Raw genomic sequence first — 72,089 nt, forward strand, 5'->3', positions numbered from 1 at the left:
CGAACTCAATTATGTGAATTAGTCTAACAAAGAAGCGAGGGAATTATTTAATAGGGATGGGGGTCCTAAGTTTATTAGCCTAAAGGATCACCCCGTGCAACATAAATAATACTTTGTAACTCCCACAAGACGGGGTGTTGCTCATATAATTCAGCGGGCACAGACTGTCATCTCCTTCTACCCAATTACTATCTTCAAGTTATTTATCTAAAGCGCTCTAATCAATTCTAACTCGTATATTATGCGTGTACTACCCGTCCCATACCTATGGTCCTGGAGGCATTGGGACCTCTATTTTTGGATGGTTCTAGACTCAACTTAGGTTGCTCAAAATTGTAAAACTAGGTGACATACAAAACATGTTGGACTTTTCATGCAAGAGCAGATAAAGGCTCAATTTAGCCTCCACACATTAGGCAGCAAATGCACGCAAACAGATTCACATATCGACAATTTTAACAGTTAAGGTATTTAGACCCTATAGACATGATTTCTATGTAATTGTAGATTTTAATTATATTGGCAGTCTATGAGAAACAATTTCTAGGTGACTATGTAATTGCCTATTGGTTACAATTTAAAGCGTTTGAACCTATAGGCATGTTATCTAGGTGACTTATTCAGCAGTTGACAGTAGTGACATAAAAAATGCTCAGAATTATTTAGTTACTCCTATGGGTATGCTTTCTAGCAATATTTAGCGAGACGCTATGCAGAGTTCCAATTTTAGTATTTGGCACAAATGATAATTATTCCTATAGGCACGAATTCTACTTTTGGTGATTGAAACTGCTTGTTAATTTCTAGAGATATGCATATTAACTAAGCGAGTGTGACAATTAACTAAAACCTATAGCCATGATCTCTGCAGAAGCAGATTTAAATATGCTGCAAGTTGAACTTGATTATTGTACTTCCTATAGGCATGGTATCTAATCATGCGAAGCAGAATAGACAGTATACTCACAGAACTTATCTGAGCCAGAATGAAATCCGTATAGGTAGGTTATCTAACATGCGATGGCAGACGTAAATGTTTAGACAAGTTTTTAGCATACAATTTATGGGCGTAAAGTAAAACTTATGGGCATGTTATCTAACATATAATAGCAGAAAAAACCTACAGGCATGTTATCTACCCATTTTGTACAGAATATCAAATAAGCCCATTTCCCAATTTTATTATAACCCCCAATTATTAATTACAAATAATTATTACAGACCAGAATCAAATGAATAAATTATAAAGTGTATAGACTATAGGAAGCATGCTGCAGGCCCAAAACATCTGGATAGGCCAGGCCCTTCAATCCACAATAACTCCAAAAAGCCAGTGTTCATTAGTGGCCCAAGTGACTGATTCACCTCTATTTCAAGGATAAGCATACCAAGCCCAATTCTCTATTGTGTCAGAGTTCCTAAGGGCTTCACGAACCCCGGGCAGTGCTCACACTAGAGTAGAAAGATCAGAACCAATTCAAGGAAAACTATGGACCAAATCCTGGTGTGTCAGAGTTCACGAGGGTCTCATAAGGACCCTGAGTAGTGCTCACACCAGGAAGGCCAATGGATAGTACTTAGATTACTTTAGCTTTCAGGCAGGAAAGAATTAGGATTCAGAAGAGTGCAGGACAGGATTTGGAAGTACACTTAGGGATAGAATCACACACAGAAACAGAGACAAACACTTTGAAACTAAACAGAATTGAACTAACAAGTTTGAAACAAGCTGATAAAGACCAATTTCTAAACATGCTTCACAAAGTCAATAAAGAATTCAGAATAGGATAAGTTATGTGAGATCAATCATGAGTCAGTAGGCACATTAGTTATCAATAAATATTAACAAAGAGGATACAACATGGTGAGCATAGGATCAAGTAAATAACATGACAACGACGCGAATCACTTTTTGCCTCCACCTCGAGCTTATGAATTGAACCCCCAATTTGGCATCAAGTTTTCGGCTATGCTCCAGGGGTGGAGGAACAAATCTAATTGGTCCAAGCAACCATTGTACTATTCTACACTTCTTGGCTTTTAGATGAGGTATGTAGTCCTGTCTTTCTGGTAAGAAAAATTCCAGAATATAGGCACCTTGTTCTTCATTCCTTGACTTCTCAATCGGCTCGGATGACTCTATTTTCATATCGTCATCCAAGCACAATGTAGAAAAATGTTTGGAGTGAGGACCAATGCGCTCACACACATGAACTTCAGGACTTTCAGCATCCTCAACATCAATGATACTAGAGTCAACAAAATTTGTATCCTCAATGTCCTTGGCTGACTCTAGTCTCACTTCTTCAACATTGACATCTTCAAATTCTAGTTGGCTAGGTTGTTGATGTTCTGCTTTGACCTCCCCAATTAATACCTCAAATTCATGCTCTTCTTGGCTACTATCATCAATATTGGATTGTTGAGCATTAAAAGCTCCAACCACTTGACTCAATTGAGCGTCCAACTTGCGAATAGTTGCCTCTTGCCTTTCTACGTGCAATTGTTTCTCATTGTTATGTTCCAGAAGACACTTTAGCATATCCTTGATCTCCTTCAGGTCCGCATTCCCAGGTTCTTTGTTCCTATTAACTTCACAAGAAAAGGTGGAACCATCGTAGTAAGGGGTTGGGGGAAAATAAGAAATATAAGCACAACCATGAACGTGACCATTTTTACCACCACACACATCACACACATTCCACAAATAAGATTGAGTTGGTGCACATAACTCGCTCTCAGGAACGTTTTGAAAATTTTGCCACGGGTGGTTTCCTTCACAATATGTATGGAGATCAATATTAGAATTATCTACACCTAAATTTCCATAATTCCAAGATGTCATGTTTCTCAAATCAACAGTTATAAAAAACATACCAAAAAAATAAAACAAAATAAAAGTTCAAACTTGAACCCTAGCAATATATACAGCTACAACTACACCGTTAGTTCCCCGGCAACGGCGCCAAAATTTGATCACGCCCAACTATGCCTTATAAAAAGGACTAAGCGGTCGCTGCAAATATAATCCGGTTTACAAGTCCGGAGTCGAATCCCACAGAGAACTAAGGTTTAGCTACAGCTGTTCACTATCACCAAGAAGACAAGCTTGAACAATTCCTAACCTATAGATATTAAGATTCTTGTGTTTAACTACTTAACTAACAAATTAAAATAGTAAATTAACAACTAACGATACTGAGGGTTCGAGAAAAGATTAAGGAGGTCTAGAGCTATGATTTTCCCTATTGTCGGAATCCTTCCCGCTATGTCTTCTATAATTTCGCCTAAGTATTCTCTACCGATCATGAGCACTCTTATTGGCGTAAATCTCTCCCGAGTAATTACGACAATTTACTAGACGCGCTCTCCCGAGCTACGCTAGCTGGATTTTAATGCAGCTCACTTCAGATCGCACCCAAGGCTTCGTTATCCCTAATCCCGCCTTTAAACCCTCGGTTATTGATCCCTCGTATACTCTGGGAGTGGTGTTGTTCAACAATTACCTAAATATGCACTCTCTCCCGAGTTATGCATACTAAATAGGCACAGCTAATTGAGAGCTCTTCAATCAATCAGAATATAAACGTAGTTGAACAAATAGAGAAAAGCTATGGCTCAATTATATAAAAACATAACAAGAATTTATCCTACAAAAGGTTCTATCAAAACTCTAGATAACAAATTAGCTATTCATAATAGTATGTAAAACTACAATACTAAAAGTCATAACCAACCATGAAAAATAGGAAGAGGAAGGAAAAACTCGTAGAAGAATTCTCCGCCTTGCTCCCAATGTGTTCTTGCCTCCAAGGGTGTTGTCTAACCCTAAAGTAGTGTCTCCTGCCTCCTTAGGTCTAATTTGTGTCCAAAATATGTCCCCCTCTTGTTCTTGGCCGGCCTCCTTTGTTTAATATAGGGTTTAGGACTTAAAATCCCATGTTTTGCACTTTAGTCCCTGAAATTTTCGCTTCCTGCCGCGGTTTTGCCGCGGTCGCGGTGGAACCGCGGCCAAACATGCCCTCTGATTCTTCAGTTGTCCGCGACCATCTTCTACCGTGGTTCTGCCGCGGTCGCGGCAAAACCTCAGTTTTTCACCCTGTTCCGTTTAGAATTTGGAAAAACGTAAAACATGAAAGTTGTAGCCCTTTGAGTTAGCTTTCCAACCATATATTGTGGAGCCCAAATGCAGTTCTGAGCAAAAAGTTATGTCTATTTTACTAGACAGTGTGCAATATGCCTCCTCAAGTCTTCGTTCGTACTTAATTATCAAATTTGACCTCCGAACACGATCCCGGCTTAATTCCTTGAGCTTTTACTCGGACTTCAAAGCTTCAAATAACTTAAATTCATTCCATAACATCTATATAGCTCGGAATCACACCTACAAGGCATAAAACATACAATTAGTGCAAAACACTAGCGATTAAAGCGCAAACTCAATTAAAGTGCAGTAAATTCGAGTGTAATAAGCGACTAAAATATGCAATTATAGCCTATCATCATGCGGTGTTGATGCAGAATGGCAAGGTTATAGCATATGTTTCGCGACAGTTGAAGATTCACGAAAAGAATTATCCAGTTCATGATTTAGAGCTAGCAGCCATTGTCCACGCGCTGAAGATTTAGACGCATTACTTAAATGGCGTGTCTTGTGAGGTGTTCACGAATCATAAGAGTTTGCAGTATTTATTCAAGCAGAAGGAGCTCATTTTGAGGCAGAGAAGGTGGTTGGAGCTTTTGAAAGACTATGATATCACCATCTTATATCATCCGGGGAAGGCGAATATAGTGGCCGATGCTTTGAGTAGGAAGTCAGTCAGTATGCGCAGCCTTGCGTACATTCCGGTCAGTGAGAGACCGCTTGCTTTGGATGTTCAGTGATCACGCCCAACTATGCCTTATAAAAAGGACAATGCGGTCGTTGCAAATATAATCCGGTTTACAAGTCCGGAGTCGAATCCCACAGAGAACTAAGGTTTAGCTACAGCTGTTCACTATCACCAAGAAGACAAGCTTGAACAATTCCTAACTTATAGATATTAAGATTCTTGTGTTTAACTACTTAACTAACAAATTAAAATAGTAAATTAACAACTAAAGATATTGAGGGTTAGAGAAAAGATTAAGGAGGTCTAGAGTTATGATTTCCTCAATTATCGGAATCCTTCCCGCTGTGTCTTCTATAATTTCGCCTAAGTATTCTCTACCGATCATGAGCACTCTTATTACCGTAAATCTCTCCTGAGTAATTACGACAATTTACTAGACGCACTCTCCCAAGCTACGCTAGCTGGCTTTTAATACAACTCACTTCAGATCGCACCCAAGGCTTCGTTATCCCTAATCCCACCTTTAAACCCTCGGTTATTGATCCCTCATATACCTTGGGAGGGGTGTTGTTCAACAATTACCTAAATATGCACTCTCTCCCGAGTTATGCATACTAAATAGGCACAGCTAATTGAGAGCTCTTCAACCAACCACAATATAAACGTAGTTGAATAAATAGAGAAAAGCTATGGCTCAATTATATAAAAACATAACAAGAATTTATCCTACAAAAGGTTCTATCAAAACTCTAGATAACAAATTAGTTATTCATAATAGTATGTAAAAGTACAATACTAAAAGTCATAACCAACAATGAAAAATAGGAAGAGGAAGGAAAAACTTGTAGAAGAATTCTCCGCCTTGCTCCCAATGTGTTCTTGCCTCCAAGGGTGTTGTCTAACCCTAAAGTAGTGTCTCTTGCCTCCTTAGGTCTAATTTTTGTCCAAAATATGTCCCCCCTCTTGTTCATGGCCGGCCTCCTTTGTTTAATATAGGGTTTAGGACTTAAAATCCCTGAAATTTTCGCTTCCTGCCGCGGTTTTGCTGCGGTGGCGGTGGAACCGCGGCCAAACATGCCCTCTGATTCTTCAGTTGTCCGCGACCATCTTCTACCGCGGTTCTGCCGCGGTCGCGGAAAAACCGCGGTTTTTCACCCTGTTCGTTTGGAATTTGGAAAAATATAAAACATTTAGGTTATAGCCCTTTGAGTTAGCTTTCCAACCATATATTGTGGTGCCCAAATGGAGTTCTGAGCAAAAAGTTATGTCTATTTTACTAGACAGTGCGCAATATGCCTCCTCAAGTCTTTGTTCGTACTTAATTATCAAATTTGACCTCCGAACACGATCCCGGATTTATTCCTTGAGCTTTTACTCAGACTTCAAAGCTTCAAATCACTTAAATTCATTCCATAACATCTATATAGCTCGGAATCACACCTACAAGGCATAAAACACACAATTAGTGCAAAACACTAGCGATTAAAGCGCAAACTCAATTAAATTGCAGTAAATTCGAGTGTAATAAGCGACTAAAATATGAAATTATAGCCTATCATCATTCAGGCTTTAGCCAATCAGTTCGTGAGGTTGGATGTTTCTGAGCCTAGCCGTGTGCTAGCTTGCACCGTCGCTCGTTCTTCATTATTTGTGCGTATCCGAGATCAGCAGTATGATGATCCTCATTTGCTTTTCCTTAGGGACACGGTGCGGCACGAGGGTGCCAAGCAGGTTACAGTTGGAGATGATGGAGTTTTGAGGATTCAGGGTCGTATTTGTGTGCCTAATGTGGATAGACTTCGTGAGTTGATTCTAGAAGAGGCCCATAGTTCCCGGTATTCTATTCATCCGGGCGCCGCTAAGATGTATCAGGACTTGCGGCAGCATTATTGGTAGAGGAGAATAAAGAAGGATATTGTTTCGTATGTAGCTCGGTGTTTGAATTGTCAGCAGGTAAAGTATGAGCATCAGAGACCTGGTGGTTTGTTTCAGAAGATTGAGATTCATGGGTGGAAGTGGGAGCGTGTCACTATGGACTTTGTTGCTGGACTCCCACGGACTCAGAGGAAGTTCGACGCGATATGGGTTATTGTTGATAGGCTGACCAAGTCAGCGCATTTCATTCCTGTGGAAGTCTACTATTCTTCAGAAAGGTTAGCTGAGATCTATATCCGGGAGATTGTACGTCTTCATGGTGTGTCCATGTCTATTATTTCTAACCGAGGTACGCAGTTTACCTCGCATTTCTGGAGGGCAGTTCAGCGTGAGTTGGGTACTCGTGTCAAGTTGAGCACAGCATTTCATCCTCAAACGGACGGACACTCCGAGCGTACTATTCAGATTTTGGAGGATATGCTCCGAGCATGTGTTATTTACTTTGGAGGTTCGTGGGATCAGTTCTTGCCATTAGCGGAGTTTGCCTACAACAACAACTACCAGTCGAGCATCCAGATGGCCCCCTAGGAGGCATTATATGATAGATGGTGTCGATCGCCAGTTGGGTGGTTTGAGCCGGGAGAGGCTCGGTTGTTGGGTACAGATTTGGTACAGGATGCCTTGGACAAGGTTAAGATCATTCAGGATAGGCTTCATACAGCTCAGTCCAGGCAAAAGAGTTACGCCGATCGCAAGCTTCGTGATGTGGCATTCATGGTCAGAGAGCGAGTGTTGCTTCGGGTGTCGCCCATGCTAAGCCCTAGATTCATCGGTCCTTTTGAGATTCTCGATCAAGTGGGAGAGGTGGCTTATAGACTTACGTTGCCACCGAGTTTATCAGTAGTGCATCCAGTGTTTCATGTGTCCATGCTTCGGAAGTATCACGGCGATCCATCCCACGTGTTGGACTTCAGCATTGTCCAGTTGGACAAGGACTTGACCTATGAGGAGGAGTCGGTGGCCATTCTAGACCGGCAGGTTCGTCAGTTGAGATCGAAGAATTTCCCTTCAGTTCGTGTGCAGTGGAGAGGTCAGCCTATTGAGGCAGCGACCTAGGAATCCGAGTCCGATATGCGGAGGCGTTATTCTCATCTTTTCACCGACTCAGGTACTTTTCTATGTTCGTTCGAGGACGAACGATTGTTTTAGAGGTGGAGAATGTGATGACCCTAAAGGTCATCTCTTGTTTTCAAAGTCAAAACTGTGTTCCAAGGCCTTGAAAACCTCCTTTTTTTCTCACCTCGATTTGCGTGCGCAGTCCGGGCGCGTTTCTGGAAAGCTTTAATGTGAAATTTTAGAAAAATAATAAAATTGGCCTTTAAAATTGATTAAAGTTGACTTTGGTCAACATTCCTGGTAAACGGACCCAGACCTGTGATCTGACAGTCCCGTAGGGTCCGTAGTAAAATATGGGACTTGGGCGTATGCTCGGAATCGAATTCCGAGGTCCCAAGCCCGAGAAAAGAATTTTTAAATAAAATTGTTTGCTAGAAAATATAAAGGCTTTTTGAATGAAATGATGCATTTCTTGATGGTATCAGGCCCGTATCTTGGTTCCGGAGCCCGGTACAAGTTTAAAATAATAAATAAGTCGAATCTATGAAATTTGGTAAAAATCAGAATTGGTTTAGTATAAATCGGACATATAGTTGAGAAAATGAAAATTTCAATGTTCTTGGGTGATTTTATGAATTTGAGGTTGAATTCGTAGTTGTTGATGTTATTTTGATGATTTGATCACACGAGCAAGTCCGTATGATATTTTTAGACTTGCGTGCATGCTTGGTTTGGAGCCCGAGGGCTCGGGTGAGTTTTGGATAGGCTACGGAGTGAATTTAGACTGGCCTCTAATCTCGCAATTGCGAGATCAGGGATCGCAATTGCGAAGCCTGTCAGCTTGGTAATTGTGAGGGGCTGTTCGCAATTGCGAAAATATGCCCTGGCCAGTTTGCTCGCATTTGCGAGCAATTCTTCGCAAATGCGAAGCCCGCAGAAAATTCCAGCAGTCACAAATGCGACATTTCCTTCGCAATTGCGAAGATAGCAGAGATCCTCAGGAGTCACAAATGCGACAAATCCTTCGCAACTGCGAAGGTAGCAGGCTTTTGAAGGGTTCGCAATTGCGAACCCCTGGTCGCAATTGCGACATCTGCACCTGATAAGTGGGATTTCAGACGGGATTCATCTTCATTTTTACAACTTTTCAAAACCTAAACATCACATAGGCGATTTTCCAAGAAGAGATTCTTCCCCAAATCATAGGTAAAGAACTTCTAACTTATTTTCTTCAATCTATAACATCTTTTTACATAATTTCATTTCAAAATCAAGTGTTTTTCATGGGAAATTGGGTATTTTTGGGTAGAAGTTAGGATTTTTAAATTTTGGGGATTTGGACCTCGATTTGAGGACCGATTTCAAAACTAATTACATATTTGAGTTCGTGAGTGAATGGGTGATCGGGTTTTGGTTCGAACTTCGGATTTTGACCAAGCGGGCCCGGGGTCGATTTTTGACTTTTTGGGGAAAACAATGGAAAATCTATTTTCATGCATTAGAATTGGTTTATTTAGCATTTATTGATATCGTTAAGTAATTTGTGGCTAGATACAAGTGAATTGGAAGTGGAACCGAGAGATAAAGCGGTAGTAGAGGCTTAATTTGTCCGTGGAATCGAGGTAAGTGTTTGGCTTAACCTTAGCTTGAGGGAATAGGAGTTGTGGTCTATTTGCTATGTGTTTGTATCGAGTACGACGTATAGTTGTGGTGACGAGTATCTATACGTTGGTGTCAAGCATGCCTGTGAGTCTTGTACCATGATTGTTGTGACTCTATTATGTATCGATCATGCTCAAATTGATGATTTTTAATGTTGAAAAAAGCTTATGAAAGTTTCTTGGTTATTGACTATTGTTGAGTATTGACTCAAATTGAAGTTTCATTTTGTAAAGAGATTGTTGAAACGAGATTGGTTATAGCTGAATCCCTTGCCGAGACGTTTGTTGATATTCTTGATTCCCTTGTCGGGATATAATTGTTGATATTGTTGATTCCCTTGCCGGGACATATTTTTTTCTGTTGTTTGGGTGAGGAAGAGTGTAAAGCACGAAGGGTGATTCCGTGCATGTTATTGTGAGAGAGTGTAAAGCACGAAGGGTGATGTCGTGCCGATATTATGAGTGTTAATGCACGAAGGGTGATGTCGTGCCATGATTTGAGAGTTAATGCACGAAGGGTGATACCGTGCCTATACTGTGAGGAATAATGCACGAAGGGTGATGCCGTGCCATGATTATGTGAGGTAATGCACGAAGGGTGATGTCGTGCTGGTTTTGTTGATTCATATGGTGAGGACGAGAGTAAAAGCACGAAGGGTGATGTCGTGCATGTGTTACCGTTCCATTATTCTTGTTGATTTATATACGATGTTCATTGTCCTTCCTTAATGATGTTTCCGTATTGATTTATTGTTAGAATCTGACATTCCCCACAGAATGTCCCCTTCCCACTTTATTTTGTTGATTTCTCTTATTATGTTTCTGTTTGTATATGATTTATCTGCACATGTATACATGATTGTCGTGTCCTAGTCTCGTCACTACTTCGCCGAGGTTAGGCTCGACACTTACTCAGTACATGGGGTCGGTTGTACTGATACTACACTCTGCCCTCTTTTGTGCAGATTTCGGTTCCGGACCCAGTGAGTAGCTAAGGTAGCTGCCTTCAGTCCAGGGAGACTCAAGTAGATCTGCTGGCGTCCGCAGAGCCTAAAGTCCCCCTTCCCTGTTTAGCTTTTCTGTTGTCTCTTTTCATTCCGAGAACAATTGTACTTTTCTTTCTAGACTTGTATTTGTAGTAAAAATCTTAGTTGTTCGCGAATTTATGACACTAGATTCATGGGTAGACATGTATTGGAGTATTTGGATTTGTTTTAACTCTTCCGCATTTATCATATGTTTAACTTTAGTGTATGTTTATAATTGTTTGGGTTGATTGTTATTGTGTAGAACCGTAATAGTTGACTTGCCTAGCTTTCACGAGTAGGCGCCATCACGACTCCCGAGGGTGGGAAATCCGGGCCGTGACACCCGTCTACTAGTATGTTGAAGTTTGCGTGATTGCCTTTGCTACTTCAGGCTCGTATGCCTGAAGTTTACTCGAAAAGTGAGTACGCTTGTAATTTTTTTTGCTAAGCGGGTATAAGTTAAAATGTGACCCAAAAAGCGAGTATAGATGCAAATCCCCCTATATTAACCAATCAAAGAGGAAGGACCTTATGTTATTAAAATGCTTTGTAACTAATATTTTTTTGGTAAAAAGTTGATTATTTATATGAACTCTTTAAACGAACTGGTTACACGATAATCAGTATTTCATCTTACTCCTTCACAATAGGTCGATTAACTTACTAAACGTAGAACGTGCGACTTGCATTAACTTCCTATAGTTAGAAAACTTTAATGTAATTGCAGATCGACTTCTTGACTTCAACGATTTTATTGAAGTGATGAAGAACACTAAGGGCCCGTTTGGCCATTAAAAAGATTCTTTTTTTCCAATTATTTTCCTTTTTTTTTCGAAATCAGAGCTTGGCCATGAAATTTTTGATTTTCACTTGAAGATGATTTTTGAAATTTTTCGAAAATTTAAAAAGCTCCAAAAAATTATTTTTCAAAATTTTTATTTCAGATCAATCACAAAAATTCAGAAAAATCCTAAAATAAAAAAAAAAATCACTTTTTTCCGAAATTTTACAATTCTTATTTCCAAACGCCCATTAAACATAGAACTTATCCACGCCTAGGTGTTTGTAATGATCCAATAATCAAGTTCAAAAATTTCCCCAATATAAGACGAATGCATGTGGTATGCTTCACATTGTTTAATACTTCCTTCCAACTTTGTTGGATTTCATTAAAAGAATATGATTTTTCTGTACTCTTAGGAAGAAAAGTAGTTGTATAGTTTCCTTACAAAACAAAGCTTGTCATATCATCATTTAATTTCCTTGATATTTTGATATCGGAAACAGTCTCTCTGTCCTTTCAGGGTAGAGGTAAGGCTGCGTACATCTTACCTTTCTCACACCCCACTTGTGGAATTATACTGGGTGGTTGATATTTTGATATCACTTTTCAACTACTCCCTCCGTTCACTTTTACTTGTCCACTTTGGACTTTCACACCCTCTAAGAAATAATCATTATAGTATGTATTTTATCATATAACCCCTAATAATGATAGTATTTCAAAAATCTTGGGAAGTAATTTTGAAAATGAGTAATTAATGATAAGGGTAAAAGAAGGGGAAAAATTTATCTTTCTCTTGATTTGCTATGTGGAAAAATAAAAGTAAAAATGTATTTTTAGTATTTTTTTTTTTTTGAAGAAGTGGATAATATTATTAATAACAACTAAGGTGGCATTACATCACTAGCACTATTAGTAGGAATAGCACATAAGTATTCAAACATTGTCAGTTTGTTACATATGGATTTTGATAAGAGCCTAGTAGTAGGTGGTGCATCTTTGTCTTCTTGGATCGCCATCTTGACAGGGTCCGGTGGAGAGTTGAAAATATTTATACCAGCAGTAGTTTGTTGTTTGGAGCCTAATTTACTCAAAAAGTGTGCCACCTTGTTTTCTTCAGGGAAGCTATGTTGGATCACTGGATTCCCCAATTTTTTCAATAAGCACATGCATTCAATGACAATGTTAGTGTAGGCTAGGAAGCTATTATGCTCAAGTAGCTGGATTATATCTGTTGAATCAGATTCTATCTCCATGGGAGCTAATCTTCTATCATCTGCAAGCTTTAGGCCTGCTTGAAGTGCTAGTAACTCTGCATGTGTAGGGGTATAGGCTTTGATTGCTTTAGTGAAGCCTACTATCAAGTTGCCTTGAGCATTTCTTATAAGTCCCCCAATACCTCCTGTATTATGCCTCCCCAAAAAAGAACCATCTATATTTAGTTTATATATTTGAGGTGGTGGTGGGTACCATTTCATGTGGATGGTTTTTTTGTGCGTGGGGCTTGTGGATTTACCAACGAGAAGTTTAAATTCAATGGTACGTATGGTAACCATTTGGTAATTTAGAGGTTTAGAGAGGTTATGAAAACAGTTATTGTTTCTATTTAGCCAAAGGTGCCACAATGTAAAAGGAAATACATCTTCCCAAGTTATACAATTGTGGGTAGTAGGTATAGGGAGGTCCTTGATCGATAGCGTCCAGTGTTTATTATTTGGGAGAGTGTTAGTATCGATTCCCCTACTGCTCCAACATGTGTGGGCAACTATGCACTGGAGAAATACATGTGTGATGGTTTCTTCTGCTTCATTACATATTGAGCATACATTGTCGTTAGTGACTCAAATTTGGTGGAGGTAGGACTTAGTGGGGAGTCTATTTTTATAGCATTGCCAGAGAAAGAATTTGATCTTGTTTAGGGAATCAAGTTTCCAAATTCAGTCATACTCAATCTGTACTTGGAAGTGCTGATGAAGTAGTGTGTAAAATGAATGGGTGGAGAAGGTGTCATTTATATTTAGTGACCAAATGGGGGTGTCTATGGCCATCGGGTTATTTGAAAGTGAAATGGATGAGATATTATTTTTTAATATTCTCAGGGAGTTCAATGGAGAGTTGTGACCAATTCCACTGGTCATTTTCCATACCTGGGAGAGGATTAAGTTGTTGTCATTTATATTAAGAGGTCCTTGAAAAGAAGATCGGAGATTAAGGGTGTTGGGAATCCAGTTTCCATAGTAGAAGTGAATGGAATTCCCATTGCCAACATCCTATGAGATACCTTTAGTAATGGTTTCCCACCCTTTCAAAATATTTTGCCAAATAAAGGATATGTTTTTGGCATTGGCTCTAATACTATATTTTTGGATTAGGATATTTGCCCATATTATGGAGGGATTGGTAAATAATCTCAATGCTAAGCCTGCTAGAGTGGCCTTATTTTTGTGGGTTGCCTTAGGAATCCCCAAACCTCCTAGGGTTTTAGGAAGGGTTACAACATCCTATGAAATGTAGTGGATTCTTTTTTTGTGAGCTGTTGTGCCCCAAATAAAGTCGCGCAGGATTTTATCAATTTGGTGTTGAATCTTTTTTGGAAGGGATATATATTGCATGGTATGATTTGGAATGGCGTTGAGCACAGCTTTTGCTAGAATTATGCGACCTGCGAGAGTTAGGAAGTTTGTTTTCCAATTTGATAGCTTGTGACGCATATTATCAAACAAATTGGAAGTCGCATGGTTTGTGGTTTGTCATTGAGGATAGGGAATCCCAAGTACTTACCAAACTGTGTGGTTGGATTAATATTGAATAGATCAATTGTGTATTCCTTAATGGCAAGCGAGCAATTATTTGAAAAGCGGATTTTGGATTTGATGTTGTTTATTTTTTTGGCCGGATAGAGAACAAAAAGTGGATAGAGAATGGTGTATGGTGTTGATAGTTTTCTCATTGGCCTGTGCCATAAATGTTAGGTCATCTGCATACAATAGGTGTGACAATTGTGGTCCTTTGGTGCCAATATTAATGGGATACCATAGAGATAGTTCCACTTGGTCGTTGATATATATGGACAGCAATTCCATGCATAAGATGAATATATATATGGAGATATAGGGTCGCCTTGTCTGATATCCCTCGTAGGTTCAAAGAAATTGGTTTGGGCTCCATTGACCAGAACAGCTATCTTACTTGTAGAAATGCAGTTCATGATTAGGTTAGTGATTTTTGGTGGGAATCGAAAGAAAATTAAGGCCCTGTAGATAAAAGACCATTCTATTCGGAAGGCTTTTTCTAGATCAATTTTGATTATTAGATGCCCTTTCACTCCTTTATTTTTTTTAAGCTGGTTAATGGCTTCTTGACTAATAATAGCATTGTCACACGCCCTCCTCCCAACAGCTGGTATTTCAATTAGATCAGAAAAGTTGAAATCCGCCCTAAGAGTTGCATGGTTCTCCATTTTTGTTTCCAAAAATGCTACCATGCATGGATTTTGGTTGTTAACCAACTCTCTAAAGTTGCGTCTAAAATCATCATTATTTGCGTCTCTAACGTTCCAAATGATTATGCTGGTGGGTGTGGTCATGATTGAAGAATAGTTTAGATGTGAAACTCCACTAGGGTCGGTTCCCCTCATCCTGAATAGACTGTCTCTCAGTGTTGGATTCAGCGGGAAAGCATACTTTGTTGTGGCTGTGGTGATTAGTGGTGTTATCTCGATTGAGCATTTTTAAAGAGCTATCGGGCAGTGGAGTATGTATTTCTTGTCTTCCCTTTCCGAGAATAGCATAAGGGCTATATCTCTTATTGTTGAGATTTCTGTGAAGGAGCTTCTTCCCGAAGGGTGGGGAATCACCATCTCTTCTATTTCTTGCACTTCCTGGCCTGGATTTGCTGCTTGTTCCATCGGGGTAGCCATATGTGATTGTTGCTGAGTTGGTTGTGGTAGCCAAGGAAAAAATAGTGGGTTCATATCTATCATCTCCTGGGGTTGTAAAAAAGGAAGATCGAACATCTTATTCATGTTCAATAGAGGATTGAAACGTTGGGGCAGATTTCAGTGGTTGTGCATGGCATGGTACAGTGCTGGAGATACTGTCGGAGCCAGGGGGTCGAGAATGTTGGTCATCCACATGTGGTTCATGTAATTGTCCATTGCCAATCTCATCCCCTCTGTCAGAACCTGGGCTAGGAAATTTGGGTTCTGGATGATCACCATGAATTCCTGCCCTTCGAGTATCATTAAGAAGAATATAGCTTGACCATGGAGGCCCTGCTCGATCCACGATGTTGGTTGATGGTTTGGATGTTGTGGCTGTGTTGCATACACTAGGTTTGGAAGTTGCATGGGGTTGTTGTGATTGTTCATAGGGGGGAGTTGGAGGGAATGTCTGGGCACTCTATGAGTTAGTAATGCCAAGCGATTCCGCTTTTTTAAAGGCAGTAATAGATTTGGCATTGTCTTTTAGTGTGGTGTGTTTTAAAGTAGATGGGGAAAGCTGATTTGAAGGGGGGAATGATTGCAAATCTTTTGTGGAAGATTCAAATTGCATGTTATTGGGTGAGTTAGGCGTGTGGGAATAAATAGAGTCAGATTGATGAGCTATCTCTATAGCTATGTTCATTTGGACGAGCTCTGTTGACAAGTGTTGATCAATGTTATGTGTTTTTGGTGACTTGTTATTTGTGGAGTGCATTTTGATTGCATGCAGATTATGATGCTTAGCTAAGTTAGAGCTGTCAGTAGGATTTGGCAGCAAATCAGATTGCAAGTGCTTAGGGTTCTCATTATTTTGAGCCACGTTTATTACACGTGTCGCCTCCACAGTGGTTGGTTTCTTTGGTTGTATCGAAGAGTTGGGGCATGGGGTAGTGGGAACGTTTTGCAGGTCATTTGGATTGCTTGAGGGAATAATGGTTTCTTCGTATTCTTCTTGGAAAGCACAAAATTTATTATTGGAGCTTGGGTATTGGCTATTAATTTCTTGATTATTATCTGTAGGATTAGTGGGTAGTTGTTTTTTATTAATTAAGTTAGAGCTAGGGCAGTAGGAATAGTCAGAATCTTTGGATTTGAAAGCAAGTTTTTGGGTATGAAGGTACTTACCTGTGGCGGCTTCAAAGATTTTAACGTTTATACCTGGGTCTCCACCTTGTAGATTTGTGTGATTTTGGTGTTGTATTGATGTTTGACCTTAGTTCCTGCTCACAGTTTTTGGAGGGGTTCTCCTTCTCCTGGCAAATGAAACAGTTTGCCATTGTTCCTTAGTGTGGTTGATGGTAGTCACTGCTTGAGCTTATGCTTCACTGGGTGGAGATGGAAGCTTTGCGTGGGTACAGTGATGGATGGTATGGCCTATTCTGCCACATAGTTTGCAGAGGATTTGCTCTCCTTCATAGATAATCTGCTGCTTGTATTTACCTATGAAGATGCAAGTTTGGACTGGTTCATCAAGAGGCATTTCAACACACAGCCGTGCATGTTTTCCTCGTAGTGTTGCACTAGTGCATGCATCTATTTTCAGCAGTCGTCCAATGGTGTTACCTATTTTCCTTAGTATTACTGCGTCGTAAAATTCGGTGGGTAGTTGAGGGAGGCGATCCAAATAGCTGATCTTTCCTGTGTTGCCTCACTTGTTATGAAATTGGGTTCCCATTTATTTATAGAGAGAAAGTAGCCATTGACAAACCATGGCCCATTTTGTAGTGCACTGATCATGTTGTCCTCTTTGTTGAATTTCACAATAAAGTAGTCAGACCCAAGATCAATTAGAGGAAAATTTTCTGATGGTTTCCACATTTCTTGTATTTTCCTTTTTAAGTATTAATGTTGTATGCGCTTTCCTAAAAGCCCAATGATCAACGAGTATTTCCATGGTTGGTACATCCGATTTTTATCTTCTTCTGATAGTTGGATTGACCTTATGCCTTGGGATAGTTCTTTTGAGTTTATGCCCATGGTCGCCTCTGATGGAGTATGTACGTCTTTTCCAAATTCATCTTCCACTAAGTCGATGTTCATCATATACTTTGATAAGAGTAGTTTTTCTTTGAAGGAGGACTGCTGATTCTTTTCAGTAATAGTAGTACTAGTGCTAATATCTGGTGGTTTGGGAGGGATCTGGGACTGTTTCTTATCAGTTGTTTCTTCTTTTTCCATAGTTGTAATGAGAATTTGTTCTGGTGAGTTTGAAGATCTTAGAGCGAAGGGGGAGCTTCTCTCTCTAGACTCCTTGAGATGCCACTACTAAAAGTGAACAAAGAGAGTATTTCTAAATTCTAAGTAACTTTTGACTATGCTTGCAACAAATTTCAGTTGTCGCAGAATAGTACTTGGGTAGGTAAAATTTTAATTTGTGAATTTTGTATATTTCTTTGGTTCTAGAAAATAATTTAACTCCCTCAATGACTGGCTTTTATTGTTCTGCTGCAAGGAAAAAATGAAGTCTTTGTCTAAACAAATACGTTAAGAAAGAGCATATATATAGAATCTTTCAACGAGATAGTGTTTTTTCAACAAAGCGTCATTGCTCTAGTCATTTGTTGAGCAGCCAATGTTGTTAACATTTTAAAAATTAAATAAATATATTCATATTTTCTGTTTGCTTATTATCTATATATACATATCTAATAAAAATTTCAACGAAACTATTTTCCAATGACACCGCTTGAGGCAAGCAGTGGTGAAGTTAGGAATTTCCTCAAGGGTGTTCAAATTTAAAAGAAGTGAAAAAAATTTCTGACAAAGGGTGTTCAATACGTGTTATATACCTCAAAACCGTATATTTTACCTATGTATACAGTGTAATTTTTCGGCGAGGGATGGTCAATTGACCACCCTTATGACCATGTGGTTTCGCCACTGAAGGCAAGATATCCCCCCCCCCCCAATTTAAGCTAGTACAATTATGAAGTCGCATTTATAAGGGAGCCCTTTATTTTTAGTGTGGAATTTTCGAAGCGAATTCAGATTCTATTTGGCCAAGCTTCTTGGAGGCCAAAATTACTTTTCAAAAAATTTAAGCTGTTTGGCCAAGACGGAGAAGTACTTTTGGCCAGCAGCAGAAGCAGTTTTTCTGTTTTTGGGAAGAAGCGAAAAATTCTAGCTTCTTCCAAGAAGCAGAAGCAGAAGCAGAAAATTATTTTATTCAAGACAAAACTATCCTCACCATAAATTTATATTGTCTAAATTATCCCTTACTATTTTATGTTTTTTCTTTTTATTTTTGTTTCTAGTTTTTACCATTCTTTTAAAATTAAAGATATCATATACATGAATCATATTGTAATGTTCCAAATTCTTTATTGACTTTTTTTTTTGTGTAATGTCTTGTAACTTTCCAATTTATCTTCTTCTTTTTTCACACTAAAGCAAATTATGTACATCCTTCTTTGGATTATCAATTCTCTTCCTACAAATAATCATTTATAATTTCTTCTGTTATATGCTATTAGTTCCCGAATCTTTAAAACATTTATTAAATCTAATTTGTGAAATAGGTAATAAATTTACAATAGCATCGCATAATCTATCTATATTATTATTAAATGAATAAGAAAAAGCATCCACATTAAGCCAAGTGATAGCCTCACAATAGGCCATTTGGCAATTTAGTACAAAGTTAGTTAGGTTAGGTAATAATTAATTTCTTTTTGAATTTAGATTCTTAAAAAATAAAATTATACATTATGTGTTGTTAATAATTAGTTACTCTTTTTTGAATTTGAATTAAACCATACTTAAATTTTTTTTACAACAACAACAACAACGGTTATATTTCTGTTTTACGCTTAATGCCATTTTTCAAGTTTGACACTCATAATCATCTAGTTATAACTAGCATAGCTATACATAATTTCATCCGATAATTTTCTTCTACCGATAAGAAATTCAACTATTATGCTAATAAAGACATTACTGCAGAGATTGAGGAAAGAGATGAGCCTTCTGGTATTCCTTTAGAAATGCAAGGCAAGTCTTCTACTAATATGGAGGCATTGTGCGATAGAAGTAGAGATGAAATTATTGAGAAATGTTATCATATGTAAGTAAATTTATTTATTATTTCATGATGGATTATCAATATATAGTAATTTGTGGAATATACTACTAATTCATACTGAATGATGTATTTTGATTATTCAAATCATCATGTAACAATAAGTAATTATACAAGATAATATTATATGATTTGGTATAACTATATATGTAAAATTGATTTAAATATTTAATATGTATGATTACTTTATGTTTCATATTTTAATTAAATAAAATAAAAAATACTAAAAGTATCTTATGATAAATATTTAAGTTTATTTTTCTCTTTAAAATAATTATAAGACCTTTGTACTGTCCTTTTTGGTAATTTGACACTCAAAAGCACTTTTTTTAGGTAATTAACATTTTATTAATCACCAATAATCTTTACAATTCATAGCCTGCTTTATAACTCAGCAGCTATATCTATCGGAAAAACTCAAAATACAATCGCAAACCTACCTACTATGTCCTAGTGAAACATAAAATGTTGAACTAAGCTACTAATTCCTTTGGTAGCTCTCACATCACATATGTAGGCTATTTCTCTAGCTATGCTATCAACACTTCTGCTTCTCTATTGAAATATTCTCATGTTCCTTTCAATCCAAACACTATGTGTAACCTCTGCATATACCATTCTGTACAATTGAGCTCCATAAGACCTGCCTATAGCTCTCTGTACCATCCATTGTTGATGTTGCACCCAATTATCTCGAACTACATCTTGTCTTTGCATCCAGTGTAATATCTTCTGCCACACTGCCTTAGTAAAGGAGCAGTCCACAAACAGGTGTACTCTAGTCTCATCATGCAGTTGACACAGAGAACATTTTGAATCCACGTTTACTCCCTATTTAATCAATCTATCTGCAGTTAGAAGCTTACCCTGCAACTGTAGCCACATTGTGAATATGACTTTTGGTCTAGCTTTGTTTTGGAACATCATACACTTCCAGTTGACTCTAGGACTATTTCCCAGCAGCTGAATGTAAAACTGGTTAATCATGCTCTTTTTGACATGCTGCTTATGTTGAATTTGTTGTAGGATTGTTCTTGCACTTAGTATCTGTCTGACCATCCAGCTTGCCTGTTGTAGGATTGCCATGTCTTCTAGCCTCTTATATTTGATGTAGTATGCATGAATCCACCTTATTCACAGTCTATCTTGTTTACTTGGTACATCCCAACACAGTTTTGCTATAGCTGCCCTGTTCCATAATTGTAATTTAATCAAACCCAAGCCCCCACTTGACTTAGGTGTACACATCCTATTCTAAGCCACCAGGGACTTTTTTGTAATGGCATTGATCCCAGACCAAATATAACTTCTGCAGTAGGCCTCTATCATCTTCATAACTTTTACTGGTAAGTTGAATAGTTGTGACCAATAGGATCGAATACCAAATAGGACAGTTTGGACCAGCTGCACTATTCCAGCATATGAGAGCTTTTTGGCAGTCCATGAGGAAATCCTTGCAACTATTTTTTCTATTAGAGGATACCATTGTATCAAGGACAGTTTCTTGGTAGCAAGAGGAATACCAAGATATTTAAATGGTAACTCTCCAATTGTGTAGCCCAACTTTTGAATAATCTCTACCCTGGTACTCTGTTGAACTCCTCCAAAATACATTGAACTCTTCTTCAAATTTGCCTGTAAGCTAGATACTTGAGAGAAGTGGTTGAAGCATTCTTGAATATGAGAGACAAGGTTGAGATCACCCCTAGAAAATATCAATAGATCATCTGCATAGTTTAGGTGGGTAATCCCTAACTTTGCACACCTAGGATGGAACTTGAAGCCTTTCACCTCCTTTAATTTGTTGAGATTTCTACTGAGATACTCCATTACAATTGCAAATAAGAAAGGGGAGATGGGATCACCTTGTCTTAGTCCTTTAGCAACATCAAATGGTGGGGTAGTCTCTCCATTAACCATATTAGTGTAGTTGACAGTTGTTACACACTCCATTATCCAGTTCACAAATCTCTCTGGAAATCCCATTTCAATCATGACTTGCTTTAAGAAATGCCATTCAACTGAATCATAAGCTTTTTGGAGATCAATCTTGATCATACATCTAGCAGAAATATTCTTCCTTGTGTAAGCTTTGACTAGCTCATAAGCTAATATAATGTTGTCTTTTATCCTCCTACCTGGTATGAAACCAGATTGGGCTTCACTTATCACTGATGCAATAGCTTGTTGAATTCTGCCAGTTAGGACTTTAGAGATCTGTTTATACAACATGGTGCAACAAGCAATAGGTCTGTAATCTTTTATTGTACTAGGATTTGCCATTTTAGGGACCAATGTGATAGAAGTACAACTCACAGCTTTATATAATTTCCCAGTGCTGAAGAATTCTTTGACAGCTTGGCTAACTTCATTTTTAATAATCACTCATACCTTCTTGAAGAAATAAGCATTGTAGCCATCAATTTCTGGAGCTTTGTCACTATCAATAGCACATAATCCACTATAAATCTCTTTGTCATTCACCTCAGCACATAGGGCAAGTTTCTGCTGCTGTGACAAATTTGGACCATTCTTCATAATCATTTTATCTATGGTAGGCAGAGAGTGAGCTGTTGATCACATTAAAGACTCATAAAAATCTACCACTTCTTGCTTTATGCTGTCAGGATGGATAAGCTTCTCTCCCATGATTGAGACAAGTTCATTCATTTGTTTTCTCTGACTCCTTTCCTTCATAGCAGCTGCAAAATACTATGTATTAGAGTCTCCCAGTTTGATCCACTTGGTTCTTGCTTTCTGCCTTAATATACTTTCTTCAATAAGGGACCATTTTTCTAAATTCTGCAACAGGTTTTTCTCTTCTTCAATCAGAGAGTCATTATAAGCTGAATTTATCTTCTGTTGCACCTCCTCTAAGCTTGTTCTGGCCTGCTCAATCTTCATACTAATAGTTCTATAATGTTCAGTGTTTAGGGTCCTGAACAAAGGCCTTAGTTCCTTCAGTTTTATCCAGATGTTCTTCATTTTGCCCTTAGTAAAAGATTGATTCCAGATTCTTTCTACAATAGATATAAGTTTTCATAGTCCGCCCAGACATTAAAGAATCTGAAAGGTGTTTTACCAGGTTTAGGAGCTGGATGGAGAGTTAACACCATTGGACTATGATCAGATATGTATGGCAATTCATATTCAGTAATCACATGACCCCACTGCATCATCCACTCATAATTGTCAAAAGCTCTGTCAATCCTACTGTTGATCCTTTCTACACCATATTGCTTGTTAGACCATGTGTAGTAATCACATGTCCATGTTAGTTCATTCAGAGTCAGAGTAGCTACACAATCAGCAAAGTCTTGTACTTCAGTGTATGTAATGGGGTTGCCCATCAGCCTGTCATTAGTATATAGAACTGCATTGAAATTCCCACATAACAGCCATGGTTTTGTGTTTCGTGCTGCAATGTTCTTCAATCCACTCCATAACTGCTTCCTTTGTTCTATAGTATCGTATCCATATATAGCTGTAACTACACAATCAATTATCCCCCACCCTATCTTGTACCAAACAGTGTATAAATTGAGCTGCAACACTTATGATAGTAACATTGTACCACTGGGAATCCCAAGTAAACTATATCCTCCCATTTGAAGCATCCTGATAATTGGTAGCATAGTTCCAACCTGGCAGTATACTTGTTATAATTCTACTAGCATTATGTTCCTTAACTCTTGTTTCCACTATCACTACTAGCTTTATTCTTTGGCTACTAATATATTTTTTTAACTCTTTTTGTTTATACCTCTTATTCACCCCTCTAATATTCCAAAATAACCACTTCATCAGCAGGTCATTCTACTTCTCCCCTTATCAGGGGGTACACTACTAGTACACCATGATCCTTTATTCAATGGCTCAAAGGAATTCCTTATTGTGATGGCTGATAAAGCTGGAAAGTTAACCATATCCAGTTCAATCCTGCCCTCTATAGCTTTGCCTTTGTCCACTGGTTTTTCCATTACACACTGTTGCTGGGAGGGTGTCTGCATATTATCCTGCTGAACATTTGTCTGGTCTATCATTGGTTGTACATTCTCATTGTCTACAACTCCTCTTTGTCCGGGTATCTGTGGTTCAATCTGTTGTATGCTAGCCTCCTCTGATTGACTAACTCCTTCTTTCACTGGCCCTTTGGTTCTCCACTCCATTGTTACTTTCTTTGCTTCTCTTCTCTTGCCTTGCTGCTTATCTTGTTGCTTATATTGTTGTTGTTCCCCACCACATCTGTGCCCAACCACTAAGCATTTCTGGCAAAATTCAGGTTTCCAGTCATATCTAACATCCTGTAGGAATGTCTTCCCAGTAGGGTCCATTACCTTTATCTTAGTAGGCAATTCTCTGGTAATATTTGTTTCTATCAGCATCCTTGCAAATGATACTCTCTTTTTCTTTGCAGTACATTCATCTGCATAGATTGGAGTACCTATTGCACTAGTCATTCTACTCAAAGAGTTATGACCCCAGCAGTTCATTGGAAGATTAGGAAATTGAACCTATAGAGGGATTTCAGTTGGAAATTCCTCCTTGAAATCAAATTCTGGTGTCCATTGTTTCAATATAATAGGTCTATTGCTAAATGAGTAAGGTCCAGAATAGAGAATTTCTTTCATATCATCAATAGTTTGAAATTTGATGATATAGTACCCTTCCTCATGTAAATACAAATCCGGCTCCACCACAATCGCCCAATTTACCCCAATGAACCTTCTCATAGCATTATATCCTGGAGAGTCCCCAATTATATATGCTATTACCGCACTTCTCCATTTCTCTGGTTCCAGATCTACTTCCATTTTATCTAATTGTACCACAACTTGGCCTTCTATGATTTGTGGTGGTATGTAAGTTAAGGACATACCATTTTCCGATGCTCGATTCCTCTTAAACAGCTTTGTCCATGCTTTTCCTTGCTTATTAGTTGCTTCCTTAGGTTGATTATTCTCCATCATCAACACTTCACCAGCTGCATGTACCGGTGTAACTGTTCCATTGCTTGAGCCAGGGATCTCCTTGTTTGCATGTGGGATTTGCGCCACTACAAAGCTGCTAGCCGCCACCGGAGTACTTAGATCAAGCCTCTTCTTCACTTTCGTACCCATCAGTGAAGGTTCAGCTTCATAGCTTGTACCTTGTTCTACCTCTAGTGTAGCTTCTTTGTCCTCTAAATTTTCTTCAGCTTGAATTCGAATTCCCACAGAGCTACCATAGATAGCTATGGGATTCTTCTTGGGCCTTCCTCGACCCCGTCCGCGTCCCCTTCCTCTGGCATTCGCCGTGGAAACACCAGGCAGCGCACGTTAACTATCGTGCACCGAGAGCATATGCGAAGAGAGAGTTTTTTCTTAAAAAAAATCAAAAGCACTTCTTAGAAAGATTGGCCAAACATAATTTGTTTATCAAATGTTACAAAAAATACTTCTTAAATGAATTAGCCAAACACAAACTGTTTTTTTTTTTCAAAAGTACTTTCGGAAAAAATACTACTAAAAAAAAATACTCTTTAAAATAAGCAAATTTTGACAACTTGACCGGACGGGCTCTTAATTAAACTTCAATACACCGAGTGAGAAATAAAAATATAGCCAGTACAATTTAGTGGTTTCCATGTGACGACCTACTGATTTGCCTTTTCATTTTTACTAAAGCAATTGTCTACTCTTCCTCTCTTCTCCAGGGAAAAAAAGGTTGTTAAAGGAAATAGACCATCAAATCCATTACTTTTTTGATTTTACAATATGGATGATTTTCCCACAAGCATATATAATATTCAATTTTGGATATTTGAGTTTAGATTACATTTTAACTTATGGGGTTACACCATTTCATACGCTTTTACTCAATAATTTGATGGATCATTTAAACTTCGAGTTCAACCCTTTGAGTCAATTCACAAACGGATCACAATTCAATCAGCTTAAACTTGAGCAAAAAATAGCAGTTCGGTGCACAAAATATTTTGCGTTCACGCAAGATCCAGGGAAGGGTCGCTCCTTAAGGAGGCGTGATGTAGGCAACCTATCCTGATACAAGCATCAATAACTAATTTCATCGCTCGAACCCAAGACCTATAGATCACACGAAAACAACTTGACTGTTGCTCCAAAACTTCCCTTCTCATTTAAACTTGACCGAATTGAATAGGTTATTAAAACAAGAATTGATGGGTGTGTTAATACAGGGAGAACCAACTACTACTCCACTCTGAGAGAAAATATTATCCTATCTAACTTAAATTATTTAGTCTTTCAGTAAAAAATTGATGAGACAAATAATTTGAAAGTAGTTAATAGATAATTCTTTTTCTTTGCTTTAATCTAGTAATTTATAAAAGAATGTTCCAAACCTTCAATCATATCCAATCATTTGATTCCCCTAAGGTATCAAACATGATTTTCCGACCACCAAAACAAATATGGTAGATTAGAACAATTAATTAATCCTGTGGAGTTGTTCAAACTTAGCTGGCTATACTTTTCTTTCTAACTTTTTGGCTATTGTTACCATTTCTTTCTTTTGCTTTACTTGATTCTTTATATATTTGTAAATATACAACATTATATTTAGTCTCCAGAGCTTTGGTCTAGTTGTAAGAGTGTAGGTACATGATATGTTGAGTAGGCGCACATTTCGGGTTCAAAGTCTCGCGATAAAAACTTTATGTTTTTAGTTGCATGATACGTTGAGTAGGCGCACGTCACATATTCAAACTCCCGCAGACAAAAACCTAATATTTGTAGTTGCTTGATATGTTGAGTAGGCGTACGTCACGGGGTTCAAACTCCCGCGTACAAAACCCTAACGTTTGTAATTGCATTATATGTTGAGTAGGCGCACTTTACGGGTTCAAAATCCCTCGGACAAAAATCTAATGTTTGTAGTTGCATGATATGTTGATTAGGCTCGCGGGCGAAAACTTGAAGTTTGTAGTTGCATGATATGTTGAGTAGGCGCACGTACGGGTTCAAAATTCTGCGGAAAAAACCCCTGTTATTTAAGTAAAGAATGGTAGAAAAGCAGGCCAATTATCTATCGATTGTGGAATCGTATATGAGAAATTTCTTGGTTATAAAAGAAATATGATATTATAATTAAATTATTTGGTGATGGATTTAGGTCTTTAATCATTTAAGATAATTATTTGTTCTCACAAAGAGACAAAGGAATATGGGCCTATATCCTCGCAGTTCTTAGCAACTTCCACATGACTTCAACTTTAGAATATTATGGGAATAGTGCTATATACACTCATATGATTGGTATGTGCCAAAAATTAAATAAATTACTAATTGAAAAGTGGATGAAAAGAGTGAAATGTGGCTGTTCAAGTTCAATGAATTGAACTTCTGTCTATAATTAGACAAATATTAACCCACACTTTTCTACTTTCAAGTTGTAATAGATTACTATTTGGTTTCATACTACCAAATTCCTTATTAAATATTTAATTGAAAATTGAACATATCTCGAACAAGTAAACAACTCCCCCAAGCCTGGTATTATTATTATTATTATTATTATTATTATTATTATTATTATTATTATTATTATTATTATTATTATTATTTTGGAAAGAGGGAGATGAGGAAAGGAATGTTGAAAAAGAGGGAATCTTTTTTTTCCAGATAGAATACTTCACCTACTTAAAGGAAGCATACCTGTTGATGAAGAGTAAAGAAAGACATATTATAATTAATTTTACTATGTGACCATATCAAAATGTGAAGTTCTTCTTCTTCTATTTATTATTATTATTATTGCTATTATTATTATTATTATTATTTGTTTATACCACCAAATTTGTCCATGTTCCACGTTAGCAGGAGATGAGGGTTTCGAACACCTTATAAGTTCTCTCCCATCTCTCATTTAGTGAGACACACTTCAATCGATAGTAGTCGGACCAATACCTTGTTGAATAGACCGTGGGCAGGGAAAAGAATCGAGTCGACCAGGCTCAACGTTCAGGAGAAGCTAAATGAAATTAAGATCTAACTGAACGTATTGAAATATCAGCTCGTCGGACCCGTTGTATGAAGTACCGAAACTTATAAAATAGGTACATATGAGATAGTATTTTACGAGGACTTTGGCGAAGTCATCAACATAACAACAACGACAATAAAAATAATAGAATATTGAAAGGAAAAATATTGGAAATTTAATTAGTCTCATTTGGTTGTCCATATCAGTCACACCTAAGTAGAGAAATAAGGTTTTGGAAAAGAAAAGCAAGCTGTAAATTGGAACAGTAATTTGTATTACGCGGCGAAACTTTAGGGGGGGGGACTTTTTTCACATCTTAATTTTGGGGATTAAGGTTAATTAATTAAATTAACACTGGACCAATTAGTTCAAATGTCCTTACTTTAATTTAGACCGCTTTCACTTTTCTCTATCTCATAATATTACTCGATTTATATGATAAAAAAAACTTAACATATTTGTAAGCTAGCTAATTATAGAGAGGGCATTAATTGGAAGAAAAATTGCAATATTTTCTTTTCAAGAAATTTAGTTGCTTTATTATAAAACTTACTTTAGCCATTTCGGCAAAAATCATATGCGGGGCTAGGATTTAAACCTACGGGTTCAACTTTGAAGATTCTTAGCGAACCCATTATAATTTTAAAGCTATGGGCTCATATCTATTATTTATTTTAATATTAATAGATTTTATATATAAATTTATGATCCACGTCAAAAGTTATGGGTTCAATTGAACCTATACTTATAAAGCTACATTGGCCTCTGGCAAAAATTACTATACTAGAATTTTCCTTTTTAATTTATAGGTGTAATACGGTTTTCATTTCTTAAAATATTATAAAAGTAAAATGAAATGCCAACTTAGAACAACTAGCAGCCACAACAAACATACTGTCGTTAGGTTATTCCTTTATTCTTACGTACAATTAATTCTCTAATTTGGATAATTAATGAACTGTAATTCGAGTTATATGTGCTTTCTTCCTCAACTTCCACTAATTAGTTAATGAAAGCCTATAAGTTACCATCAAAGGATGTGGTGCAGTGGATGGAACTGCTCTTTCCTTAACCAGATGTCTCGAGTTCGAGCCCTGGATATGGAAAAATCCTTGGTAGGGAGCGTTTCACCCCGGATGGGCTCTACGCAACACGAATCCGGATATAGTCGGTCTCTAATGCAGACACCGGGTGAATAACCAAAAAAATAATTAAACTTTTTTTTAGTTGAAAATGATGTTCAAACGGAATTTCAAATATTCTTTTCAACTTTAATTTCAATAGTTTTTTTTTTTAATTTTATAAAAAATGGCTACACAATTTTATTTTTAAAACAAAAAAGGAAGAAAAGAAGGAACAACTTTTTCACCTTTTGTACGCTTTTGGACCCGTTTGTCCCCATATATATATATATATACATATATATATATATATATATATATATATATATATATATATATATATATGCGGTGTTAGAGTGCCGAGAGCGGGTTTGGTCGAACGCAATAGCTTTGGTTCGAACCGTGTATTTGTCTTTAAAAAAAACTATTGAATATGTATAAATTACTAATTGAGAATCCAATAACTTAAGGCAAATAAAGTCTTAAAATCCTGGCTCCGTCTCTGTATAATTGAATTCATCTTCAAAATATTATTGGTTATATATTGTATTGAACTTTTGAAGATGAGTTTCAAATTTAAAAAGTGATTTTTAGTTCTTTTTCAACTAAATAATATATTTTTCATAAAACTACAATATTTTTTATGTTCAAATATAGTTTTAATTTTCAATTACTTTTTTAACTCTAACTTTAAAAACTGTACTTTTTAAAAAATCTTATACTTGTCAGTCTGACCAATAAAGAAGGGATTGAAAATAAGGGAGCCAAAGAATCATATGAAAATGTTGGAAAATGGGTCCCAAATTCTGTGGCAGAAATAATACTTTTGGTTGACGGGCTGCATGTTGCCTACTGCCGACAAAAACGGAAAGAAAACCGTGAAATGGTAAATTTCATAAGTCAAGAGTCAAGGCTCCTCCATTTTAATAAATTAATATTAAAAAGAATTTTTCATGTTTCATATTTAAATTAAATTAATTTCACTCCATGTCTTGTATTTGCTTTAGAGTCCCGATTAATCTTCATTCGAGTCGTGTAAGATTCATTAAAGGAAAAAATATTCTCCATTAAATTATTCTTTTATCATTTCTAAAACTCGAACCGGTCAGATTAAGAGTCGAGAGATCATATTCATCACATCATAATTTTTTGTGCTATGTTAATTTTTTATTATTTTAAATAGCCATAAATAATATGAGAATATATATTATTAATCGAGTATTATTAAATGACAAAACATATGTAAGAGACATAAAAATCTTATATCTATTGGTTAATTCAAATGCAACATAATAGATTAGTTTTTTTCTCCAATTTCTATTTTGAGAGCTCTTTTCTATTGCTAATATTTCCCCATATCTTACGTGGCTCTCTTTGCCTTCCTTATTCACATTCTTTTTTTAAAATTATTTAATATTGATACTCGTAGTTATAGACAGAGCCAGAATTTGAAGGTTATGGATTCGGTTACAGAATTTGGACCAAAGGTCCTGGGTTTCGGCCGAAATCATAGCTGATGGGCTAGCTCCGCCCCTGCTCGTAGTATTTAGGTCAGTCTACACATTTCGATTCTCGACTATTCATAGTCTTTTTAATTTTTTTCCTAATTGTTTAAATTAACTGGCTCCAACTTTACATCAATCTACCAGTTTTGCTTTGGTTTTGGCTTTGGTACATTTCTTGAGTTTTGACTAATGTTGGTTCCTCGAACATGATTTGTCTTTTGATTTTTTTTCCCTTCTATTTTCATATTTCCTGAATAAAATAATTAATCACACACAAAACAAAAGTTAGTAATGCGCAGCTGGCACTTCCACCTGGCAATTTCCAACTGGACCGAAACATCATCTTACTGACACGTGGCATAATTGGATCCACGCTGTTTTTGTGTGATTTGGACATCCCTGAAATGTCCTTTTTCTTTCTCCTATCCGTTGTCCGTTACTTGTATTGGAGCCCGACTATATTCGTATTTGTGCCGTGTAGGGTTCCATTCGGGGGGAAGCGCTCCCTACCAAGAATTTTTCCATACTCAGGGCTCGAACCTCTGGTTAAGGGAAGAACAGCTCCATGCGTTGCACCACATACTTTGCAGTTCGCTTTGCCATGAATTTTGAAATTTTTGCAAATTAATTATTTTTTATGATTAACAAGTAAAAATTCCTTTTTTGTAATGTATGTGGTCCAAATAAACCTGCACGAGGTATGTCTTTTTTTTCCACAATCTAATCCAACTCAATTTATTGAAGAAGTATGCAATTTTAAACGCGTCACAGTTGTTCAAGTAATATATACTATGATATAATTTCCCCTTTTTACACTTGTTTGAACTTTTATTTGACTTATATATTATCAGTGGCTAATCGAGGATAACTTAACTGAAATTGGTAAGTTGACTTTTAAAGCTACCTAAATGAGCCACTGATTAATTTAAATTCACGCCGTGTAAAACCCATTAAAAGAATATGTGCTCCATATATACTAGGATTTTTCCATTCTTAAACTTGAGCAAGGTTTTTTTTCCTGAAATCCCTATTAACTAAGGTAAACAATGTAGAAAAAATACATATTCTTGCACCGGTTCCGAAAGAGCTAAGAAAAAGGAGATATTTCGTGCTCGTGCCCGGATAGAGAAAAGGCATGACTCCCCCTCTCCCCATTCTCCGTTCAGGCAAGCCGGCCGTCCTAAGTTCAGGGGTTTGGTCAGATAGGACCAGATCAAATCGAAAAAAGTCTTATTCATCCCTTCATAATAGACTTCTGATTTACCGCGCACAATATCAAATGGAGCATGTAATAAGAAAACCATAGGATTGTAATAGGAGAATTGAGACGTTAATTTTATTGCTCGATGTTGTTGTTTTTGCGTTACATTATTGCCAATAATAGTTCATCAAATGGCCTGAGACGTCAATCTTATTCATCCCTCCACAACAGACTTCTGATTTACCGCATATAATATTAATTTGGGGATCAAATAAGCAATTCAGAGAAGTATTTTACAGGGGAAAATTTATTCATATTAAATACTCGCATAATAGAGCGATACGTGGAACCAGAAACATATAGAAAGCAAGGCAAATGAAAATCAAGTCCTGGCGCAGCAATCTCGGTTGTCCTTGAAGGGAATGTTGCTCATAAAAACAAATAAAGGCCTGCCACTCGGGAACATTCAATGCAGAATATTCTATAACATTAAGTATGTAGTCCGTTACAGAGAATATGGCATACATAGCCTGCCGTTACACATTCTTCAATGGCCCCCGTATTTGTCATTTAAGAGGGGCTTGATCCTAGGACCTTGTTCCCTAGATGCAACTATATAGTGAGTTCAACAGTCATTGTAAGGACACGAACTTTTCGACAAACTTATGCTATATACTGTTCAAAGCTCAATAACATTTTATTTTCTTGCTTCTTAAGATCGTTATTACTGTCTTCGGAAGCTCTGCTCTCGGAACTAAGATCTCTGATGTCTTATCTCGATTCAACGCTAAGTCTTACATTTTTATTTAATTTATTTATCATTTTGGGATCAAATTGATTCGCTTGTCTATAAACCACGTATAAATTCAACTGTACCGTTTTATGGGTAAACAAGTGTAACAGTTGTTGGAGAATTCAGACGTCCAGTGACATACGCAAGATATTTTATAAGCAGTGTCATAATTTGAAAAAGTGGACTAATGAATAAATTACTATAATGATAAGCGATGTCATTTTTTATATTTATTCTTAATATTTTTATTTTTCTTGTATATATTTAGTAAAAAAAAAATCGAATGAATCAGAAACACCGTACGCAACAAGATGCATACGCCCCTGTAGACGTCAATTTTGCCGCACAATGCTGTTGTTTCGCGTTACGTTATTGCCAAAAAACAGTTCATTAAATGGCATAACAAAGAATTCACCCACCACCTATTTGACATTTTGTCACTCACCAAAAGTTAAAAAAAGAGATGATTATTTTTTTCTCCCCAAAACATACTTCAACTACACAAACAAACAAATAAAAACAAACAGACCCCACTTAGCTTTATATTGGAACAAAGAAACTGTCTTCAACCTTACCAAAAAGCCAAAAAGTAAATTAAAAAAAATAAAAATTAAATTATTTACTAGCTATACCCCTCAATCGCAGGCTGCCGGCCACATATAACCAACTAATCTTTAAACAAACACATCATGTCATTATTATCCGTCCGTCCCATTTTATACGAAGATATTTAGCAGGCGTTTGGACATAAAAATTATATGAAATTCTAGAAAAAGGTATAAAAAAATATTCATATGAAAATGGTATTTAATAATTAGAATTTTATTTGAATATAAATATAATTTGAAATTATTTTTGAATTTTTGTGAGTGATTTGAAGTTATAATTTTGAAAAATAATTTATTGTAGTTTTTCAAATTTTTAAAAATTCCGAAATTCAATTCTAAGTGACATTTTAAATTTATATGATCAAACAATGATTCCAAAAAAAGTGTTTTTTTTTTTGAAAAAAAAAATGAAACTTCTTTTTATGGCCAAACGGCCCTTAATTTGGCAAGAAATTTAAGAAGCTCAAGAAAACTTTTGATATGTAAACTAAATATATTTGAATTACCAAAATATCTTTTTAAAATAAGTGACATTGGGAGTTTTACATATATTTTTATTTTCTCTTTCTTATAAAAGAGAAAATTTTATATTAACTGAGTCTCGACAAGTTGAAGTACTAAATTTTTATTATCGCTAAGAGTTCTTTTTTTTTTTTTTTTTTTTGAGGGTGGAATACATTAAATATCAATTTTGTACCTATTAGAGGAAAATGCAATTTTGAATTTTGTAACACTTAATTGGCTTGAGAAGTTGCACCTATTAGAATAATTTTAATTTTGTACCACGTAAGTGTTGTTAGAAGCTGTAACCATTAGACTATTGTTCTAATTTCAATTCTGAAAGATCCATTATTTTGTTAAATCAAATTATTGGTTCTTAATGATTGACTTAATTATGTGATTATAAATTATTACAAAACCCTAATGACTAGTTATTAGAAGCATGCGCGACGCCAGAATGCCGGTTGTTGGTTCGGCTAAACTCAGTAGTTTTGGTTCAAACTCAATATTTATCTTCAGAACCTAATAACTTAGGGCCCGTTTGGATATAGAGATTTTTTCACTTTTTTCGAAATTTATTTTTATCTTTTTTTTTTGGAATCAGTGTTTGATCATGAAAATTTTAAATTTTACTTAAAATTGAATTTCAAAATTTTCAAAATTTTTACTTTAAATTACTCACAAAAATTCATAAATAACTTCACATTCTATTTATGTCCAAACACAACTCTAATGTTCAAATACCAATTTCAGTTGAATTTTTTTTATTACTTTTTTTTTTGAAACTTCACAATTCTTATGTCTAAACGCCCATTTAAAACTATTACGATTTCGCATTAATAAGCTTAAAATTCTAGCTTAGTCTTTGACTAGGAGAATAAAGAACAAGATTGTAATAAAGTCACATATTATTAAAGTTGGAAACATATAAATGAGTAATAAATAAAAAAGAAATAAGAGGAGAGAAAATGTAGCCAGCTAGCTACTACTCATAGAGAAAGTGAGAGAATCTAGTGGGCTTTGAGCTGTGATTTAGCTGTCCTTTTTTATATGCTTGTATTTCCTTGTTTCTCTTTCATATTCTTTTCAAATTCAACCTCTTCTCCTTTATCTATCCTCAAATCCCAAAAACCTCATTTCCATTTCTCTCACCTCACATTTTCTTCAAAACTCCATCTTTGAACTCCAAAAAAAAAAAAAAAAAAAAAATTCAAATCACAAAAACCCCATTTCCACTTTCCTTTCTTATACTTAGATCTCTACTTCTTTCATCTCACATTTGGTTTAAAGATTCAATCTTTGAACCAAAAAAAACAAACAAAAACCTCATTTCCACTTTCCTTTTTTGTACTCAGATCTCCACTTCTTTCATCTCACATTTGCTTAAAGATTCAATCTTTGAGCCAAAAAACCAAACAAATATCTCAAATCTCAAAAACCCCATTTCCAAATTCCTTTGTTATACACAAATTTCCACTTTTTTCATCCCAAATTTGCTTAAAGATTCAATCTTTGAACAAAAAAACAAAGATTCTTGATTTTCAGATGACTTATGTGAGATGAAGGAAAAAACACAAACACCCATTTCTTCTTTATATTTTCTCCTCTTTTTTTACTTTTCTTTATTAAGTTTAGCCTTTTCGCAGCACACAAATGCTGAGTTCAAAGTCTCAGAAAATGGCCCTTTAACTGAATTTGAAGCTCAATACATCAAACACAGGCAACTTTTGTACTACAGAGATGAATTTGGTGACAGAGGTGAAAAGGTCACAATTGACCCTTCATTTGTTTTTGAAAACAACAGAATCAAGAATGCATATATTGCATTACAAGCATGGAAACAAGCCATAATTTCAGATCCTTTCAATCTTACTGCAAATTGGGTGGGTCCCAATGTGTGCAACTACACCGGAATCTTCTGTGCTCCCGCACTTGACAACCCCAAAATCCGTACAGTCGCCGGCATTGACCTTAACCACGGCGACATTGCAGGTAGGTCGTCGAAAAATTATACCGTCTATATAGATCTAATAGAGCTTGTTATACAAATAGCAGGCTAGATGCAATATTTACTTTTTGTAGGCTGTATACATATATTATACACATAGTTATACATATATTATACTTAAATTATATAATATTATACATACGCCGGCTATTTTAGCTTAAAAATCAGGTGGGCGACTATTACACAAATAGCCGGCTAAATTCAATATTTACTTTTTGTAGTCAGTATACATATATAATACATAGCTATGCATATATTATACTTGAATTATATAATATTATACATCCGCGAGCTATTTTTAGTTTTAGTTGTGTGGCTATTACACAAATAGCCGGCTAGATTCAATGTTTACTTTTTATAGCCGGTATACGGATATTATACACAATTATACATATATTATACATTAAATATGTATATTCAGCCGGCTATCTTTAGTTTTAGAGATTATGCATATGTATTAGATGTTGTACATTCTTAACGAAATTTCTGACTTCATTGTTACAGGGTACCTACCAGAAGAACTTGGCCTTCTAGTCGATCTTGGAATTTTCCATATTAATTCCAACCGTTTTTGTGGTACAATACCAAAAAAATTCAAGAATTTGAAGATATTATTTGAGTTGGATTTGAGCAACAACAGATTTGCTGGGAAATTTCCTTATGTGGTACTGAGTTTACCTAAGTTAATATTCTTGGATATAAGGTTCAATGAGTTTGAAGGTAATGTACCTTCACAACTTTTTGACAAGCCCTTGGACGCCATTTTCATCAACCACAACAGATTCATGTTCGAATTACCCGATAATTTTGGTAATTCGCCGGTTTCTGTTATAGTACTCGCGAACAACAGGTTCCATGGTTGTCTCCCCGCTAGTATTGGTAACATGAGTAATCTGAATGAAGTTATTATGATGAACAACGGGTTACGTTCTTGTTTGCCTACAGAAATTGGAATGTTGAAGAATTTGACGGTGTTTGATGTTAGTTTTAATCAATTTTTGGGTCCATTGCCGGAGAAATTTGGCGAATTGGTTAATTTGGAGCAGTTGAATGTGGCACATAATATGCTATCGGGGTCTATTCCGAAGAGTATTTGTCAACTGCCTAAGCTTGAGAATTTTACTTATTCTTATAACTTCTTTACTGGTGAACCACCGGTTTGTTTGGGGTTGCCGGAGTTTGATGATCAAAGGAATTGTTTGCCAAACCGGCCTGTTCAACGGTCCCCGGCTCAATGCAAGGCTTTTTCATCAAAGAGGATTCATTGTGGTGCTTTCAAGTGTCATAAGTTTATTCCGGCTTTGCCACCTCCTCCGCCTCTTTCACCACCTTTGCCTGCCCCTCCACCGCCTGTTGTGGTACCTATATCTCCTCCACCGCCAGTGTTGTCTCCGCCTCCACCGGTTTATTCACCTCCTCCACCGGTTTACTCGCCACCACCACCTCCACCACCAGTATATTCACCTCCTCCACCGGTTTATTCGCCACCACCTCCACCACCACCGGTTTATTCACCTCCTCCACCGGTTTATTCGCCACCACCGCCACCACCTCCACCACCACCGGTTTATTCACCTCCTCCACCAATTTATTCACCACCACCACCACCACCACCGGTTTATTCACCTCCTCCACCGGTTTTCTCACCCCCGCCACCATCACCTCCTCCGCCAGTTATGTCACCACCACCACCAACTCCACTACCAATGCCACCTTATTGTATACGCTCACCTCCACCTCCACCACCAAATTCTCCACCTCCTCCGCCGCCACTTACTTACTCGCCTCCACCCCCTCCCCCTTCGACCTACTATTATAATTCACCACCACCTCCTCCACCAAACTCACCACCACCTCCCCCACCAAACTCACCACCACCACCAGTTTACATATACTCATCACCACCGCCCCCACCAGTATACTCTTCACCCCCGCCCCCTCATTCACCTCCTCCTCCATCCCCGGTTCCTTGTATAGAACCCCCACCCCCACCTCCTCCTTGTATAGAACCACCTCCACCACCAGCTTCTCCATCACCTCCGCCACCAGTTTATTACTATAACTCTCCGCCCCCACCATCGCCTTCACCATCACCATCACCTCCGCCACCAGTTTATTACTATAATTCTCCACCCCCACCATCGCCATCACCTCCACCTCCCGTTTATTATAATTCTCCGCCCCCACCATCACCATCACCTCCACCACCAGCACTGCCCCCACCATCGCCTTCACCACCAGTTTATTATTATAATTCACCACCCCCGCCATCTCCATCACCACCGCCACCTACTCCAGTATATGAAGGGCCATTACCACCAGTTATAGGAGTTTCATATGCTTCTCCTCCTCCACCCCCCTTCTATTGATTCTTTAAGAAAATTTCTCTCTAACTCATCCTCAAAACACAAAATTATACCTACAGTAGATTGAAGTTGTGGAGAATAAATTTGGCAAAGAAATGATTGCAGCTTTGCAGGGAAATTGTATTGTATAGAGATGATCATAATCTGGACTAGAAAAGCCAGTTTACAGTGCTTGTTGTAACTGGTTTCCTCCTTTTTTTTGGTGAGTTTTATTGTTATTATTCAGCTTCTTTATTTTTCTTTTAACCTTTTTAATGAATCATACTTTGGTTTCTTTGTCTTTATTTTGGTCTTCCATAATAATAATAGGAGTAATAGTATAGTGATGAGCATTTTTTATTTGTATTGATTCTCAGAATTCAGATCATATTTTTCTATTTCTTATGGATGTTTCTTCTTTTATGTTTCTTTCTCCTTTTGTTATTGTAGCATCTTCTTGATCTTGAATTATCCTAATTGCATTTATTTCAATTTAAGGTTTTGGTCTTTTGGGTAGTTGGTCTATATCAATGCTGAAGGTGGAAATTTATGTGCTTTGATCATTGAATATCAATTTCTGCCACCTTTGGTTGTTAATTGTTGGACTTGGTTGTGGTCCTCCAAACTTAAGTGATTTCTTCTCGTTTGTCTAAACTTTGGTAGGTAAAGTTACTCGGTATTTATGTTAGTGTGAAGTAGTCCGGTGTCGGAAGCAGAATTTTCACTAGTGGGATTCAAAAAAAAAAAAAATATGAAGCTAAGAGGATTCAACGTCTTAAGATATATACATGGAATTTTTTTATTATATACACAGTATAATTTTTGCCGACTAGGGTTTGGCTGAACCCCTCTTGCCCACCTAGCTCCATCCTTGGAGGTAGTGGGTATCCGGTTTAATAATTGAGATGCGCACATATTGACCCGAATAGTGCCGCAAGATAGCAAGTACTATGGAATAGTTGAGGTGCGCACAAATTGACCTGATATCCGTGTTATTTAGAAAATGACAAGTTTGACATCTCATTGTTGAGGGGTCAAGGTTCTTGCGCGCTTATTAGCTGGAAGTGAGGTCATTTGATTCAAGCAATTTGTCTGCTATACTTTACAGCTGTTGAAAACGTGTGTGATGTCAAGAGTTGGACCTTTAGTTCCACTAAGAACAACAAATTTATTTTCCATGTTAGTAATTTCACAATTATCTTAATTATATTTTAAGGGCTAGTTTGGTATACGAGATAAGGTGAGATTAAGTACGTACGTAAATTTATAGTACTATATTTGATTACAATAACAACAGTAATAAATCCAGTGAAATCTTACAAATAGGGTTTGAGGAGGATAATATATATGCAGACTTTAACCCTATCTTTTGAGGATAAAGAGTCTTATACTATGTTTGGTTGACATGCGATAAATTTATACTGTTAACCAAACACAATATAAATATAATCTCACACTTAATCTTGGATATCTCACCTTATCCCGTTAAACTTGAGGTATTTTATACCAACTCCCAGGAGAGATAAATTAGTCAGGAAATTATAATGCTGGGACTATAATTTCGAGATAATTTAGTCCCCGTACCAAACGACCCCTAAGCGATCAGAGAGTGCAAAAACTCATTTATAGAACTCTATATCTATATTTATGTCTATAATCACACTCATTCTTACAAAACTAACTTAGGGGTCGTTTGGTTGAGAACCAAGTTATCACATGATTAATTATCCCGAAATTAGTTATTCCGAGATTAGTTATCCACCCTCCCAAAGGGATAAAAACACTACAAATATAAGATAAATTCATTTTAAATTTAATTCCAAAACTAATTATTCCTTATCCCTCGTATCAAACGAGCCCTTAAAAAATTGATCTAAGTCCATTTTGGGTGCAGTTAGAAAAAAATGACCAAATCAAGTCTTCCTTTGATGGAGGGGGAGTGGATAAATTAAGTCCTAAATTGGATATTTCTGTCCTTTAATTAAGGAAAAGTGAGAGATTCCATAATTCACTTAATTGAGATTTGGAGCATGTGAATTGAGTCCACATTATGACATTATCACCTGAGATTATAATTCAAATTTCAAACCCCATTTTGTTTGTTTCAACATTTCACACTTTTTCATTGGTATTTGTAACCTTTGAAAATATTACTATTTTTTAATCTCACATTCACATAGTGGGATTACAAATTAAAGTGGGGTTGTCAGAATTTCAAGATTCTTGTCATCCCTCCTTTTGTGTCACCCCTTATATATATACGTGATTTCTTTTTCTTTCAACACACTTTATTGTTAGAATTAAAGTGCCTCGATTAATTCGAATTTGCAAAGTTGACTATGAAGGTTTTAGAATTTTTTATCAAAAAAAATTCATGTTCAAGACTTGAACTCGAAATATTTAGTTAAAAAAAAACTTTGTTATTCCATCATACTCTTCGAATTCTTGTGCATGTTTCAGGGGCAGACTTATAGTCCAAATGGTGCCGTCAACTCATTGTCTCTTGGCCAAATTAGGTATTTTATGTACGTACAAAATTGGTCTAATATATTCTGTTGGCACATATGCTCCAAAAAGACTGAATGGTGCACTTGGTTGAATATTGAGTTATTAACCTAAAGGAACAGAGATCGATTTCAACTTAATATTTTCCTTTTCTCCTTTTTTTAGTGGTACACTATGTTTTAGAAATCCAAGATCTGCCTTTGGTGTATCTATACTTAACTACAAAAAGATAGTGAATATTATGCACGGGACTGTTTAAGACTACAAGTTAAATTTTTTTTTTGTTTTTGTTAAACTTCGTAACTAATCAAACATCGCCCGATCGCCGTATAAATTCTTATTTATGCTCAATGATAATGTATGTAGAAAATGGGGAGCGCCTCTTCCTTTTAGCCGTTGATATAAGTTGGTTTTTTTCTTGACATTACTTTAAATAAAGACCCTACCAAATTCTGTGCTTTCATTTATTAGTGTCTTATTCCTACATCACACGTGAATTTACCTAACAATTGCCCCTTTTTTTGGGTCGCCTGTAGTTTATTTAAGTGCCAAATTTATGCGGTGAGTGATATTGCAACTACTGGTTTTTTTTTTTTTTTTTTTTTTTTTTTTTTTTTTTTGTGAAAAAAGATTCCCGGGGAAACATGCGGTCACTATCCTTCAGCTGCGTGCTGGATAACTTGTTCATTGCGCAATAATTTACAAACCACACATGAGATGTAAACCGCACTAGGTAAACTCGGTGCGACGGGCTCTGGTTGAGGAGGCTGGTATACCTACTGTTCTCGATTAAATTGTCTTTTTCAATCATCGACTATTTTCGATTTGAGCTATATATTTATAAGTATTTATAGTAAGTTCAAGTATATTGTTTCAAGAATATAGTTGATTTTACATCAATTGACTTATAATTTTAAGACCCTCGTGACTTATTACTATAGTTTATTTCTCTTCATAAATGGTAGATCTGAAACTATAATTTTAACAATACAATGGATTATAAGGTTGAACTAGTTAAGTTTAATTGTAATTTGGAGAAAATTAGTTTACTTGATTTTAAATCAAATTAATAGATGCATGACGTACGAATAAATCTTGGTTATTTAACTATAGTTGATAATATACATTCTCACATGATGCAATTACTTAAACATGATAAAATATTATTATTTGGTGTAAATGCCGAATACGAGTACAATCAAACTTCTTTATAACAGTTTTGTTTGTTTTAAATTTTTTGGCTGCTATAGTGAAGTGCTATTATAGAAGACATATATTATAATATAACATAAAAAATCGATCCCGGAAAAAAATTTAAACTTTTATAATGAATAACTGTTATATACGAATATTGTTATAGAGATGTCAGCGATTTGTATTCTCTTTTTATGTAAACACCCTTTTCACCAACTGCTCTCTTTCACATAAATTTTTATATTCGTTATCTTCCTCAACATCATAGGGAATTTTCTCTTTGTTTATATTCTATAAATACCAAAAAAAAAAGGGTCAATTTTCTTATAGTTGGCTGGCATTTGAGTCCTTTTCAAAGCACAAAAGAAAAAAAACATATACTACCATTTTATATTAGTTTGAAAACAATTTCCATCAACTTGCTTTAAATTTTCTCTTGTCTTTAATTCAAATTCAATTCCAATTCCAATTCCAATTCTTATTCCAATTCCAAGCAAGTGATAAAGAAAAGCAAGATTTTGGGAAATTCTAAGATTGAAGGGATAACAGAGAATAGCAGATTGTATTGTATTATTAAATTCGTTATTATGTAACAACCGATTTGATTTGGTCACAACCTTATATATTTTTTCTCATTTTATCCTTAATTATTACTTTTAATAATTATATTTTACCCTTTGTCCTACCCTTTTTATAATAACTCTACCTCGTGTCATATTTTATCCTTACAATATTATAAGATTATTCTTTAAATTTTGTGGTGTTTGACATTATGAAATGACGAATAACAAAACAATTTTATCCAAACATTATTATTATTATTGAAATAATACAGTACAATATTATGTAATACATTAATAAGGGGCAAGAATAATGTCCTTGTAGCTATCATTTTCTACACTCTTAACAAATCATAATATAGCAAAGCATAAAACCTACCAATTAATTAATGGAAGTGATGTAATTGGAAATGGGGTCCAAACATTATACTCACATGGCTTTGTTTGTTAGAGAATTTTCACATCACATCTACTCTTTCTTGGTATTTTATTTGAGTGGTTGTAAATTAGTGAGTTGGTTGACTAAGTGTACCTTTTTACATTTTAAAATCTTGGAAATTATTAGTCATTTGTTTAAAGCCTCAAATGACAGGCTGTGAGTAGGTCAAGCATATTAATGATGTAGTATGTCATAAATTTCATACCCCATTGTACTAATTCCCCTATTCAATTAATTTCGTAGGCAAATACATAGTTTAGACCAAAGTTGCAGGATTCGGCCAAACTTGTAACTAACATACTCTGTGCGATAACAATAAAATGATTAGCTATATACAAAGGCGGACCTACGCTATACTGAGATGGATCACCGGCACCCGTAAAGTTCGGCAAAAATTCATGTATACATGTACATGTCTTTAGAATATAGTGATATGTTAGAAGTGAGCATCATATATGCAAAATAGATTTTGATTGAATGTAAAAGTGCACCCCGGCCTTCAAATTCTGAGTCTTCCTCTTGCTATTCATGGTCGATTAAACTATCCAAATGATCAAAATTAACCTTCTTCCAAAACCTACTTTATATCTTTCATCATTTAACTAAGGTTATTTTTTTTAAACTAGAAACAAGAGTTTATCCAATTTAACATATACTGTATATCTCATTGTTAATGCTATGAGATATACAGTATACATTTGTTCTAGAGTTAAGTGTAAACATTTCTCTTTTTGGTAATTAGATGATTTTTTATGAGACAAACCAGTACAATGCACAATAAAAGTGATATATAAGTGTAAAATAAATTTTCTCTGGGACCAATAAACCCTAATGATAATGTTAAATAATGTTACTCCAATCTTTTATTTTAAAATATTGTAGATCCCTATGTTTAGAATCGTAATCTCAGCCTGATAGACCGGGGAACAAAGTATGGAACAAGAATATTAAAAAGAGAGTAGTTATGTTATGGTCCAGAGGAGGATGTAGCGTTGTGATATCGAGTTCATCTAAACTCAGTATTTTTAATGCGATATATAAATTTATTTATCAAATCCACTAAAATTATAATAATAATAATAATAGATTAAAAAAATAACAATAATAGATTTGAACTTATAATTTAAAAATCTAATGCGTTTGATGCTAAAAAAACTTACTCGTCGATCTTAAATTCTGAATCCACGTCGAAGTATGGAATGAGAACAAAAGAATGTAAAAACAAATATACTGTAAGATGCCACTTGGAGGAAGATTGCTTTGAGGCAAAGCTATGTGAGAATAAATTAAAAGTATAGTTTGTTTAGTGATTCTGTTCGTATACTGAATCATTGATACGTTAAGATCATACTATATTCTTGATCCTCATCATTATTTTACTTTAATAATAACAAAATTTTATGTGAGTAGAAGTAATAATGTCTACACATCATAACTTCTCCCAATTATATTTCTTTACTATTTTACTAATACTATATCATTTTTTACTGACAAAGTAATTTCATTAAACGAGTCTCATTCGAATTAAACAAGCGTAGTCCGATGCACGAAACATCTTCAGAAAAGGGCCGTACCCCAAGAGGATGTAATGTAAGCAGCCTACCCTAATACAAACATCAGTGACTGATTCTTCCGCAACTCGAACCCGTGACCTATACGGCTATACCGTTGCTCCAAATGTAGCAAAACAAGTTGGTAATTAATACGAGAACTACGAGTAGTAATCATTTTCAATGAAAACGAGTAAAATTGCTTGTTTTAAGAAAAAATTAACTTCCCATGAAACAACAACAACAAAATATGCCAATAATTCTGCATATTTGTTTGCCTCCCTTTCAAAATACTTGCACCAGATAAAAACTGCACAGGTTTATTAATCATAAAAAGAAATACAGATATTACATTACATCCTATTGTACTAGTAATACAAATTGTACAATACAGCTGGAATTCTTTAATGATAAACCACTGACCACAACAAGAGTAGCAAAAGCCAAAAATAAAACAATATAACTTCAGGGCAGCAAGGGAGGGATGAAAAAATAAGATTAAAAAATGATTTAAAAAATAAAAAAGAGAATAATAAACATTTTAGGTGCAGCAGGCAAAATGCACGCAACAGGCATCACTCTCATATGGAGGTTCCTTCTCATCGATAATTCTTTAGCTCCTTCCCGCATCTAACTACAGTTGGCAGCATCACATATAAAGAGGATCAGATGCTCGATGATGAATGTCATAACCCTTGGAAATATCTCGATCACAAAATTTTCTACACCAAGCAGCTAATAACATATCTCCACTCGATGCTACCAGAGGAAGCAACAACACAATGCACATATGAGATGAATTTTCTTTAACCAAATGGGTTTCCTCCAGAAGAAGAGAAGGTGTTCTGGGAAGCGGGTGCAGAATATAATCCACCTGGCTGCTGATTCGAGTTTAGAGCTCCAAAAGCATCGAAGCCAAAGCTTGCTACTCCTGGTGGTCTGCATTTTGAAATGCAGTCATTGAAACTTACCTCTCAAATGTAGATTCTACAAACTATGAAAGTAATTCATCTTGAGACGGATGAGTTGCAAGATTAAGCAATTAAAAAAGGCAACCTTTGCTCAAAAGGCTACAAAATGATTTCCATATATACAGCTGAATGGAAACAAGTTATACACAATAAAAAGCTAAAGAGTTTCAGTCAAAACTTCAATAATCAATCTCATGTCAGTCTAGCACTTCATTTGCTACTGATGTTCTACGATACAAGACCAAAAATGGAACAGCAATCACAAAAGTACCTTTGTGGCATGCTACCAGCTACTTGATGCCCCATGTATGAGCCTAAAAATTAAGACATAATCAGCATCCAAATAATTGACCAGAGATCTAATACAGGGGGACAAAGAATACTACCTGGTGGAACTGCTGATGCATAAGATGGTGACTGCTGAGGCATTGCCGGAGGATAAGAAGTTGGGGCACCGAGGCTGGATGTATGCAGCAATCCAGTCGGAGGGACCATGTTCGGTAATGCACCTTGTAATGATGCCATTGACGGAAACTGAACAATGAAAATCTCAATGAGATCAAGAGTGGAAAAAGTCAATTAACAAATACTCACACTAAATGAATGCTTTTTTCTCAGCCGAGCACAGGTTTTGGGGCTGTTTCAGCAAGTAGTATTCCCCAACTAATCAAATTAAACATGAATAAATAAGAAGCAGAAAAAAGTAATTTTGAGATTTACACCTAAAAGATAAGCTCAAATGCATGTGATAAATAATTTTCACTCCGGTCCACAATAAGTGACCAATTTGTTTTTTTATGTTGGTCCTGAATAAGTGTCCATTTATATAATCAAGACAAAATTCAATTTGTTTTTACAAAATTACCCTTATGTACATATCCCTAAAAAAGTTTTCTTACTCCTCACATTAAATATTTAATTAAGGGTAGTTTAGTCATACTAGGTATTTTTGTATAGAATTTAGTATTTTGCCAAAAGGAAATTGGTCACTTATTGTGGACCGGAGGGAGTAATTAACTAATATCACTGTAAGTTATCAATATCCCACTCTAAATCTGATTTTAATGCACAAATCCTTTTTCTTGCGAGTCAACACAAGTGGAAATCTCTTCAACATCAATCAACTTATCACAATAGTCACATAGGGCATAAAATCAAACACATCTGAATGCCTTGTGCATCATAAATGGTGATGAGCAAATAAATCAGTCTAAAGTAATAGTATTATTTTCATATACCGTTGAGGCTTGTGAAGATGGCTCGTTTATGACATCAAAAGGATTTGCTGATTTTGATGGCTGTGGCAAAGCATTTGTAGCCTGAAAAAAACTAGCGTATGAGCAAGATGCCACATAGTTAAGCATGCTGTGACCACAAACTAACAGAGTCGGGCATAAAATCTTCGGAAAAGGGCCAAATATAGCCTTATACTATCAGAAATAGTTTAAAATTACCCTCCGTTTGAGTATTCATTCACAGCTAGCCCTACCGTTATACTTTGGCCACTAATATACCCCTAATTTAAATGGAGAGACAAGTGGCATCACAATAAGTGAAGACCCATCCCCAATCTTAATATCCAATTTCAATTAAAAACCGACCCTAATTTTTTTTTTTTTTACCTGACCCGGCCCAAGAATTTGTACCAGATCTTTATTAAAGGGCTAACAGAGTAGGAAAGATGACTATTGGAGTTCCATAAGGTGACGAAACACTTCTGAAGATTTCCTTTTCTTTTTTCAAATTAAAAAGCTTTTTAAACAAGTTTTCTACAACTATTCAAAAAGAAAGAAATAAGTCTGGTCAGCTGCTACTGGAATACCCGCCGGTTTGCAGCCCAACATTTTCGAGCGCGTTTGCACTGGAACAACCACCGGAAAGCTTTCAAGATGCGGCGGAAGAAGGAATTAGAAGAAAGCGGCTGTTGAAAACCTGATGCTTTGTCTTTTACTCTTAGACCTACAAATTGTAATTTTATAAAAAAAGACATACTACTTTGATTCACATCTACCAAACATGGAGTAGTGTTCTTGGAATTGGGGAAATTGGCGTGGGCGGAAGCATTGGCAGGATGGAGGAAGTATTGGTGGTGGTGGTGGTGGTGGTGGCGGCAGTGAAGTATGTATTTCTGGAATGAGGAATTGGGCCACACGGAGTTTGGACGTCTTTTCTGATTTTAATGATGGTGAAATAAGTGTTTATATTTAAGTGGGGCATTCGGTTGGATAATAGGTAAAAAATTAGGGGTAGGTTTTTTAATTGGAATTGGGTATTAAAATTGGGGATTGTTTTTGTTATTGTGATGCCATTAGTCCCTCTGTTTAAAGTAAGGGTATATTAGTGCCGAAGTATAAAGGTAGGGCTACCTTGGACGGATACTCAAACGAAGGATAATTTTAAACTATTTCTGAAAGTACGAGGGTATATCTGACCCTTTTCCGTAAAATTTTTGGGTTAGCACACATACCACAGACATGTTGTATTGCATTGCGAATCCATAGCCGTGCTGTGGACCAGTATGCCAGCCCGGAAAAGCACCAGGAATTGAAGAATAATTTACAGCAAACAAATCCTGCACAGAAATGTACATACCTTTAAACTAGAGAAAATTTTAAAATGTATCAATCTGCTGGAGCAAAAATATGAAGAACCATTACAAATTTTTTAGCCTAGACAAATGTTCATAATTTAGGCTAGAAAGATCTTCAAAATATATCAGGTGTACTAGAGTCAAAACATGAAAAAACCAATAGAAAAGAACTTACCTCAGGCAGTTGTTTCCTTCCACTAGATTTGATTTCAACAGGAGCAGCTTGAGATGCAACTGCAGAAGTGGCTCCCAGAAGGGCAGGGTTTACACCTTGAGACACTTGTGCAGTTCCCGTACTAGGAAACCCAGGTGTAGTTGCGGTAACTGAAGGATTCCACTGCTGAAAGATGATGATAATTAACAATAATCAGTAATGAAACACAATGATACAACTAGTTGACCTCAAGGACAAGGGAAGAACTAGGAAGCTACCTGATTTCCAGAAGGTCCACCAGCAGCTGGAGTAGAAAGCTGCGATATGGGTTGTGGGCCAGTCACAGGAAACAAGGAACTCTGCTGAGGTAGCATATTAGACCATTGTCCTCCGGGATTATTTGCGAAGGCATTACCACCACTAACCGGCGGTAGTGATGTCGGTCCAGTGGGTGCAGCTGAAGCACCACCAAATGGAAATGCTACTGAGTTTTCCACAGTTGCAGCTCCTGGAACAAAACTACTGAAGGGAGTGACTGGAGGTGCACTACCACCTGTAAATGCTGCAGAGTGACCAGTTACAGTTGCTGGAGCAGCCAACTCTGAGAATATAGATTCCAGTAGATTGGTGTTTGAAGGAGCTGGAGATGCTTTCACCTCTGCTAATGAATCAAAATTCGCCCAGTTGTCAGCAGCAGATTTTGTCGGTTGTGCAACAGGTATGACTGTAGCAGATTGTTGTATTTGTGGGGCCGGTGCAGAAGCTGCAGGTTCAGGAACATCATCAAAATCGATTAATGAGGTTTCTGTCTTAAGTTCAACAGGGTTCCCGTTGGAGGACGTCAAGCTACTGGAAGATGCAGTCCTCTGCAAAATATATGTAAAATAAGTTTAGCATCTTATTTAATTGGTAAGCATTGGGAAAGGCGTAAAAGAAAGAGTATACTGGTGAAAATAATATGGTATATTTCACATATTTTGGATAAGGTGAACAATGGGAGTAGGGAGGCATTTCAGGTAAAGCCCATGCAATTTGGAAATGCTAAGACTTATGAGAAATCTAGATGTACACTCTACTCTTCCTATTTGCTAAAGTTTTGAGAACAATCAAGAAAGAGTCTTTTATCAAATATCAAAGCCGTCATTCTCCCAATATTTACTAAACTGCTAGAGGACAAATTGTCTCCAAAAGATGTGTGACTAAATACCACAACAAAGCATTGTACCATCATTCAAAAAAAAATCAGATACCAAAGGATATCTTATGGGAAAGCGTGTTACTAACTAATAAAACAAAGTTTAATAGCATCATCCAAAATAATCAAATACCACATGATGCCGTATAGCATATAATCCACACCTGGGTTAGCACAGAGCCACCAGCAGCAGACCTACCACCATTGGTTTTTGGAGGTTCAATAACTCGAAGGGGAGATACACTCTCTCCAAGAATCTCTCTAACAGGTCGAACAATTGGGGGACTGGATGAATCAAGGTCGCTCTGACGATCAGGTGACATGCTTTCAAACTTGGATCCTCCATCCGAAATTCTACCATCATCAGATCGCCTTCCATTCCCAAATCTATCCTCTCGTCGCCAGTCATTGATTACTTCAGCACGTGCAGGACTTCTTTGATCATATCCAGGACTTCTCCCACCACTACTCCCACCAGGACTAGGCCTGTTGCTGTATCGTCGCTCATATACTTCCTCATTTGGTGGGCTTCGAGACCCACTTTGGTAGGTATCAGTCTTCCTGTTTTCGCTTAAGTTCTCAGCTTCAGCCTGCAGATATTAAATATTTTATATGATGGAATGTGTTCAACCAGCAGATCTCGCAAGTTTAGAACACGGAGATCTACTAAGTGACGACATCACAGAAATTCTTCTCCTGTAAGGAGCACAATGAGCTATTATAAAATTCAAAATTGAGGATTGCAGGATAGGATAGGCACCATTTTTCCCCTTGGTGGCTTCTCAAAGCTCCTTTCACCAGTGTATCTTCTATCCACATAGACATGCTTAATAAAATCACGAAGCCTCTCTACATTACTGAACACAAAGACAATCAGAACTGTATTTTGGGTTAATAAGTATCATACACATATATTTATTAAGATCACAAACCTGCCGTCTGGGAGAGAATTACGCTGCGTGTCCCAGTCCTTCAAATATATTACCTTTGCACTCTGTGAAAATGCAACCCCCACCCCCAAAAAAAAGGCCACAAAAGCAGAAAAAAACAAATGAGTTGGCAACCAGTGAGGAAAGAAATATGAACATGACATTAGAAGTAGGTGTGGCTCTTATAGCAAAAGGAGCAGGCGTACCGCATTTCCTCCTCCTTGGAGGGCACTAACTTCTTGTGAGGTAAATTTAGCCATGGATACTGACTTCACTCTATGAGTGAACTCCCGACTGCCAGTATTTTCAAATGTAGAACAGGAAGCAATAAATTAGAGATTAAAAGGAGTTTCTAGTGCTTGGAAACATTTTAAGCACCACAGAGGAATGATGGTTGCATCATTTTATGAAAGACAGCACTTACTGTATACCGCTGCATGTTGTGCAAACAAATGTCCAGAAATTAGTGCAAACATATTGCGGGCCCTGTCAGACAGTAAAATATGAGATATATTACTATACATCTACCTACAAAAAATATGAGATCTATTACCATACATCTGTGTTACTTTCACTAGATAAGAAGAGTAGAAGACTGTTGATAATATTTTAAAGAACCTGCCATGCAACTAAATTTAGACATATAAGGCTACCAACTAAAGTGAAGAAGCATCCGAGAAATAACACAGGGGCCTGTACTGTATATACAATAATAAGTCATTTAGTTTGCAGCCAGTTATACAAGAATTATAATAGAAAGATTGTAATGTTGTGAATAATAATCAATGGATTACTAGATTTACTGTATTTGTTATCGGATGATAAGTTCATCCAAATAAAATCTGGATACACGGTGCATCACTTAAAACATTCCTTTGGTTTAAAGTGGATAATGATTTGTTTCCAATAAGACATTAGATCACTTAATCTAATATTAGTTTTATTAACATACACGACAAAAAGTAATTTCGTTTAATACAAATAAAATTAAATTGAATTACATTAATTATAATTACAACTACTACTACAACGTCTCTAAGTAGTCGATTTTTTTTTCAATTTCATTTTTTTGGATTCCGCAAGAATTTGTCGATAATTCCGATTAAATCTTCTTGTAAGCAGATTTTCTATAGGATAAATTATAGGAATAAATGTGTGGCTCATTTAAGAATCTAAGTCGAATTGCTTTATAAAAAGAAGATACCAATGAACTTCTATGAAACGGTTTCACGGGATTCAGCCAATTATCTTGATCGTTGAATATCATTGATAGGAATCGGGATCTTTAGCTTCTTGAATTTGATTCTTTATTTTTTTAAATGATGTAGAAAAAAGCTTTGCTTTTGGTTTTTATTGATGTCTTTATAGTTCCAAACAAGTTGGGGTCGGCAATGTGATTCCTCATTACTCCATTAGCTCAACCCATGTCATTATCATTACTAAAAAAAATTAATTATATCAAGGACAAAATATTTCTAAGAGGAAAACTAAAAAGAGGTATACCAAAATGTGGTATAATAAACAGATTTTGGAATCCTCTTTTGAACATGAAACTTTTGTTATAAGAACTTTCTTTAATTTTAATTTTAATTTCAATTAAGTTTAAGCGATCATTAACTAAACAAGTTATGGTTATAGGGAATTTTTGACATTTACGTGATCTAATACATGTATTGCTAATAGGTGTTGTAATTCCACAATGAATTCAGCTTAAAATAATATTCCAATTGCAAAATAACAAATGCAAGGAATTTTTTTTGATAGGCAATGTTAATGCAATCGTTATCAATATATTGCAATTAAAACTAGAACTAAATCTGCATAGTAATGTAGAATTTACTGCCGGAATTATTTCCAATAATACATCTAATCAAACGAAATGAAAGGAGAAGTGGCCGTCTTAATCTACAATGACACCGGATATCTAGTTAAATGGGTTTCTTCTTTCTATATATGTGTGTCATACACAGACAAGTAAATTCAAACCAAAATCAAAGTGAGAATTCTCTCATCGTCAGTAAGGCATATGCAATACTTTCCAAATGCAAATCATGTCTAATTATCAGCCTAAAGATCTATCATAACCAGTAGAAAAAACCTTGTCTTCGTTACAGATAAAGGCCAATGAATTGATGAAGAGGAATATGGAGTAAAAGCATATTAAAAACTTTCCAAATGCAAATCATATCTAATTATCAGCCTAAAGATCTATCATACATGTAGAGATTACCTACTTTAAGGACATTTGTTATTTAAACAAATTTATTCTCGACATTGCTAATCACCTAGAAACTCATTGGTTAATTCATATATTCCACATACAATAATACAAATTCCATATAACTAAATACAAGTATTACATAATACAGCCAACCAAACACTACATTAGTTTGCAAGATTAGTTTTCCTATCTGTCTAACCAAGCATTTTATCATCTTATGTGGGATTTCACATTGCAATAATTTTTTTTGTCCTTCCAATGTAACGACCCCCAAGAGTCAAGAAAAGTATCTTGTCAAAAACACGCAAGGATAAGAAGAGAGTAAGGCAAAGGAGTTTCTAAAGTTAAGATAATGCAGTGAAAGCACCATAGAGATGTATGTGTTCTGTTAAGCGGGCAATATAGGGACACAGAATATTGTGATCTTACTATATGGTTGAAGCTACTCTTCTTTAAGATAAGAAATATCTCTTCCATCCAGATTTTTTCCCTTGGATGCATTGCATTCCTCAAACTTCATAAAATATATCCCATAATAAGTTTTATCTCATTAATGCTTTCATCCAAATTTATACTTGACAAGGAAATTTCTAAGGAAAACAAATCTTGAAGTATAAATAGTAAACTCTTCCTCTTAATCCTTCCCACATAAAGAGCATCCACTTATTAACTGCACCTCTAGATTTCAGGAGGTTGATAACTTTCTCTTATATTAGTCATTGGAACCCATTAGATAGTTAATCGCTCCGGTTACCATTTGAAGATGTCAAACACCGTCAGTGCATATAATTTAAACTCATTCCTATAATCATTGCAAACTAATTCTGGATTGAGACGTAGTTAATTGATTGATTGAACATAACAAAATTCCTATGTCACTTTTTATGTGACAATTACTATTTGACTAGTCAAAAAAATTTAAATTTCTCTTATTACCATGATTTTTCCAAACATTTTTTGAAATTTAACTAGGGTGACTTACAAAATTCTTTATGCAACTTCCAAAAATGTGACTTTTATTTCCAAACACTTGAAGAATCTATATTCGAATTTACAAAAAAGTTAGGTACTTTAACCCTCCCGCGCACATAAAATGGGACAGAGCGTATATTAAATAGACCAGAACAGGACAGATATAGAGGATTCATATAACCGACCGTACTAATTTGAACTAAACGTGTAATTAATCAAACTTACCAAACTATTACAGTTCATACACCGTCGATTATCAGGAAGCTTAAGCAGATTCCGTATAGTCCTTTCATTCTTCTCATCCTCCTTTCGATTTGCCATATCAACAGTAATCAAAGCCCTAACTAACTGCCAAATAATCACACCAAATTTCAAAAATTCAAACTTACTGCCAAAACTCACACAAAAAATCATCAATTCCAGTAAAAAATGATCAATCGAATACATAATCATCACACAAAACTTACAAAATTCGAACTCACTGCCAAAAATCACGCAAAAAATCATCAAACTCAAGTAAAATGATCAAATAAATTCAAAAATTCAAAGTTATACATCATCAGATCTGGTAAAATTTACAGTCATAAAAGTTCACAACTGAAACTAAATTCAAACAGAAATTCGAATATACGCTTAAAAATACGCAAAAATACACATAGTTTTGATGAAAATTACGAATTTGAGTTACCTGATCGGTGGAGGAATTGGAGGAAACTAACAGCTTTCGTACAGCTCAGAATGCTTTTTTGTGCGAAAAATGTAGAGAGAGAAAGTTTAAGGGACGGAGGAAATATAGGGTGATTCGCGGATACAAGGGAGAAATTGTGAGGACTAGTCTAGTCTGCTGGAAAAAAACTGAACTATAGTATGATTTTGACCGGTTGTGGACTTGGAATGTTGTATGGGGACAGGTCATACAAGGCGGCTGTGAAATGATATAAATGCCCCTCCAAATTATGAACTAAGTTCCCGCAATGTTCGAGGTCCGAAAAAAAGACCAAACTACAAGGATGTATTATACGCAGCCTTACCCTGCAATTCTGTAAGAGACTGTTTCCACGGCTCGAACTCGTAACCTCCTAGTCACATGGCAGCAAACCCAGAGGCGTATCCAAAATTTCAAAAGCATGGGTACACTATGAGCAACAGAGACCCGAATTTCCGAGAGAGTGTGTTTGAGAGATATATTTTGGGTTTAGTAATTTTAAAGGTCAAAATGAAGACTACAAAAAGAGAAGAGAAAAAACGTGTAACCAATATAAAAGGGAAAAATGAAATAAAAAAGTGTATTTAATTAGAAAAAGCGGCAGAGCATGGGTATTTAACCCTATTTATTAGTTAAAATATGATTTAAAAGAAGAAAGAGTACGGAATCGAACCGCTGATTAAAAGGTAGAAGGTGCACCTCCTTTCAAATGCACTAAAGTATTCACTTGAGTTTGGGTTCACCCATGTTAATTTAAGTATTTGAGCTGAAATTTACTAGTGTTATACATGATTCAGGGGAGGAGGATGGGTTCTCGTGAATCCGTACCTTCTCATATGCATCCGCTCCTGTCAGCAACTTTACTAGTTACGACAAGGCTCTAAACTACTACGAAAGAGAAAAATACTCTTTCGTTTGTGTGATATAATTTGACTCAACACTAAGTTTAGAAAATACTTTAAAAAATTTAATTGACGATATTAAACGCGACATAATAGTCGTATGACCATAAAAGTTTTCCATTATAAAAAATATGAAAATAATGATAAACAAATTAAAATGGAGAGAGTAACCTTATGGTTATTTTTCCTCTTGTATCCGCTGTGATTATCTATCTATATTATATTAAAAGGAGAGTAGTATGCATTGTGGTTAAGCCAAGTGGCAAGCTAAAATGAAGCCACTTGACAATTTTAGGACAACATTAATAATTAGAAATTATATGTAGAAACATAATTAATGAAGTAGTTTAATGAACCTTATACATAATCTAAATAGATCTTAGACAAATCTAATTTATATATCTACATTTATATTTATAATTATATTTATATGTATATGTATATTTGCATTTATATTTATATTTATATTTATATATTGATCCACTTATAGATTTTCTTTTATATTAGCTTGAAATATAGAGGTAAAAAGTTAATTAAGAAACTATGATAGAAAAAAATAGTAAAGACAGAAAGCGTAAATTGAGATAGCATGTGACAATTATGCTTTTGACTGAATTAAAATATAAAATAAAACTAAAATTTACTTAAGATATTAAAAAATTATTGACTATAAAAATTTAAAAAGTTCAAGCAGCAAAATAGAATCTTACACAACATATATAAAATATATTATATTAAAAGAAGAGTAGTATGCATTGTGCAGTGGCAGGCTAAAATGAAGCCACTTGGCAATTTTAGGACAACATTAATAATTAAAAATTATATATAGAAACATAATTAATGGAAGTAGTTTAATGAATCTTATACATAATTGTGATGACCCGACCCGTCGTCTCTATATTTATATTTGTATATTGATCCAATCCACTCATAGATTTTCTTCTATATTAGCTAGAAATATAGATGTAAAAAGTTAATTAAGAAACTATGATAGAAAAAATAGTAAAGACAGAAAGCGTAAATTGAGATAGCATGTGACAATTATGCTTTTGACTGAATTAAAATATAAAATAAAACTAAAATTTACTTAAGATATTAAAAATTTATTGACTATAAAAAATTAAAAAAGTTCAAGCAGCAAAATAGAATCTTACACAACATATATAAATCTATATTATATTAAAAGAAGAGTAGTATGCATTGTGGTTAAGCCAAGTGGCAAGCTAAAATGAAGCCACTTGGCAATTTTAGGACAACATTAATAATTAGAAATTATATATAGAATAATTAATGGAAGTAGTTTAATGAATCTTATACATAATCTAAATAGATCTTAGACAAATTTAATTTATATATCTACATTTATATTTATAATTATATTTATATGTATATGTATATTTGCATTTATATTTATATTTATATTTATATATTGATCCACTCATAGATTTTCTTCTATATTAGCTAGAAATATAGAGGTAAAAAGTTAATTAAGAAACTATGATAGAAAAAAATAGTAAAGACAGAAAGCGTAAATTGAGATAGCATGTGACAATTATGCTTTTGACTGAATTAAAATATAAAATAAAACTAAAATTTACTTAAGATATTAAAAATTTATTGACTATAAAAATTAAAAAAGTTCAAGCAGCAAAATAGAATCTTACACAACATATATAAATCTATATTATATTAAAAGAAGAGTAGTATGCATTGTGCAGTGGCAGGCTAAAATGAAGCCACTTGGCAATTTTAGGACAACATTAATAATTAGAAATTATATATAGAAACATAAATAATGGAAGTAGTTTAATTAATCTTATTGTGACGACCCAAAGGGTCATTACCGGATTTCTCTCTTTTCCGTGCTTCCGAGGCCTTGAAAACCTCGCTTTTAGTTGCCTCGATTTGCGTGCGCAGTCCGGGCGCGAAGCCGGAAAGCTTTTATGTTGAAATATGTGAACTTTGTGAAAAATTTGAAGAATTTTGATATTAATATTGCTAAAGTTGACTTTGGTCAACATTTTTGGTAAACGGACCCGGACCCGTGATTAGGCGGTCCCGGAGGGTCCGTTGAAAAATATGGGACTTGGGCATATGCCCTGAGTCGAATTTCGAGGTCGAGAGCCCGAGAAATGAATTTTTCTGTGAAATTGTTTTTCTGAAATTATTAAGGAAAATGAAAATGAAAATTGATCAAAAGACTATGGTATCGGGCTCGTATTTTGGTTCCGACGCCCGGTACAAGTCTTAAATATGTGTTAAGCGCTTCCTGTAAAGTTTGGTCAAAATCGGATGTCATTTGACGTGTTTCGGACCTAAATATCTAAAATTTGAAGTTATGAAGTTTGAAATGAAAATGATGATCTCGAGGCTTGATTCAATGATTTTTGATGTTATTTTGGCGATTTGATCGCTCGAGCAAGTTCGTAGGATGTTATTGAGTTAGTGTGTGTGATTGGTTAGGAGCCCCGAGGGCTCAGGAGTGAATTGAAGGTGGTTCGGGGTGTTTTTACACTTGGGAAAGGATCAGATTCTGCTGCATTTTTACACAGGCATTTTGTTCTTCGCGAACGCGGCCTCAGGCTCGCGTTCGCAGTGCTTTGGTCTTCCCCTCTTACGTGTTCGCGTCCTACTTCATGCGATCGTGTAGTTCTAATTCCCCTCCTTCGCGTTCGCATCCTCACTATCGCGAACGCGTAGCTTTACCAGCTTCCTCAACGCGTTCGCGTGGCCCCTCACGCGTTCGCGTATAACAGTCCCTGGACCCCCCAACATTTTCTTCTACGCGTTCGCATTCTATTTCACGCGTTCGCGATGGAGTGTCCAGTTTACCCTTCGCGAACGCGGCCCCTTTCCCGCGAACGCGAAGGGCAATTTTGCCCAGCGAATTTTTAAGTTAAAAACAGAACAGTAGCTCGGGATTTTCATAAAAATACACGAACTCCTTTCTTCTCCAAGCACTTAGGCGTCCATTGAAGCTCCCTTTCATCAAAACTTCTTGGGTAAGCATTGTTCAACTTGTTTTCTTCAATTTCCTCTATTAATTACTAAATTCCTAGCCCTAAATCATGAAATCAAAGTAGAAATTAGGGGTTTTGGGTAGAGTTAGGGTTTTGAGAATTTTGGGTGATTCAACCTCAATTTGGGGTCGAATCTTAAAACAAATTATATATTTGAACTCGTGGGGTTATGGGTGATTGGGTTTTGGTCCGAGCCTCGTGTTTGGACCATGTGGGACCGGTGTCGAATTTTGGTATTTTTGGAAGAATGATAGGAATTTCATTTCTAGGCTATGGGATTATGTTTTTGAGCCCTTATTGATATTATTGAACTAATTATGCCTAGATATCATTGTTTCGGAGTTGGATTGTAGAGGAAAGGCGGTATTAGAGAGTTGATTGCTATTCTTGGACCGAGGTAAGTGTTTGTTCTAACTTTGGCTTGAGGGAATAGGATTAGGATGTTATTTGCTACTTGCTAAATGTGGAGTACGGTGTACAGGCATGGTGACGGTTGTCTATGCACCGGAGTCTAGCATGACCGTGAGTTTTAATTGCTTTTAATTCGAATGATGTGACACAACCTTCTTGTTTAATTGATAAATTTCATATAATGTGAACGGTTGAGGAAGAATTGTGATTGGTATATTTTGGAGCGTTGGCTCGAACAAGAATGTGATAGTTGAGAAAGAAGTGATTTAAAATAGGATGTGTTGTGATTATTCCCTTGCCGGGACGTGTAGACTATTATTATGTACTCTCCCTTGCTGGGATATTTGGGCTGTTAGTTGTACCCTTGCCGGGTTAAAGTGTTATGTTGTCGAATTCCCCTAATGGGACCTCCTTACAAAGCCCGACATTTTGAACTATGATATGGGATCGTGTGGCACGTCGACCACTTATATATTATGAAATGGGATCGTGTGGCACGCCGTCCACTTATATATCTATTATGAAACGGGATCGTGTGGCGCGCCGACCACTTATATATTATAAAATGGGATCGTGTGGCACGCCGTCCACTTATGAATTAAGAAATGGGATCGTGTGGCGCCGACCACTTATATATGAGCTATGGTATTGAGATAGTTTCGTTGTTATATCCGTTGATCTGTATTCGCTGTATTTTCCCCGAGCATGCCCCCTTCCCCTTTTTAGTTGATATTCTCTGTTGTTATTTCTGTTGCCTTTGTATATATATACCTGCACAGGTTATTTTCTTTTGGTAGGTCCTGTCTAGCCTCGTCACTACTTCGCCGGGGTTAAGCCAGGCACTTACCAGCACATGGTGTCGGTTGTGCTGATGCTACACTTCTGTGCTTTTTGCACAAATCATAGCACCGGAGCAGTAGCCTTTGGTCAGCAGTAGGAGCATTGGGAGCTTACTTCAGTCCGGAGATTCCTGAGGTAGCTTGCTGGCGTCTGCATGGCCCGGAGTCTCTCTTATCTCTGTCTTTCGTTTGATTTCCCTTGTATCGGATCAGACAGTACTGTAGCATTCAGTAGAAGTTCGTGAGTTAGTGACACCAGATCTGGATAGAGGTGTATTTGAATTTCTGCACTTGGTTTCAGTTATTTATGTATCGAGACTTCCGCTTTTATATTAATCGCCTCGTTCTTCTTTATACTATTAATGATGTTGAGAGAAATGTTAAACTAATTGGCTTGCCTAGCTCCTATTAGTAGGCGCCATCACGACTCCCGAGGGTGGGAAATCCGGGTCTTGACAAGTTGGTATCAGAGCACTAGGTTACATAGGTCTCACAACTCACGGACAACCTCGGTAGAGTCTGAGGGATCGGTACAGAGACGTCTGTATTTATCCCCCAGAGGCTACGGAGTTAGGAAAAGTTTCATTTTTGTTCTTTCCTGTCGTGTGATTCTGTTTCTCAAATACTGATTGTCTTTCTACTCTGTTCTTTCGCAGATGGCGAGAACACGTGCTTCCTCTTCTACCGCACAGCAGCCGGAGCCCCCAGCAGCAGCTCCTGCGAGGGCCAGAGGCCGAGGCCGTGCCAGAGGCCGAGGCCGGGGCAGAGCTCAGCCCCGAGCAGCAGTCCCAGAGGTGGGGCCTCATGTTGATTATGATGAGGAGGCTCCAGCCCCAGCAGCTCCGGTGGGCCCAGCTCAGGTCCCAGAGGGGTTCATAGCCACCCCAGTTCTTCAGGACGCTCTGGTCAGATTGGTAGGCTTTGTGGAGAGCGTCACTAGAGCGGGTTTGCTTCCAGTAGCACCAGCCACTTCTCAGGCTGGAGGAAGGGTTTAGACTCCTGCTACACGTACTCTGGAGCAGGTAGCTCCCCAGGCACAGGCTCGAGTGGTTCAGCCAGCGGTGGCAGTTCAGCCGGGTATTGTGACTCAGACCGGCGATGGAGCGGCTATGTCCTCATATGATTTGTGGAGGCTTGATAGGTTCTCCAAGCTCTTCACCACCATATTCAGCGGTGCTTCATCAGAGGATCCCCAGGATTTCTTATTCAGCTGCCATGAGATCCTTAGGACTATGGGTATTGTGGAGACCAATGGGGTCGACTTCATCACCTTCCGGCTTGCAGGATCCGCCAAGACTTGGTGGAGGGACTATTGCCTATCTAGACCAGCAGGGTCTCCAGCATTGACATGGGATCAGTTCGCGGAGTTATGTTTTTTGGGGAAGTTTCTTCCTACGTTACGTTCAGCGGGAGGGCGACTATGCAGGCAGTTCGTAGCGCCGTCCACGCAGGGCGTCTATGACAGTCACACAGTATGAGACTCGGTTCATTGATCTGGCACGCTATGCTGTTGTTATACTCCCTACCCGAGAGAGAGAGGGTGGCGAGGTTAGTTGATGGAGTTGATTCANTGTATAATTTTAATCTGAGAGGTTTAGTTTAAGGTTATCTGCACATGATTCAAACAACATACATCACAATTTAATATAAATTGTGTCCGCGCATCGTGCGGGTAGTAATACTAGTTGTCTTCTTAAGAAACATTACTCCCTCTGTATTATTTTATGTGAAAGTGTTACCATATAGGAATTCTAACAAATTTTTTTATACAATTTTGTCAAACTCTTCTGTATATTTTTAATCTTTAACTACGTTGACTTATAATATTTTTATGTGGTCTTCAAAGATATATATATATATATATATATATATATATATATATATATATATATATATATATATATATATATATTGTGTCCCAAATTACATTAAAAATCAAGTGATTTATCCTCGAATTTCTTTGCATTGCGTTAGGCGTTAAATTATTATGACTATGAATACGTAGTTAGTTGGCTCTTTCAACCATGAATTTAATGTTTTATTTAGGTTGAGTTTGTTGGAAAAAATTGGATGATTATGGAGAATAAAAGGTTTAGCTTGAGGCGTGTCAAGGACACTGTCCTTAAGGATATTTCGCCCACACCGAGATGAATAATATTAGTCGTATCTCCCGGGATTCAACAAGCTCTTCTAGTATAATTAGGAGCAGAAACAACAAAGATTTATAAGAAGAAAACCCAGCACCAAAGAGAGAAAAAGAAAAGTTTTATTATTTTCACACTACTCTTCTATGTAAAATCGAAGAAGTATATATAGTGCAAAGAAAATGTACACTCTGATATGAAACTGTCCAAGCCACAAAGGCTTTTTAAAACTTCAGAAACGTATGCTTCAAAAAAAAATCATTTCCAAGCCATAATGGCTTTTTAACTTACTATACGTTAAAACAAAAAAATAACGTAAAAGAAAGGATCAAGCAAGAATTCACTGACAAACAAATCATTAAGAATGCAATACCAAAAATCAAGAAAACGGATCATTAAGAATTCAATGCCAAGAATGCAAAACATAAAACCATTGAAAGCCGCCATCAATTGCCAAACCGTTGAAATTATATTATTAATTGAAAATATTCTATCAGTTACAATTCTATCAAGATTATATTAAAAAATAAACTTAGACATAATTGTAGATATTCTTTTTGAAATATTAAAATATTTTTGACTCAACAATCCCCCACATAGCTCAAAAAGAATATTATAATAAAATAAGATAAAATTAAGTTTGCTGGGTTTTCACAAATGAGCATAATGCGTCGCATCTGGTGTCTCTTGGACTGCGAACCAGACCTAGATTAAATAAGATTAAACTTACAGAACAAATGGTGAAGTTTAGAACTTCTATGAACCAAGAATTCTTTTGTAAGCTTAGTGTCTTATCTATCACATTATACCCGCACATACTTTGTTGTTTATCGCGGTTTTGCGCTAATAGGCCATGCGCGCGCCTGGTTTTTATGAGTGCTCTAGAAATTTCGCCACAAATTTCATAGGAGCGGCCCCACTCCACACTCATATAGGTCCATCCATCAAGTGTATTCTGTAGCACAATACACCACCTATAAAGGCTATGGATTATTAGATTAAGAGTTTAATAACTCAGCCTCTCATTCCTTGCAGCCTTGCACTATATACACATACACCATAGGAAGGGATATAATTTAATAGTGCACACTTGATCAACTAATGACTTGTTATTACCCATATGAACCTACTTCATGGGATCTCCAATCACGTAGGTTGGGTTACCATCATTGTTGATATAACTCAAATTGGCAAAAGTCTCATTCCCCTCGATGTTTCAGATATTAATTTTCTTCCCAAAGGTTTAGTCAGAGGATCGGCCAAATTCACTTCTGACTTCACATAATCTATGGAAACAATTCCATCTTTCAGCAGTTGCTTTATCACATTATGTCTCAATCGGATATGTCTACTCTCGCATTAAAGGATTTATTTTTGGCAATGACTATTGCACCTTGGCAATCACAATGCATCGACACAGAAGGTGTCGGTTTAATTCCTAGTGGAATACTCGCCAAAAGGTTCTTTAACCACTCGGCCTCATTGCCAGCTAATTCCAATGCCACAAACTCAGATTCCATGGTAGATCTAGCTATTATTGTTTGTTTAGTTGATTTTCATGCCACAACACCCCCACCGAGGGTGAACACATAACCACTAGTGGATTTTGTCTCATCTGAATCAGAAATCCAGTTAGCATCACTGTATTCTTCTAGTACAGTGGAAAATCCACTATATTTAATACCATAGTTCATGGTACCTCTCAAATATTTCATTACTCTTACTAATGCATTCCAATGATCATGACTTGGGTTTTGAGTATATCTACTCAATCTACACACAGCATATGCAATATCAGGTCTAGTAAAATTCATCAAATGCATTAGACTACCAATAACTTGAGCATATTTATTTTGATCTACAGCATCTCCCTTATTCTTTTTTAATTGACTACTAGCATCATAAGGAGTGCTTACAGGTACCACATCAAAATTATCAAATTTTTTAAGAATTCTTTCAACATAATGTTCTTGAGTCAACATCAAACTATTGCCATCTCTTATAATTTTCATGCCTAAAATAACACTAGCTTCTCTCATGTCTTTCATCTCAAAATTAGAAGACAAGAAAAATTTGGTTTTATGTACCAAATCAAGGCTAGAACTAAAAATAAGCATGTCATCCACATAAAGGCAAATAATAACACATGTACCATCTACACATTTTGTATAAACACATTTATCTACTTCAATTGACGAAAAACCATCATTAATCAACACTTGATCAAATTTTTCATGCCACTGTTTAGGCGCTTGTTTTAGACCATATAAAGATTTTAACAATTTACATACTTTATTTTCTTGTCCAGACACTATACAACCCTCTGGTTGCTCCATTTAAATTTGCTCTTCCAAATCACCATTTAAAAATGCAGTTTTAACATTCATTTGGTGAATAAAAAGTTTAGAAATAAAAGCCAAGGCAAGTAAAACACGAATCGAGGAAATTCTAGTTACAGGAGCATAAGTGTCAAAATAATCAATATTTTGCTTTTGGGTAAAACCTTTTGCAACAAGTCTAGCTTTGTATTTATCAATGGAACCATCCGGATTGAGTTTCTTCTTAAAAATCCATTTACAACCAATGGGTTTAGCTCCCGGAGGTAAATCAACTAAAATTCAAGTTTTATTTTGCAAAATTGAATTTAATTCTACATCAATAGCTTCTTTCCAAAATGAGGCATCATACGAAGAAATAGCTTCAGAATAGGTTAAAGGATCATTATCCACAAGATAAGTATAAAAATCATCACCAAAAGATTTTTCTCTCCTTGGTCTTTTGGTTCTTCTTAAATCCTCACTTTCAAAATCATTTTGAATAATTGGATCATGTGAAATATTATCACTTGGAATAATAGAAGCATCAGAATTTTTCTCAAATTTTAAAGGAAAAATATTTTCAAAAAATTCAACATTTTTTGTTTCAACAATAGTATTATTTTAAAGTACATCACTTTTGACTACTAAAAATCCGTATGCTGCACTGTTTTCAGCATACCCAATAAACATACAATCAGATGTTTTTAGATCCTATTTTTCTTTTCTTAGGATCAGGCAACATAACTTTAGCAAGGCACCCCCACACTCTACATCAATAGCTTTTTTCCAAAATGAGGCATCATACGAAGAAATAGCTTCAGAATAGGTTAAAGGATCATTATCAACAAGATAAGTATAAAAATCATTATCAAAAGATTTTTCTCTCCTTGGTCTTTTGCTTCTTCTTATAAGGAATTCTATTTTGTAAATGACAAGCAGATAAAATGGCTTCACCCCAAAGATTATCCGGACCACCAGAACTAACAAGCATGCTATTCATCATTTCCTTTAAGGTCCTATTTTTCTTTCCGCTACACCATTTGATTGTGGAGAATATGACGGAGTTATCTCGTGAATTATGCCTTCTTTCTCACAATAATCATTTAACAAAATAAATTCACCACCTCTATCAGATCTAACTCTTTTGATTTTCTTATCCAATTGATTTTCTACTTCAGATTTATAAATTAAAAATTTATCAAAAGCTTCATCTTTATTTATCAACAAATAAACTTTTGTATATCTAGAAAAATCGTCTATAAAAGTCACATAATATTTTTTCCCTCCTCTAGTCATAGTTTGTTTCAAGTCTCCTAAATCAATATGAATTAATCCTTGACACGCCTCAAGCTAAACCTTTTATTCTCCATAATCATCCAATTTTTTCCAACACTCTTAAGGATATTTCGCCCACACCGAGATGAATAATATTAGTCGTATCCCCCGGGATTCAACAAGCTCTTCTAGTATAATTAGGAGCAGAAACAACAAAGATTTATAAGAAGAAAACCCAACACCAAAGAGAGAAAGAGAAAAGTTTATTATTTTCACACTACTCTTCTATGTAAAACCGAAGAAGTATATATAGTGCAAAGAAAATACACACTCTGATATGAAACTGTCCAAGCCATAAAGGCTTTTTAAAACTTCAGAAACGTATGCTTCAAAAAAAAATCATTTCCAAGCCATAATGGCTTTTTAACTTACTATACGTTAAAACAAAAAAATAACGTAAAAGAAAGGATCAAGCAAGAATTCACTGACAAACAAATCATTAAGAATGCAATACCAAAAATCAAGAAAACGGATCATTAAGAATTCAATGCCAAGAATGCAAAACGTAAAACCATTGAAAGCCGCCATCAATTGCCAAACCGTTGAAATTATATTATTAATTAAGAATATTCTATCAGTTACAATTCTATCAAGATTATATTAAAAAAATGAACTTAGACATAATTGTAAATTTTCTTTTTGGGATATTAAAATATTTTTGACTCAACAGAGTTTTCATAGTTACATGTATTAAAAGCCTTCATTGTAAGTAAACTTATTACCACTAAATGCAAATTAACCCGAGGAATAGTTGGTATCAAAATACTAAACAAGAATAACAGCTAAGAACTAATATTAAACATAGAGCTTTCAGCTAAGAAATACTCCAACATCTCAAGATGAATATTATTTTCTTATGACGCTGGTGTTGAGAGTCGTGTGTCTATTGGAAACATTTTTTTTATCTTTATGAGTTAGGAGTAAGATATGCATATACATTATCATTTTCATACCCCACTTATGGGACTACATTAGGTATATCATAGTTATTGTTATTGTTATTCTTATAACGTTGATGTTGGGACCAGTGTATGTGTACCACAATTAATTTTAATACTTACTATCTCCCATCATCACAAGTACCGAATAACTTGATCCTCATACTTAGACAGATTGGAAGAACATATACGGGGTCGATCATTTGGTACGTTGGTGGAATATCCTAGAATATCCTATGGGGCGGGATATCCCACGAGATCAGTTATCCCGCCTTTTATATGAGATAGGGGTCGTTTGGTTGGAAAATAAGTTATACCATGATTAATTATCTCGGGATTAGTTATCATGGGATTAGTTATCCCACCCTCCCGTAGGGATAAAAAAAATACTACAATCCAACGATAACTAATCCTGGGATTAGTTATACCATGATTATATCCCAACCAAATGTGGGGTAAATTCACCTCAAATTTAATCTTGAGATTAATTATCCCTTATCCCGTATCCCTCGTACCAAATGAGCCCTGTAAAGTTACCCCAGGATTAGCTAATATCCCAAACCAAATATAGAATAAAATTAATCCCAAATTTTATTCCGAAATTATTATCCTTATTCCGTGTACGAATCGACCCCTACATGTATACATATATCAACCCTCATTGTACATCATCTTGAATTGCCCAGCCAATATTTTTCTTTTATGTGTTTAGGAGTAAAATTTAAAGGAGATCTTCGATAATTTTAGAAAGAGAGCATGCTTGACATGGGTCCCATGACTGGAAACTGGAAAGCTAGGGACATTAATAATTTAATTTTGACATTGTAGAATCATTAAAAGTAAAAGAAGAAGAACTTTCCACAGCCAATTTTGTTATTAAAAATTGTAAAGTTATAATTAGCCACCATTACAAAGACAGCTATCTGTAATACTTAATGCTAAATGTTGTGCTCAGAAAATATTTACAATGATTTGATTGGTGGCACATGGACCAGCTAATCAACGTTAAAATAGTAAGTACAGTTAAATGAATCTCATTTTCCTTTTCTATATTTTTTCGTGAGTGATGTGTTTTGTGAGTATTTTTTTATTTATTTTGTATTCACATGCATCGCTGTCATTTGATGTCTCATTTTCATGAGGATTTATCATTATTGTGAAAAGTTATCATCTTTTGTATATTTTTAGTTTCTACTCATTAATATTATTCACTGTATAAGTTAGACATGATTTGAAGGCGATTTAATTGAATTCCCTTGACGACTAATATAGTAGCAAAAGCGGCCAAAGAATTGCTTTACGACATTCTTTTTTTTTTCTTACTCTCTTGCTAGGATTCTTGGCTCCACAATTTTGTCCAATTGTGCTTAAAGTTAGATTATTTATCTTTATTAAGATGATATAGCCATTCCCTTGCTTTAGTCTCAAATAATTAACTAGGTCGATATAAAGTGATTGCTCTTTAGGGAGATCGCACTCCAAAAGGATTAGAGTCTCTCTCTAGAAGGTAGATGACAATATCTCCCAATTCCACTGGTCAAACCACCACAATTCCACCCAAACCACTAGATATTCCAACAAATACTATGGCAAGCGTGAATCGATCAAATGATCTTAATCCTACACCCCTAGAGGACTCTCCCTCCTTCAAAGATATACTCCAAACAGATCCCCACTCTAACCTAATAGCACTACAGTCTGAGATGTCTTTACCAATGCCCATAGCCGAATCGCCAATATCAACTATGCATGGCATGCGTTTGGAGGAACCAGCAAGGGAAGGCTACTGTGTTAGCCTATCACCAGATGACCTCCGACGAATTTACCATCCTTGGAAATATTCAATTATCATCAAGCTCTTAGGTAAACGAATTCTACACCATTACCTAAAGAAGAAAATCCAGGACATGTGGAAAATTTCCGAAAATTTCCCACTAATTGACCTTGGCGCAGATTACTATATTGTAAAATTCTCTAAAGAAGAACATATGGTGAAAGCTGTTGGGGTTTTTATGTATTTAATTAATATGTTAAATACTTAAAAGAGGGTGAATGGGAAATGGAGGGAAATGAAATTTTTGAGTGAAATTTTAAGTTTCCCCCCTTGGTAAATGGACACTGTCCCATATTGGAAGAGGAAGAGGTTTTTTATGGGTATATAAGCAATTGCTCTTCTTCTAGCTCTTAAAGAGTTGAGAAGAAGGCTCGCGCCGTCGTCGTCGTCGCTCGCTCGGCTTCGGCTTTGGCTTCGGCTTCGGATTTGGATTTGGATTTGGTCAAATGATCGATTGATTGACTAACTTTTTAGACCAAATTTATTTGTTAATAATAAAATATTAACAGAAATGTTATTAAATATTTATTTTAATAATAGAATATTAATATTAAATATTAGTATTAAATTCAATCTGTTTTTCTGTTTTGGTAACAGAAAATTAACTACCCTCTTCAATTTTTCCTCTTTATTTTCCCTCTTTATTGTTGAGTAAATGGCCATTTATGTAATGGCATTTATGTTGTGGCCGTTTTGCATAAACAGTCATTCTGAAGAGTTGCACCTCTTCAGATTTCAGCCCAACTTTGGCTATAAATACAACACTATTCTGCTCAGAATTTCACTACGATTTTCTGAGTTTCTTCTCCTTCTTCTGCATACTTTTAGCATCAAACAAAGAAAAAGTAAGTGTGATTTGCTTCCGAACTTTGTGTTCGCTGAAACACTAGGGTTTGCAGTACCACTACACCAGTGTGTAATTCGCTCTATCCTGGGAGGAAATAATCCATAACCTTGGGTACTAGGAGGGGATTAAATTCCTTAAGGAAACACTGTGAATTCAGGGGCTCGAATTGGTTTTCTGTCATTTCTGTTTATGTTCATTTCTATTTATATTCATTTATATTTCCAGAATTATTTTACAAATACAGTATACTAATAAGCTTAAGGAATTTAACGTATTTTCTGTATTTGTACTCACTGTTTCTGGAGAGTAAAACCTTTGTGGTTTTGTACTCTATTAAAATCTACGTGAGTTTAACGTTTGTGTCATTCTTTTACAGAAATGACTAATGATAATGTGAACCAAGCTGTTCCAATGGTGACTGCCAATGCCTCAACGAGCCAAACGACACCGGCAGCATTGGCACCGACGGAGAAACCCGGAAAATTTTCCGGGATTGATTTCAAGTGCTGGCAGCAAAAGATGTTCTTCTATTTGACTACTTTAAGTCTCCAGAAGTTCATCAAGGAAGATGTTCCCGTGCTGTCCGATGAAACTCCAGAAACTGAACGCTTTCTCGTGATTGAGGTGTGGAAGCATTCAGATTTTTTGTGCAAGAATTATATTCTAAGCGGGCTGGAGGATGCTTTGTATAACGTCTACAGTGGCGTGGGAACGTCAAAGGAACTGTGGACTGCGCTTGAAAAGAAATACAAAACCGAAGATGCCGGGTTGAAAAAGTTTGTTGCTGCAAAGTTTTTCGACTACAAATTGGTAGATAGCAAGTCTGTTATTACCCAAGTCCAGGAATTGCAAGTGATTATTCACGATCTCCTTGCCGAAGGTATAAATCAAATTTATATTGATGTTGAAAGTAGTAATCTTAGTATTTTTACTAACAGAAATTTCATTGAAGGTCTTGTCATCAATGAAGCATTCCAAGTAGCAGCGATGATTGAGAAGTTGCCTCCTTTGTGGAAGGACTTCAAAAACTACTTGAAACACAAACGCAAGGAGATGTCCCTTGAAGATCTCATTGTTCGGTTGAGAATCGAAGAGGACAACAAAGCTGCTGAAAAGAGAGGCTGTGGGAACTCAAAAATAATGGGAGCAAATATTGTTGAAGAGAACAAAAAGAGGAAGAAGGCTTCTGGACCGAAATACAACCCAAGAAAGAAGCGGTTTAGTGGAAACTGCTACAACTGTGGAAAAATCGGACACAAATCTACGGAGTGTCGTGCTCCGAAGAAGGACAAGAAGAAGGGTCAAGCAAACATGGTTGAAAAGCATGATGATGTTGATGACTTATGTGCCATGCTTTCCGAATGCAACTTGGTGGGCAATCCTAAAGAGTGGTGGATTGATTCTGGGGCCACTCGCCATGTTTGTGCTGTTAGAGAAGCTTTTGCTACTTATGCTCCTGTTGGACCCGATGAGACGATTTCTATGAGAAATGCTTCAAAGGCCAAGATTGAAGGATGTGGGAAGATATTTCTAAAAATGACTTCCGGCAAAGTAGTGACTTTGAACAACGTCCTTCATGTTCCCGAGATTAGAAGAATTTAGTCTCTACTGGACTTCTTGTTAAGAATGGTTTTAAATGTGTTTTTGTTTCCGATAAGGTTGTAATAAGTAAGAATGAAATGTTTGTAGGAAAAGGTTAACTCACTGAGGGCCTTTTCAAGCTGAATGTTATGGTTGTTGAAAATAATAATAAAATTTCAGCTTCGTCTTACTTACTTGAGTCAAATGAATTATGGCATATACGTTTGGGTCATGTCAATTATAAAACCTTGCGAAAAATGATTAATTTGGAAGTATTGCCTAAGTTTGAATGTGAAAAATCAAAATGTCAAGTATGTGTGGAATCTAAGTATGTTAAACATCCTTATAAGTCAGTTGAAAGGAATTCAAATCCTTTAGACTTAATTCACACAGATATTTGTGATATGAAGTCAATACTATCTCGCGGTGGAAAGAAGTATTTCATAACTTTTATTGACGATAGTACTAGATATTGCTATATTTACTTACTTAATAGTAAAAATGAAGCAATAGACGCATTCAAGCAATACAAAAATGAAGTTGAAACGCAACTTAACAAGAAAATCAAAATGATAAGAAGTGATAGGGGTGGTGAATATGAATCTCCTTTTGAACAAATATGTTTAGAATATGGAATTATTCATCAAACAACGACCCCTTACACGCCCCAATCCAATGGGATTGCAGAAAGAAAGAATCGTTCATTAAAGGAGATGATGAACGCATTATTGATAAGTTCTGGTTTGCCACAGAACTTGTGGGGGGAAGCCGTTCTTACGGCTAGCCGAATACTAAATCGAGTACCCCATAGCAAAACACAATCCATTCCATATGAAAAATGGAAAGGAAGTGTCACGACCCCCGTTCACCCTCCATGAACATGTCGTGATGGCACCTAGTTCCTACAACTAGGTAAGCCTAATAGTGCGGAAAATAATATAACTTGCGGAAAACTTTTAACTAAACCAAGCAAAATTAGAAGAAAACTGTATATAGGTGCCACTTGGCACATACAACTCAACAATAAATCGCGGAAGTCTAAAATCTCATCCCAAAACCCGGAAACTCACGGGAACCACAGGCTAACAGAAACATAGTACGCTGCTCTAACTCCAGAATATCTAAACAACTGAAAGAAGGGGATAAACTAAATACTAAAGCTGGAACAGAATAGAGACTCCTGGTCTGCGAACGCGGCAGATATACCTCGAAGTCTCTGCTATCTCTCCCCGCCTCAAGGATAGTGCGCCTGAGTGGAGGTACCTGGATCTGCACATGAAAAAAAACATGCGCAGGAAGGGCATGAGTACACCACAGCGGTACTCAGTAAGTGTCAAGCCTAACCTCGGTTGGGTAGTGACGAGGAAGGTCAGGGCCCTACTGAGATAAAATATAGTATCAAAATTAACAAGATGAAGAACTGACAGTAATGAGTACAGCAGTGCGATAAGACAGGTCAAATAAGGCAATAACAACTACACAAGGAACAGATTACACGGAATATGTACAACTCAACACCAATGATAACAATAAGGATCTCCCAGGATACCGTCCTGTATTCCTTTTCTCAACCGTCCAGTGGATCTCCCGGGATACCGTCCCGTAGTCCATCTCATGTGTAAATTCGAAGGATCTTCCGGGATACCGTCCCGTAGTCCAACCATCAATGTGCAGGGGGATCTATCGGGAATCTAACCCGCAGTCCCAAAGTAAAAGTGCAGGGGGATCTACCGGGAATCGAACCCGTAGTCCCAAAGTAAACAAACAAAAGGGGGAGCTACCGGAATCCCACATCCGTAGTCCCAATGTAAATGCGCAACCACAACCAGAAGATACTCAGAAATACAGTACAAAGACAAGCAACAGGTAGAACTAGCCTAGCATGCTTCACGTAGTACAGTTAAGGCAACTTAAACAATTAGGCAAATTGAATCAACTATCATTTTGTTTGTAACCTAACACAGGTGATAATTGCAAGTAAAATAGGGCAAATATGAAGGGAGCTCAGTCTCAATATCTTAAGTAAAAACCGGATTTTCAACAATTGGCTCAAGTACGCGCTCGTCACCTCACGTACGAGGCACTCAAATACCAAATATCATATCCTAAGGGGAAAAGTCCCCTGTGAGCACGTGATTTTTGCCCTATATGAATTACTCCCAGAAATTCAAACAAAATAATTTCTTTCATTATTTTACAATTTGGTGGATTTTGTGACATTTTGTGGTAATTGTTTGCATTTTGTTTGTGCATTTTAATTAGTAAAAAATACAAAATACTTGGCATTTGCATGTAAGGTTCAATTTCACATTTTTAGGATTAATTAGTAACTAAGTTACTTTAAAAAGAAGAAAATAACAAAATAGTTCATTTTGCATTTTTAGCTATTAATTTTTGAATTTGTCAGGAGTTTCTTTTTAAATTAGGACGTAACCAATTTTTAGGAATTAGTTAGTTCAGTTTTGGGAATTAAATTAGGTCTTTATTTCAAT

At 36.1% G+C, this 72,089-nt stretch overlaps 3 protein-coding genes across 4 annotated transcripts; 1 reads left to right on the plus strand and 2 right to left on the minus strand.

Moving 5' to 3' along the window:
* Nucleotides 1-20,610: 20,610 nt before the first annotated feature.
* Nucleotides 20,611-23,816, minus strand: LOC109210864. Its single transcript, XM_019374341.1, has 5 exons — nucleotides 23,177-23,816; nucleotides 22,439-22,816; nucleotides 22,128-22,376; nucleotides 21,748-21,926; nucleotides 20,611-21,573 (listed from the first exon to the last, which is right to left on the minus strand). Exons 1-5 carry the CDS (start codon nucleotides 23,814-23,816, stop codon nucleotides 20,611-20,613), a joined length of 2,409 nt encoding a protein of 802 aa, XP_019229886.1.
* A 10,323-nt stretch (nucleotides 23,817-34,139) lies between these two features.
* Nucleotides 34,140-37,865, plus strand: LOC109210866 (leucine-rich repeat extensin-like protein 4). Its single transcript, XM_019374342.1, has 2 exons — nucleotides 34,140-35,081; nucleotides 35,602-37,865. Exons 1-2 carry the CDS (start codon nucleotides 34,649-34,651, stop codon nucleotides 37,464-37,466), a joined length of 2,298 nt encoding a protein of 765 aa, XP_019229887.1. The 5' UTR covers nucleotides 34,140-34,648; the 3' UTR covers nucleotides 37,467-37,865.
* Nucleotides 37,866-43,992: 6,127 nt separating this feature from the next.
* Nucleotides 43,993-53,561, minus strand: LOC109210868 (probable ADP-ribosylation factor GTPase-activating protein AGD14). 2 transcript variants are annotated; one of them, XM_019374344.1, is made up of 14 exons: nucleotides 53,411-53,561; nucleotides 52,948-53,070; nucleotides 49,954-50,015; nucleotides 49,736-49,823; nucleotides 49,533-49,594; nucleotides 49,361-49,457; nucleotides 48,765-49,190; nucleotides 47,684-48,271; nucleotides 47,427-47,588; nucleotides 47,129-47,233; nucleotides 45,900-45,980; nucleotides 45,048-45,195; nucleotides 44,933-44,975; nucleotides 43,993-44,629 (listed from the first exon to the last, which is right to left on the minus strand). In XM_019374344.1, exons 2-14 carry the CDS (start codon nucleotides 53,041-53,043, stop codon nucleotides 44,497-44,499), a joined length of 2,091 nt encoding a protein of 696 aa, XP_019229889.1. In that variant the 5' UTR covers nucleotides 53,044-53,070; nucleotides 53,411-53,561; the 3' UTR covers nucleotides 43,993-44,496. The 2 variants fall into 2 exon arrangements, with proteins under 2 accessions (XP_019229889.1, XP_019229888.1); XM_019374343.1 differs by having other exon boundaries at nucleotides 47,427-47,591.
* Nucleotides 53,562-72,089: the final 18,528 nt, after the last annotated feature.

Source organism: Nicotiana attenuata, unplaced genomic scaffold, assembly GCF_001879085.1.
Source record: "Nicotiana attenuata strain UT unplaced genomic scaffold, NIATTr2, whole genome shotgun sequence".
NCBI lineage: Eukaryota > Viridiplantae > Streptophyta > Magnoliopsida > Solanales > Solanaceae > Nicotiana > Nicotiana attenuata.

Excerpts from the sequence above, each read along its gene's own strand:
- LOC109210864 (XM_019374341.1), bottom strand. The coding sequence starts at position 23,816 with ATGACTAGTGCAATAGGTACTCCAATCTATGCAGATGAATGTACTGCA. Across the intron at positions 22,377-22,438 it reads CCATCCAGCTCCTAAACCTG|AAAGAATCTGGAATCAATCT; the intron begins GTAAAACACCTT and ends TATCTATTGTAG. Across the intron at positions 21,574-21,747 it reads ATGCTTATTTCTTCAAGAAG|ATCTCTAAAGTCCTAACTGG; the intron begins GTATGAGTGATT and ends TTGTATAAACAG.
- LOC109210866 (XM_019374342.1), top strand. The coding sequence starts at position 34,649 with ATGAAGGAAAAAACACAAACACCCATTTCTTCTTTATATTTTCTCCTC. Across the intron at positions 35,082-35,601 it reads TAACCACGGCGACATTGCAG|GGTACCTACCAGAAGAACTT; the intron begins GTAGGTCGTCGA and ends TCATTGTTACAG.
- LOC109210868 (XM_019374343.1), bottom strand. The coding sequence starts at position 53,043 with ATGGCAAATCGAAAGGAGGATGAGAAGAATGAAAGGACTATACGGAAT. Across the intron at positions 47,234-47,426 it reads GAAGGAAACAACTGCCTGAG|GATTTGTTTGCTGTAAATTA; the intron begins GTAAGTTCTTTT and ends ATTTCTGTGCAG. Across the intron at positions 45,196-45,899 it reads CATCTTCACAAGCCTCAACG|TTTCCGTCAATGGCATCATT; the intron begins GTATATGAAAAT and ends TTCATTGTTCAG.